The 70,075-nt window shown below is 36.0% G+C and overlaps 1 protein-coding gene across 1 annotated transcript; it reads left to right on the top strand.

Moving 5' to 3' along the window:
• Positions 1-16,635: 16,635 nt before the first annotated feature.
• LOC149075685 (putative adhesion G protein-coupled receptor E4P) lies at positions 16,636-56,416 on the top strand. Its single transcript, XM_089245435.1, has 13 exons — positions 16,636-16,713; positions 30,548-30,650; positions 30,769-30,945; positions 37,311-37,502; positions 37,882-38,043; positions 38,143-38,192; positions 41,990-42,084; positions 45,062-45,164; positions 45,447-45,603; positions 46,052-46,118; positions 54,609-54,761; positions 54,959-55,127; positions 56,288-56,416. Exons 2-13 carry the CDS (start codon positions 30,551-30,553, stop codon positions 56,339-56,341), a joined length of 1,479 nt encoding a protein of 492 aa, XP_089101561.1. The 5' UTR covers positions 16,636-16,713; positions 30,548-30,550; the 3' UTR covers positions 56,342-56,416.
• Positions 56,417-70,075: the final 13,659 nt, after the last annotated feature.

Genomic DNA, 70,075 nt, shown 5'->3' with positions numbered 1-70,075 from the left:
TCCAGCATGGCCCAGGTCCTCTTCGACCACCTGCTAATATATTTTTATTGAGACAGCGGCCAGCCATGATCAGGTTATGAAAAGAAGAGAGCGCCTATGGGGCCCCATAAGGCGCAGTAGCCCAGATTGATAACATACTCGCCTACTATAGCAAAGGATGTTCACAGAGGTTTATCAATTTCGATACCTAATTTTTTCCGGTCAGAATCTTTCCTGATATATGACCATAGGAAAAACCTTACTACTGCAAGTCCCCCCTCCACACACTGTGGTGTTAGTGCACCAACCTCTAAGGGCCCATGATCGTATGGGGGCCCGTATAAATAGTTCAAAATACATTGATTATACATGTGGCATTATTGCTGCCTAAGAACACCTTTCTGTGAAATTTAATGCACAGGTGTAGGAACATTTGCATAATCGTTGATGAAAAAAATGAACTCAGTTAAATTTTTGTTTTTTATATGCCTGCGTCTGGCATGGTAGTTAGGAAAAATACATGCCTGGTTGAAATTTTTACATGCGCCTGGCAATAGATTTGTTCAGCCTCAGAAGGTAGTTGGAAAAAAAACCCCCATCTAAATAACAAAATTCTGCTCACAGATATGCAATGAAATGATATCTTTTGGCATTCTATACTCTCATGAAGCCTGTCAAAAAATGCTGGATTACTGGACATTCTGGATTATATAGAGAGTCTACTGCACTGTAGCAATAAAAAAAATGTGAATATATATATATATTAATATATGCTGTGTGAACTCATTTAATTTTGAAATTCAAACTTACATGAGGTGAGGATGTTGGTTGGCAAAATAATTAGCTTTATTAACATCGAAGAATTTATTTTCCCATTCATGTAAAAGAAACAAGTGTTTCATGTGAAGTTTATCAAAGCTGCTTTTTTTTCGCTGTGTGTCCACACACATACCCTTTTCCATCAACAATATTAGGAAGTTGCCTTTAGCATTCAATTCGCTTTTCTGTGTGCATCGATTTCAGCCTAATAATAATCGTATGCTGTATTAATATCTGTGTGCAGCCTTTGTCACATCTACTTAGCCAAATAGGAGCATTCCCTTCATTTGTGAAATTCTCTAAATATGAATTAATGAACATATCATTCACGATCTTGTGTGTGGTGAATAATGGTGCTTTGACTATGCATGTTATTGAATGTTCAAAATATATTGTTATGAATTTGTTCAGATGTTTGAAATGAATCATTTATAGATATTTAGTATATATTTTGAAACTAAATGAATTAAAAATGATAAATATTTATCTGATATCAGTGCCATCTATTTTTGCTTATTTAAAAGATGTCCTAACCCTGTTCAAAGTAACCTTGCAATAAATGATCATATTAAATGATGTTTTTATTAAATAATGGCAGAAGATGTATAGAAAATCTAAGTTTAATGGATGATAGTTTTGTGACATTGAATGTGTTTTGTATCTTGAATGCTCAAATGGGAAACATAAAATTGGTGATTGTAATGAAGCAAAATTTTACGAATTCTAAAAAAAAATTATTTTTTGTTTTATCATGTATAATTTTGTAATAATTATGAAATATAATATCATTAAATGATAACAATGGAATATAACAAGTAATCTTATTATTTTTTTAAATTTCACATGTCGTAAAATTTAAGAATCGATACATTTTAAGAACAAAATTCATAAAACATGAAAGAATATTGATAAATGATACCAAGATGAGAAAATGTGATGGACACAATTTCACTGAAATTTTAATGATCTTTTGAGACTGTGATTGTTCATTGTCAGTGTATAAGTTTATATCAAGTATTACGGGAGCTAAAAAGCACTACACTTCTCAAAAATGCATTAAAATTGAACAAATTGTCATATGAGTATGCAGTTTGCATAAAAATTCATGGGCAGAATTTTATAGTTTCAGCAATCAAATCAAAAATCAGTTCGAGTTTTAATAGATATGTTCTTTTCTATAAGAAGCATCAATATTTTCTGATGAAATTACCTTCCAAACAGCTGTCTGGTCCGAGGAAATTAAACTTTTTGTTCTATTTCATGTTCATGGACTTCTGAACAGTTACTTTAACCCTTCATTTGGCAGTGCTGCTCTCAAGCACATTATTTTCTTATATTTTTGACATGAAGGCATATTATATTTTCAGCTCGTTTCGGCATTGATGCTTCTGAGCAACTCTTAAACATTAGATTTGTACTTGTGAGCGCTGTCAATGATTATTACCAAAAGAATGGCTTAAGAGTATACTTCTCCTATTTCTTGACAAGCCAAGCAAGAGTGACTTTTTGACACTTGCATTTTGGAGGGAAATAAGATGTGTAGAGGAGACATATTTCTATGTATTCTTCGACAATGGTAGAATTGTAAGTTGGCAAACAATTAATGACACATTTTTAAATTGTTTAAATCTATGTGAACCATATAAATAGTGTTTCGTCGAAGTGAAACATCTTGTTATACCAACCTTAAGATGTAAAGTTTGATGTGAAGTATGTTCACTTCAATACATATTTCGTAAATATTAAAGCAAGTGTCACATCTATCCATTACTTGAAAATTAAGGAGTTTGCTATCTACATTCCAAAATATGGAAGACAGATGGCAGCGCTAGTCTAACACGAAACAAGAGCAACACAACATAAATATGTTAGGGCCTTACAAGGGTGGGGCTGATAGGGCCCAGGGTGATTGTCATCATTTTTGGTTTTTTATGCTATAAATTAACTGTAGAGGGGCTCTCTCTGCTTCAAGATGTGGGAGGCATGAGATACACAGACACGTTTCATTCCCATTTGTAAGTAATTTGTTAGAAATTCCTCAGAGAGATGTTTATGATTAAGTAGCAGAAGTTCATTTATCAACAATATATGAAGTAATTTTTCTTTTTGTGCCTAAAAAAAATTAGAATTCATGACATGAATTTTGGTGCGAACTCTACACTCGTATGGCAATTTGTTAGCTTTTATTTTTGCCGAATTTTTTAAAAATGTAGTGACTTCTGACTCGCCCCATAGGTATTAACATTCACGACGTTTTTGTACCTATATGACTGTATTATATTTGGTGATATTGCACTGTTTCATTCATTAAGAACAGCTTATTTTCAGTACAATTTTTTACAATGTTGGTAATTTTTTGTTGATTTTCTTCTTTTGAATTTTATATCCATTTTTATATGTTTAAGTTATTGTGAAAAATAGTTTCAGTTATATGTATGTGGTTGTGTTATTGCTGTAATAGCATGATAATATGTATTAATTATGTGTCAAATTAACAGAAAGGAAAATATTCTCTTTTTTTTGTAGAGCTAATTTGAAAAATAAATTTAATTAAAAAAATGAATTTTGTGCGAGATATATTTTCAGTCGTTTTAAATTGGTAAAATTTCATTTGCCATTTTTTTCCAATCACCTTGTTGTGCGGTATGCCTGTTGTGGTATTTTGTATTTGTAAATGTTTCATCAAAATTTGAAGACATACATATTGAAACTTCTAATTAGAGCCCGGAAGTTCAGTCCTCAAAATGTCTTTTTTTGCTTATTTTCAAACTTTTATGGTAAAAATGCCTTTTTTTTTTTTTTTAAATTTTTGTGCCATAAATGTCTATTTTAACGTAGTTTTAAATCTATTAGTGAATTTCAGAGGCCATAATCTGTAAAACTTGGATATTTTGAGCATTGAAAACTTCAAAAGCATTGGTCTTATTTGAAATTTTTTCCAACTCTCGGTATTCATTATTATCATTGTTCGAAGAGGTCAAGAATTGACGTCATGGCTCACTCAAGGCGGTGTAGGAGCAGACACGGCTCTGGGGCTCGTGTTGTTTTGATTTTATATTTTTTTTTACCATAAATGCACTGCAAAAAACCATGGCTGTTTAACATGCATATTTAGTATTCGATTAAATTGACCAAAGTGGCCCTCGAGGGTGTGTGACAGATGCGACCACACAGGGCCCCGCGCTTGAAGGAGTCCCTAATAAATAGTAATATTTTTAACATAAAAAAAGTTAAATTAAAAAAAACAAGATAGTCATGTTTCAACTGATATTGGTTATTCCAAATAATACTGCAAATGAACGAGAATTATTCGCAACTCGAAGGAGCCCCACAGATCATTTCTCTACCGGCTCCACGTCTGGTAATGGTGGTCATGGAGTTGGTCTAATCCTGAGGATATACTAATATTTTATTTTGGTCTTGAAATCAGTTTAACTTAGGTAATAATGCAGTTATGATAAACTATAATTAAAACAATGGACGAATTAAGTGCACCCAATTTTTCAACTAGTTTTTGGAACCTTAATACCTTTGTTTTTAGTTATTTTTTCCCTGCCAAAAATCATGACACTTTTTAGTGCCAATTTTAGGTATTTTCATTGCCTTTTTGCCTGCCTATTTCGATATTTGTCGTGCCTAAATTCCCGGACTCTACTTATAATGTAAACTTCGGCCTCTACTTATAAACTTCCCTGGAGGAATGCTTGCAAGAGAGATTGTATGTACAGGTTCGGCTAAGTAGTAGTAGCAAACGTCATCGCAATATTTCATAATACAGGGTGTCCCATAAATTCGTAAATAGTTTAAAAATTCATAAAAATTGAGTGAATCGGTATTTGAATGTGGTGGTTGTTAAAAATAATTCTTACGAAAAGGGATTTTTTTGGTAAAGCGAAAAAAAAATTAAAATTTCTGTTGATAGAAGGCGCTGCACAAAAAAGAATCGCTCGAAATATACAAATCAGAGTGCTATAAAATGTAGGCTGTACGATTAACAGCTCATTTCTGAATTTTCCTGTTACTGGTTCTTACCAGTGTTGTCTAGGTAGGGCATAGGCCTGCCCCGGCACTGCCACATGAGCATGAAATCTGGTTAAAATTTCCGAGAGTATCCGTGTAATTTGGTAGGCAGAAAATTTCTAGTTCAGTAGGGATCTCGGAGAAAACTCTGCTCGGGGCCGTGGTGCGTATATAAGGTTTTCAAGGTGATGTTGACCATTGATGGGGAAAGCACTATTGTTGAGCTTTTACCTCAAGTCACGATTCACCGGCTGAAGCTTGATGAACATTCCAGACACAGAACAGATTGAAGAAACGTTTCAAAAATTTTTTTCCGTAAAGAATTTTTAAGAATTTTCTAATTTATGGAATACCATGTGAGCGAGTTATCTGTATGTGTGAGAAAGGAATTAAACTTTCGAAAAACTTGAATTTATTTAAAATTGTTATCCTCATCTAGTTGAATCATATGCAGCGCGCTTTGGCGCCCCCTTGTAATGTTGAAAGAGAAGTCGAATGGTGAAATTTGCGACTCCTGTGGTTGGTGTATAGAACCGCCTGTCCCCCCCCCCCCACCACAGTTGAGCGCATGGCCCTGCTCTTTGTTAGGCCAATTGATCTCAATGTGCACCTCCTTTCTTGCTTTTCCAAGATATGCCGTTTTATTGCTGTGGGTGCCACAGGTTCGAAACACTTCCGACGCCCCCGAATCCACCTCTGCAATAACCGAATAATGTGAGAAAAATTAGTTTCCCGTAAAATACGGGATGATCCAAAGAAACTACACAATAAATTGCTACTCCTGACGAATCGCCCTGGATCCGTGCCTATCTGAGTGTCCGACTAAGATCCCAGCCTGGAGGAGCATGCTCTCAATGCTTCAAAGGGGTACTGCTATTTGGATTTAGTTCTTACTAGTTCTGAGGATCTAGTTGAACATGTTTCGGTGGGGGAAGAGTTTTCTTCCAGTGATCATCGTATCGTCAGATTTCTCTGTAACTTTTCCTCGGGTAAGGTTGATAACAAAAGACTGGTTCCTTGTTTTCGGAGAACTAACTTTGATGTTTTGCGAAGAAGGTTAGCGGAAGTTTTCAAAGACCGGTTGGAATCAGTAGGGGTGGTAAGTCAATGGGAAGAATTTAGTACGAAGCTGTCCTCTGTTTTGCACGACGTCATACCCTTTGTTCGAAAAAAGCGTGTTTGTACATCACACCCTCTATGGTTCACGGATAGCGTGCGGAACCTTTATCTTGAAAAGAAAAGAGCATTCAGAGAGTATAAAAGTGGACGAGGTGACCTATCATTGTTTACTGATAAAAGAAGACTGTTGAAGAAAGCGATAAGGGATAGTAAAAAGCAAGTTGAATCTAGGTTGGCAGATAACATTGGCTCTGACCCAAAATCATTTTTTCGATACGTCAATAATGGATGTAAGGGGACAGTTGGCCCCCTCTCGATAGGAGGCTCAAAAGTAGAGAGCAATGTAGGCATGTGTAGTGCTTTCAATGACTTTTTCGCGTCGGTTTTTAATGGAGATAATGATATTCGATATACGGGTGTTGCATGGGGTAATAAAACGCTCAACGATATTCAAGTGGAAGACGTGGAGGTCCTAAATCTTCTAAGAAATGTATGTGCAAGCAAAGCACCAGGACCAGATGATATCTATCCCAGGGTTCTCAGGGAAGGTGCTAATGAATTGTTGGGGCCAGTCGCACAGATATACAGGAGTAGTGTTGCTGAGGGTATCGTCCCGAGAGATTGGAAACTGGCTAACGTTGTTCCTATATTTAAGAAGGGTAGTAGAGAAGTGGTGTCTAATTATCGTCCAGTGAGTTTGACGAGCTCCCTCTCGAAAATTTTGGAAATTATCATCAAAAGGCAGTTTGTGAAGTGGATAGACGAGAATAATGTATTGTCGGATAATCAGCATGGGTTCAGGAAGGGGAAGTCATGTGTAACTAACCTCCTTTGCTTCTATGATTACGTGACTAAGGCTTTGGGTAAGAGCAAAAATGTCGACGTGGTTTACCTTGATTTCCAGAAGGCATTCGATCTGGTCCAACATGGCAAACTCTTGAAGCGTTTACACGAGATTGGAATAGGGGGCAACTTGCTGAATTGGATAGAATCGTGGTTAAGAGATAGGTCGCAACGAGTTATGGTGAACGGGGAATTCTCTGGTTGGACAGACGTCACAAGTGGAGTTCCTCAGGGAAGTGTCCTTGGCCCCATACTTTTTTCACTTTTTATCGATAAACTCGATCAGGGTATCGATGGAATTACTAGCAAATTCGCAGATGATGTGAAGCTAATGGGGGTAATCGGGAATGAAAGCGATAGGGAGTTGCTCCAGACCAACTTAAACAAGATTGCAGCATGGGCAAATGAATGGAGCATGACGTTTAGCGTAGATAAGTGCATGGTCGCTCATTTTGGTTCGAACAACCCACGGTTCTCTTACGAGTTGAATGGTGTCACTATCCCGGATGCAACTAGAGTCACCGATTTGGGAATTCTCATTGACGAGCGACTTAAGTTTTCTGAACACTGTTCAGCGGTTGTCAAAAAATCGAATAGAATGCTTGGTCTCATTTTCAAAAAGGTCTCTTCGCGTTCTCCTAAAGTCATTCTTCCGCTTTTTCGAGGCTTAGTTCGTCCTGGACTGGAGTATGCTGTAAGGTTTTGGAGACCATACCTACAGAGGGACATAGACTTGGTTGAAGGGGTGCAGAGAAGAGCTACGCGTGTCCTTATTGGCACACAGGGCTTGAGTTATGAAGAAAGACTTCATTTTTTGAATATGTTTACATTGGATGAACGCAGGTGTCGAGGAGATATGATCGAAGTGTTCAAAATTTTCAATGGGATGGATAGGATGGACCATGAACTTTTAGTACACCGCCAATCGACTGCTTTTACAAGGGGACACCAGTCTCGATTGGTGAGGGACAATGCAAGGTTATGGTGTCGCAGGGAATTTTTCTCCAATAGGGTTGTTAATAAATGGAATAGCTTACCCCCGGAGGTAGTAAATTGTAACACAATTGACACGTTTAAAAAGAAATACGATAAACATGTTGGGGTAAATCGGGAAGCTATCCATTCTTAGAATAAGACAACCATAAGTATTCTTTATGGGCATTGTATAATATTTTATCATGTGTATATATTGTTTGTAATTTGTGTTAATTGCATTTTTAATTGGGTTGCTGTATTTTTGAAACATATGACAACCATATTTTTATGGGCATCTTTTTATCAGCCACCTCGTTGGGCATTTTGCCTGTTGTGGTGTTGTATTTGTATTTGTATTTGTATTTGAAAGAGAAGTCGAATGGTGAAATTTGCGACTCCTGTGGTTGGTGTATAGAACCGCCTGTCCCCCCCCCCCCACCACAGTTGAGCGCATGGCCCTGCTCTTTGTTAGGCCAATTGATCTCAATGTGCACCTCCTTTCTTGCTTTTCCAAGATATGCCGTTTTATTGCTGTGGGTGCCACAGGTTCGAAACACTTCCGACGCCCCCGAATCCACCTCTGCAATAACCGAATAATGTGAGAAAAATTAGTTTCCCGTAAAATACGGGATGATCCAAAGAAACTACACAATAAATTGCTACTCCTGACGAATCGCCCTGGATCCGTGCCTATCTGAGTGTCCGACTAAGATCCCAGCCTGGAGGAGCATGCTCTCAATGCTTCAAAGAAGCTAAAAACAATGAATTTGCACCTACTATTACGCCAAACAGCAGTTCAGTACCGGTAAAGTTGGAGTCAGAAATGAAGGCACTTTTATCGGTGGTCGCCTCAGGTTTGTCGGGAAAGAACTTTTTTTTCTGTGTTCTTTCCTCAGGATTAAACCCGTGGACCTGACGGAAACCTTCATGGTGGTTGACAAGCATCTTACCACACAGGCACCGGGATCATCATCTGCCGGTTTTAATATAGAAAACAGGAAAAGCTTGTGGTTACTTCGGAGCCACCCTTAACGGTGTGTGACAGAGTGGCCTCGCCGTGTCTCACCCATTCAAATGCTTATTGAATACCGTAACTATATGCAACGTCGTCTTAACGCATGGGCCTACCCGAGCCTCAAGTGTATAAGTGGTCTCGTGATAATGATATCTGGTGCTACGATTTTCGAGAGGAAAAAGCATAAAAATTTATTATAATTAATTTTTCAGCTATTTAGGAGCCCCGGAATATCACATTGCCCTGTGGCCCGTGGTGCGCATGAGGGATTTGAAGAAAATTACTTGCTTCGCGAAGGGATTTCACGATAATTTTTTCGCTGAGGTCCTCCGCGGTTTGGTAAGATCCACCCTAGTTGGCAGCTCTAGCAAGGGGTCCACGAGTAAATGGTTAAAAGGGCAAAAGAGCAGTAATCTTTTTAGCGGGTGGGGGGGGGGGAAGATGCACGTTAAATCACCAAAGTTCAGTATATGTGGCAGGTGAATGTGTCGCGGCGTACCACCTGGAAATCATTGCCTTAAAAGAAAAACGTTATACAGATATTTGCTTTGTTTACGAGATAGTTTGTTTCATGTTCCGCTGGAGGCGCTACCTGCCAAGTACTTTTTTCTCCCACTAACAGCATTGTTACTTAGCAACCGTATTGGTAAATAAACATTATTTATCAACAATGCTTTCTTGATGACGTTGAGCAAGGTCAGCTTACAACTGTTTTGAAATGGTGTTGAACTTATTTTTGCTTACATTATAACACACGCACACAATGGCTTCCGAAATTTTCCACGTGCAACAACTATTTTTTTCCCAACAATGCAATTACCGTATATTACCTAAGGTAATATACGGTAATATTAAAGGTAATATTACCTAAGGTAATATACGCTATAAAAAATAAGCAATAATTACCGTTTTGATATAGATAATATGCAGGGAGAATTATAACAATATCTTTCGATCGGAAACGGACAAAGGTTGAACGCGGTAAACTAAACATGCTTTATCAGGTGACACCTATCTTAACGCCCTCTAGCGATAAATTTATGAACTTTTGCATATTTGATTCCAATTCCAAAGCCAGAAAAATTGTGTACAAGGAAAATTTTAATTATATACAGTTATGTCGAAGGATACTACAGTGGAACTTCCCATAACTTCCCCCTCCCCCGTTAGCGGTCACGTCCCGTTAATGGGCAATTTCTTTTAAATTATGTCAGTATGACTCTCTCTCTTAGAGGGACAAAATATTCGTTCCCAAGGGTTTCTGTAACCGAGAGGTTTAATGTAATGTGAAACTATTTATATTTCTTCAAAAGATGATCAAAGACTCTGAAAACTCGAGAGGGCCACCATAGATCTTCAGAGAAGTGGGTCTTTTAACTGAGGCAAATTGGAAAAATCAAAAATCAATTCGAAAGTTTCAAACATTCAAAGCATTGTGAAAAATAATCAGTGGAATGTTTCTCAGTGTAAAATTATCTAGATCTACGGTCTGCATTCAAAGGTATCCTGGGGAAGGAACGGGAATGGTAGGTCCCTCTTTTTTTTGCCTCCTAATGAGAAGTCCAAAGATAGGTCCCTCTTTTTATCGTTTCCCAGTGTGTGTGTATGTGTTTCGTTTTTTTACTGCAAAATTACAACATAATCTCTCGTCTCAAACCCCCCCCCCTTTCCCCACGCTAACGTACACTTATGGTATTGCACTTTTTAAAAATTTATTACAGAAAAGGAAATACAAGAATAAAAATACTGTACACATTTTAAGATAAATTTGATAATGTCTAATTTAATTGCGGTGAGTATAAAATGAGTATAAAATCACGCAAACTGTCTAGTATGAAGATAGTATACAGTACAGATATTTTAGTCAGGGAGCTTTTTGATCTCCTACGTTGTCTAACAGTGTTCCTCAACCTTTTTGAAAACTAGGACCAGTAAAATGTTTGAAAAAATTTGACGGGCAACTTGTGTCCAGTATTAGGGTGCGATTATAGTGCACGCGTGTTTCCGATTAGCTTCCTAAAATAGTTGAAATTCGGGTTTTTTACTAATCGGTGACGACGCGGGTTTCCATACTTGGTGAACCTAAGTATGAAGGCATAATAATCTTATTTGACCGTATGGATATTACTGATATCAGTTACAACAGGTGAATAATTTTATCAAGTCTGCCTGCGGACCACCTGTGCAAAAAAAACCAAAGTTGCAAACATATGCAAAAAAAACCAAGTCTTGTTACTATGAATGAATTTTCCTCCATGTCATGATATTGGTCCATTCCGTACTTTGCGAAAGTGATAATAATACCCAAATTATGACATTATTCATGATTTTAATAAGCACCGTCTACTGTATTTGGATTTTTTTTGTAAGGTAATAGGCATTTAGAGTTGAACGACTCTACTCAATAAAACGACGTTGATTTATTTACCCGATTTATTTTGCTATTAATATTAATACACAGAAATTCGATACTACTGAAAAAATAGAAAATTCTATAAATAAATTTATCATTTATACAGTATTCGGAACCCACTTGCACAACTCCAACTATGCAGGGTGTCCTTAAGTGCTAGCATGTCCTTTATCTCATCAACCGTCCGACGTAGAGATATGATTCCAATTTCAAAAATGCTCAAAAGGCTTTCAAAAATTACTCTGTATCAGTTTTGAGAGTGAAAATACAGTGTGTCACAAAATAAAAAAAATCGAAGTTTTCATACGGTTTTCCCGATGCTCTAACTTCGAGTTAAAAAGTTGTTCTGGCTTTCCTGATGAAAAAAAAATCCATGTTTCTAAGGGCAATATTCACAGAGATATACGAATTCGAAAAATGGGGAACAGAACAGCGTTAAATGCGGGTAAAACTGTTTTTCCGCATTTGTGTGACGCTGCTCTTCCACAGATTTCCTCAGTTTTTGAATTCGAATATTTATTCGAAATTGGGAATTTTTTTGCTGGCATCAGGAGAGACATGGCACCAACATTCTAATTGGGGTTTTGGGCACAGGGTGTCCATACAAAAACATTTAGATTTTTTATTTCGCTACACACTGTATTTTCACCCTACCCTCAAAACTGGTACAAGGAAAAATTTGAACGCCAGTGGATCATTTTTTAAACTGGAATCACACCTCTACGACGGACGGTCGATAAGATAAAAGCCGTGCTAGCACTTACAGGGCACCCTGTATATTGATATTTTTGGGTTATAAAATTTTCTGACTGCATTTACAATAACAATGTTAAAATTTCTATTTCCAGCGCACGAAGTCCTTCACGAAAAAAACATTTATGCAACATTTTCAATTTATTTATTTTACTGTCAAAAAAATTGTTTTCAATTTCCATTCAACGTTAACCATATGGTATGTTCCAGTTTCCCAAGGAAATGTGGAATTTATTTTTGTGTTTAACTTAACACACGCAATATATCGAAAAAGCTTTGAAACTTTTTTTTTTTAATCTTCTTCTTACTACTGGAATAACAAGAGCGATGATCCTGTGGGTCTGATTGATGAATATTCTCCGTTTTTGTTGCTTCGGTCAGTTTCGTTGCATGTTAGTCTCCATATTGACTAAAAACACGCAGACTTAATCTAATATCTCGTAACCCTTCCCCGTTTTCTACGCGGTGGAGTTAATAAATATCTTTCAAATTAAGAGAGCTATTTATTTTGTCTAGAGTAGACCAATTTATTCTGCTGAACAGAACGCGAGTAAATTAGATTACTGAGTCTATCGCACGAAATGTGCTGAAAGGGCCAAGATTAATCTTCCTTTTTTGCAACAACAAAACTAAAAGGATTATATTTTCGAAGGTAATATGAGATAAGAGTTCTCATACGGGAGAACGCGCATAGAAAAATTAAGCCGGTGAATTCGAACAAGAGATGATAATGGAAATGAATAGTATTATTTCTTCTCACTATGAGTTTTATTTTTATGATGAATCTAGTTTCATAATTATATAGTGTGATATACAGGGTCTTTATAATTAGAGTTCCACTTTGAAATGGTCATGAAAGGAAAACTACTGGATAAAATGCTATCAAACTTGGTAATAGTTTGCAGGAGTTCATGGGATTCAATTTTTCTCGAAAAAAAAGTTAAAAAACTCACCACCAGCGGGGAATGGCGCTGTATGAAATATTGTTAAACGAAATAAGACATGAAGACATCGGTTTAAAATGTTTTTAATCCTTTCTAAAACGTGTTGCAAAGCATGTTCAATGTGGCGTCACCATTTTGTGAAGGCAAGTTAAATCACACTACTGCGTTCTCAACAGTAGCTCTTAGCATATCGGGAAAAATGTTAGTAATGTTACGGACATGTCGATGTATCGCATTTTTCAATTCTAAAACCCCACCTACGGTGTCGTTTTAGAAACGATTAAAACATTTTAAACCGATGTCTTCATGTCTTATTTCGTTTAACAATATTGCATACAGCGCCATTCCTCGCTGGTGGTGAGTTTTTGAACTATTTTTTTTTTTTTTTTCATTTTATGCGGAAAATTAAATTCCATGATCTCCAGTAAAGTATTACCAAGTTTGAAAACATTTTGTCTAGTAGTTTTCCTTCTTCTGCCTTTTCAAAGTGGAACTTTAATTATAAAGATCCTGTATGTCGCGGTAAATGTGATAAATCGATTATTATGAATACTTTCCAATCGTCTTGGCAAGTTAGATAAATATGTCACTCTTACCGGTGAATATGCATAATACCTAAGTGTCGTTGGTAAATTTGATAAGTAATAAAAAAATTATCAGTTTTACTGGAGATTATGAATAATAACCAAGTGTCGTTTATAAATTTGATAAATACTTGAAATTTATTGCCTTCATCTGTGATTATGCGTAATACCATAGTGTAATCGATGAATTTGATAAAATGTGAAAAAAAGAATCCAAATGATGCATGTGTGATGAACGTAAGTGGACTCCGCTATGTGTGTTCATCTCACACGCGCACACATATACACTCTCACTATTGTACCCGATATAGTTATAACAAATTTTACGATTGTATCTCAGTACAATGATGTAATACATGTGTGAATTATATATACAGTACGATTTATCACGTTTATCAACGACGTGACACTTGGGTATTATGCATAATCACTCGTGAAAGTAATAAATTTAGGGAAATTTATCAAACTCACCAAAATGCTACGCGATCATGCCTAATAACCTGTTACTATTATCACATTTTTACAGTAACATATATAACTTGAACAGCTGAAGTTTCCGAAATTAGATTATTAATTTTAGTAATGTTCGATATCGTTATCCTCATGATGATCTAAGTTATTAGTTCACTCACGTCATCACGCATTTACATCGTCTCGTCCTAAAAATGATATTTTTATTAACTCACACGCACTCAGAGCAAATATTTAATGTCTTTGTCGTCCCGTTTTCCTCCTTATGATGAAGGGGAATTATCAATTTTCCAAGTTAACCCCCTTCACATACAGGCTTGACATCCAAATTTACCACAAATTTGCATGTCTCTATCGGCGAAAAATCTGGTAACCTTGTCCTAACCTAACCACATGCTAGAAAAAGGAAGAAGGGGAAAGAAAAAAAATGGAAAAAAAGAAAATAAATAGAAAAACAATATAATTGATCAGTAGATAAAAAAGAGTATACAATAGATTTCTCTTTTCACCGTAGAACATTATATGTGGGGAAAAGAATGTTACTAACAGGACTATAGAAAAAAAGGGAGACAAAAAAAACCAGTTCTAGCTGTGCAATGGACTGAAAACTAAGCGATACGTTTGAAACTTTTTGATTTACTGCACGATTTCGAGCGGAGAACATCAAGAGTTTTTTTGACGAAAAATGTGTATTTTTTCACGTAAGTGATCCCCATATCTCAAAAGTTCCCACAGTATTCTAAAACTTTTCGTTCATCGCACAGAACGAAGTCAGAGCAATTTTCTGTGTGAAGAACATGATGCAAGCAGTAATGCAGTAGATTTTAATGCATAATGTCTAGCAAACGTACTGAAAATATTTTAATTTTACGTATACAGTTTGCAATATAATTTTTTTGCCAAAATATTCATGAAATAACATTTATTTTCTTTATTTTATACCGTAGTAAAACCAAAACCACATTCGTTTAACTAAAATGAGCTTTTTAAAAAGAAGCAACTCGAAGGCAGGCGGTCACCTTAAAGTAACTAATTTCTGATCACGCATGCGCAAGAAATATCAATTTTATTTTTTCATAATTTGGTTGCCACATGTATAGTGCAACTATAGACGAGGGATTTTCTCTAAGTTGATACTTCGGTCATTTTAAGTATTTTGAGAATGAGCCCACAGTGTTATGTGAATAGAGTCTAATGTCAAACTCCTCTCGATTTAACGGTATTCTTAGACTTGATAAATTCCTCCATAGGATATTTTTTCGGACATTTTGAAACCGCTGTACAACTGTATTTATATTTCGCTCGAAATACCCTTCGAGTGAAATAACTCTGGCTTATATGGTTATAATAAAGCTTTGCGGTGGTGAGGAGAGAGCAAAGAAAACACGGGAAAAACTGGATTGAATTTATTCCACTGGCGATTGAAGGAAATATTTCGTTCGTGATCGTAAGCGGGTTAATAACAAAATTGATAGCATTTTGAGCTTGATTTTTTTTTTCATTTTGCAACATCATAAATAGGTACGTAGATAGTGAATGCGATTTCTACCCTCCTGTCGATGATTGCGGATCGTAGCCAGAAATTTATTTCGGAGGAACACAACTGGCATTTCGGCGGAGGGGAGGGGGGAAACCAAAGTGATAGAACAATGAACACCACAACTACCGCGCGGTTATTTTGACGACTTATCCAAATTTGATCGCCATTTGCAACTCTATTTTTTAAAAATTTGAAAACTTCCGTGATTTTTCCTAATTTGTCAAAAAGTTTGATAATTTGATCAGTCTAGTCACTCCACGGTCATTTTCTGCAGACAATTTTCTAACTTAGGGCTAATTTTCGCTATCTGCTGATTGGTCCGTTTCCTCCCTTTTTTTTTCTTTCCCTCTTTAAAAAAAGAACTTATATGGAGGGATAATCATCATCACGCCCTTACATGTCAGAACCCCTCCTTGCTATTCCCTCTATCCTCCTCCTTTACTATGTGTGAGCATCTCTTCCTCCACGCCTAAGCGATTTTTTCTTCCTGGTCGCAATTCTTGTACCGCGTACCTCTTCCTCCCACTATGTGCGCTGCCTTAGAAAACTGAAACGTCACAAAATTTGGAAACGTTATTACTCCCTTAATATTTGTCCGATCTTAAAATGGAAAACACTTTTCTTTATTAGTTTTTCACCAGGAATTATGTGTGTAATTAATGCGTGGTCGATAGTGTCACCATGTATATCAGACATTTTCCAATATTTCGGACGGGGCAGTGGAGTCCCTTCTCGTCTTGTGACGAGTTAACTGTCTAATTTCCTATTGGGTATCATCATAAAAAAAAAAGAAAAAAAAGAAAACTACGTAGTTAACCGAAGATCTTGATGAGTTCGAGGCTCAAGGTCTTTTTTCGCGGCCCTATTTCAAATTCCGTGAAAAATAAATTTGGTGGTAAAACACTGAAATATAGAATATCTTGAAAGATTTGAAGAGAAAAACACTTCACGAAATTTTATTTCTACGCGAAGGATCACGTTGTAACTAATTTCTATTCGTATTTGTTGTAAACATGCGTGCTCAGTGGCGATGTGCGATGATTGCAATGTCACACAATTTCTCGTGGTATTCGTTGATTCCCATGGCAATCAAATAATAAAGTAAACAAAGCGTCTTGTAAACAGCTATCGAAGCGAATATGAAGTTCACATCGGAGATCCTTCTCTGCGCACAAATACTGGAACACGCACATCATATATCACAGCCTGCAGGAGAAGGGATAGACGTTTGATACTAAGTATGTGTGTCAATTTTTCTCTTGTTTAAAACGTATTCTTAAAACGAATGCTTCTTGATATTGCTTTCTCATTACTCAATATACTTGATTTTTGATGACGTGTAAAATGAGGAACAATGCTTTAGTTTCGTTTCGTAAGAAAATGTGAAAACAATGATTTAACTATTTTCCAACTAATTTCGAATTGCATAAGATTTCGATTTCAAGATGTAACTCTAACCCTTTCAGACCCGAGACTTCTTTTTTTGGAACTTTTAAAATGTCCTTTTCATTTTTGATGTTCAAAAAATGCATTAGAAACATAAGTATCAGAAAATCTTTGTTTTTTTTTCTATTATTTTTAAAGTTTTCAATTATTTATTTTATGAGAAGAATCTCTTCGCGTTCAGTTCAATGTTAATATTTACCATATTTCGAACTCAAAACTTACATAAGCCTTTGAGTCAGGGCTGAACTCAGGTCAACAACAAAAAAAAATTCTATAAGCAACCACCCACACATGTTTAGCACCATTTAACCCAGAAAGGGTTAAATAGGCTATCATGTCAGTCCCGTTTAGGTATACATGCGAAATTTTGAGGAGATTGATCGGAAACTGTAGCTTTGTATATCGAGAACGCGTACTTTACAGATAGAGAGTGAATTTTATGTGAGAAAATTAGCGTTCTTCAATTTTTTAACACCTTCGGATCGGTGAAAATGAGTGATCAATTTTTCCTTGACCCGGAGAAAAAAAATTCTCAGACCTGCTGACGGATGAGGCAGGAAAATAAATCAGTATTGACGGTATTTTTCAAGTTAAAAAAAATCGCTATATTTGATTAGCACTCCGTTGGTACTTCGTCAAGGCAAGCCATATACACCAAGTAGCCGAAAATAAATGAATTAATGTATTCCGTGATACATTGCCGACCTATTACTACTTCTTAACCGTACATATACCTCGTCTACATTCCGCTATGGAATTTTTTCTAATGAATCGGCACATGCCGGAATGTGTGTTCAGAGTGTATGTGTGGCCCGAACGTATTTATGTTATCGAGTTACGCCTGTTTCGTGTTATGTTTATTACAGACTTACTACTAAATCACACATCCACCTCGTCCATATTTCTCTGTGGAACTTCGAACGCATTGGTACATGTTGGAATATGTGTGTCAGTGTTGTGAAACTAACGTGAAGTTTGCTTCTGCGTAATGCTTGTTATCGTGCTGCCATCTGTCATATATTTTTCGAACTATGAGTGAAGTGGAATGATTGAATAATTATACCGTTGTAGACCTGTTGCTCTTTGTGGCGAGTCTTTTTTTAACAAGGTGACATGTTCTATTGCAGACCAACTGCAAGCCTCAGAGGAAGTATTATGATCCGAGTAGTTTCTCTATTGGGCTGGACTTGGTTCAGCGCACTGTTAGTGAGTAAAATGAAATCATCTGAATCTTTCAGCCTGGTTGGTGTGACGGTTGTATCAATCGTCGTGAGCGCGATCGGCAAAACACTGTGGCCACACGAAATGTGAACGAACGAAATAAAAATTAAATTAATTTGAAATAAAGAAATAAATTTTAAATAAATTTAAGAGGCTAAAATTTTAACTAATTAAGAACTAATGAAAATTTTGACTGGTTGAAAGTAATAAATATCAATTCCTTTGTTTTTCCATGAATTTTGAATTTTAGTATGTACTAATATTTTGAAAAAAATCAATGAATAAATTAATCTAATATAATCCAAAAACGAAAAACAAATTATTTATTATGTATATATAATTTTTATATATAATTAATTATAATCATAAACATATATATATATTTATTTGTACATAATCTATAGAATATAATCGAAAATCAATGAGAGAAGTAGCTTTAGAATTGATGGAAATGTGCGTATTTATAAAAAACATAATTTCAGAAACAGTGAACAATTTCAATAATTTCGGGGCCCCATATTTGACACCGGCCTCCCTTAATTAATTTTATTTGATCGGTGACATCAAAATCATGTTTTTACACTTTCATCATTTCACAACTCAAAAAACCCGAGATAGACTGAATAAAATATGAGTTGCAAATTTTATATATATATGCAAGTTTCACTTCTGTTGCACGAGATTCTGACGCAAGATTTTTCTTATATAAGCGTGAGGAGTTGCCCCAGGATAACTGGCCATTCCATATCTGCGGCTTTCGTAGAGTTTTAGTGAGTTTAGGAGTTAATAGATGAGTTAAGTGAAGAATCTCTTCTCTTTTCCACTTCACCAATGTCTCAGCACTTGTAGCTCGCCATTGAATACAGATATTTTGATGGAATTGGTGTCACCTTATGGTATTTTTTCTGATCCTTCCAAATATGTGCATAGTTTGCGTGTAGGTCTTTCAGAAACATTTTTTAATATAATTGATTATCAATCATAACTCAAAAATGGTTCGAATAGAACAGGGTAAGGGGCTGTTCAGGTATTACGTAAGCAAATTTTTAGCCATTTTTGACTCCCTCCCCCCCCCCCTTGTCAGAAAAATTTCGTCATCAGCTCTGCCCCTCTGAATCCAACTCATATTTCCATAAAGGGTGGTTGATGACGTAAGCATTATCCAAACCCCCCTCGTCATCAAAAGTCAGCAAATCGGAAACCCCTTCCCCCCCCATCGATGATGACGTAATACTTGAACGGGCCCCTAAGTAGATTGTGTTTCTTGTTCAATTTGGACTCGTCTATGATTCACTTTCATCTGGCAAAACAGGCCACGTTCACCCTCTATGTACACGTACGCCATCTATGCATCATTTACAGAATTTCATCTCAAAAGAAAAATTGTAATCACACTTAGATGGTTGATCACACTCTACTACGCTAATAATACTTAAATGATGATGGGGAGCACGTTGAAGTTTAATAGCACTGTTCAGGGTAGAAGAAATTTAATATCAAAATTATTATTTCATACAATGATAGTCAACGTGGAAAATTGAAGGTCGTAATCGGCAAAATGAATTCCGATTAACAGTCATCACATCGCGTAATTTGAAACTTTCTCCTGCTGCAGAACGGAATAGTAATAAAAATGCATGCAACGAATAGCTTCTCTTGAGATCAGGAATGAAAACGAGCCACTCTCGCATGAAAGCACGTTTCCAAAATGGAGGCTTTCCCAGATTGGTGTGACAGCCATCCTCTTTTCAACCACCCCCCCTCTCTCCCCCCCAAGGAGGAAATGCCGTGAAATTTCAGGAAATTTCTAGATTTCAAACATCTGGATAACGGTTTGCATATTCCCAAGTCCTAGCTAGAAATCCCGGCAGCGATAATCGAATAAAACGAAGTTGAAAACTCTCGAGTAAACACAGGCACGCGCGTGTTTTCCCGAGAAGTTTCCGGGCTCTCTCTTCTCTTATACATACGTATACTGTATGTATATATTTCAGTAGAATTAAGAGGAATAGAATTTACGATTCTATTGATAACGCACACGCGTTTCCTTATACTTTTCAAGAAATAACTCATATGAACCTCGAGAACGAACCCAGGTTTCGAGTGGGGCATATAAATGTTGGGAATCACTCTCATTCTATAGTTATAAACAATAATAGCAGTTTAAGCAGAGTTCTAAATAATCCACGCAACATCTCAAAGAAATGAACGCGAGCGCGGAAATTAGTGAGATTACAAATTAAGGAATTCGCTAATGAATCATATGAAACGATGTTGAAATACTCATGCAATCAAACTTTTACGAAATTTGTGTTTTGGAAATTAAACTTTGAAAAGCACGAGGAGTTACAAACTAAATTTCACATTAAGTCGCTTGCCAAATACGTTTACTATTAGTGAACCTCGATATAATGATATTCTGTGGACCAAGTTAAAATATCGTTTTAGAAGAATTATCGTTGTATCGAGAAACAACATTACTCATCAAGATCCATCAAATTTATGCTGCTGTTGGCATCTTTTCTAATCCGGCATTATTAATACCATCAAAAAAATTCTCTAATCAATATTAATCGCAGCAAAAAGTCCTAATTGGTTAGTTGATAAACAATATTCAGTTAGGTTTATTGCCCCTGTGTAGTTGTTTAAAGTGTTGTAACTTGGGTGCCTTACACAGTTGCATCTTGTAGTTGGATATTGTGTTTGTTCCGAAGTGCCCTAAGTGAATCCTACCAATTACAGGTTGTTTAAATTGTTGTGTTAAGACATGAACATCCTTCACAACGCTTTGCTTTTGCACACCGAAGTTAGGTGGTTGTCCCGGGGTTAAGTCCTGACGTTGCTGTTCGAACTTCGGCACGAGGTTGCCCTTTTTATAGGAAGTGTTTGAAATACTTCACGATTTCTTGCCACAAGCTGGGCTAAATATAACAGTCGGCCACTTGGAAGGATTAAAATCCTTGTTTGAAAAATATTTTTCAGAGCCGGAAATGGGTGATCGCGGTGGACATCTAATCCTTTCAAACACGAGTACTTTGAACCGACTTCATTGTTGAGTGCAGAAAAAAGAGAAATTGCTCGAGCTCGCATCGGGTACCCCTCTGAAGATCCTCTTCAATGGCGGAATGGCGAACCTAGTCAGTTTTTGGGCTGGCCGTGGTGAGAATACGTTGAACTTTCTAGAAAAGCCATAATGTATTTGTTGCCGTTTGTTAGCACGGACCTTATTGAACAAGCGTTTTCTTTGTATACTTACATAAAAAATAAATATAGAAGCATATGGAACGCAACTCCGGACTTGAGTTTGTATTTATCCTTATTTGAGCTTAATTTTTCAAAACCTTGTAATTCAATACAATCTCAAACATCACATCAATTTTTTTCCCAATCTTTGTGTTTATTTGTTTGCTTACTTCAAAAATAAATAAAAAAAACTAAGTAATGAATTTATTTTTAATTTAATTCAGCATGTAACTATTTTGAATTTTTTCGAAAACTGTAATGGTTGAAACAGATTGTGGGTGGGGGGGGGGAGTCTGGAGGATTCGGGGTTGGGGGTACGCGGACTGAAAAGGTTGGGAACCACTGCTTTAAGGTGACCGGGTGCCTCTTTTTAAATATTCATTTTGGTTAAACGAATGCGGTTTTGGTTTTAATATGATGTAAAATTAAGAAAATAAATGTTATTTTACATGAATATTTTGACGAGAAAAATTTATTGCCAACTTTATACGTAAAATTAAAATATTTTCAGTACGTTTGCTAGACATTATGCATTAAAATCGACTGCATTACTGCTTGCATCATGTTCTTCACACAGAAAATTGCTCTGACATCGTTCTGTGCTATGAACGAAAAGTTTTAGAATACTGTGAAAGCTTTTGAGATATGATCGCTTACGTGAAAAAATACACATTTTACGTCAAAAAAATTCTTGATATTCTCCGCTCGAAATCATGCAGTAAATCAAAAAGTTTCAGACATATCAATTAGTTTTCAGTCCATTGTACAGCTAGAGCTGTTCAAAATGCAGTGGAAAGTTTCATGGGGATATTTTTGGAAATGCTGGAGAAATCACGTTTTTCTTGCAGTGAAAAAAGCAACACACACACACACACACACACACACACACACACACACACACACACACACACACACACACACCAATTCTCAGATATTACAGAGATTTCATTTTCAGACCAAGAGCATTAAATTTGTTTTACTTAATTGTGGCAATAACCTTGCTTCTCTAGTTATTGTTCAGATGAAAATGAAACAGTTTTGGGGATTTTAGAATAATAAAATCAATTATCACAAACTTTTTTGAACAAATTGCGAAAACTTTTGTGAAATTCGTCTTTTGAAGGCAGGCAGTCGTCACTGTACGGCATTACAGCTCACTTTATCACCGAAACCTATTTGCATTTTCATGACACGACATTCAACTGAAGCTTTTTTATAAGTTGCACTGTATATTCGACAATTAAACAATATAAAAATGAAATTGATATTTCCTGCTCATGCATGATTAAAAATATATGTTTACTAAAATACTTATATCTCATTAAATACTAAATCGCGGTGAAAATTCAACTTTTTATTTTAAAAAAAATTATGTCTTTGTGGATATACATGCTGTTTCCACAAAAATGCATCAAAGTGTTGCACAAAACAAAGAAAAAGAACTTTTTGGAAGTTTCAAATCATTTTCAGCTTTTTATGGTACAGGGTGATCAAAAATACTTTTTCTTTTTAAATTTCTTGTCGTAAATTTCTGTAAAAACATTCGTATCCGAGTCTGCATTGGAAAGTGTGAGTTCAGGTATTATGTTTACATGCCCGAAATCTCCCGGCACGCGGGACAGATGCAACCTGTCAAGGTGTTCCATCCGGCCCTTGAAAGTTATTCTGGTAGAAAAGTATCAATGTACACAACATGATAAATACCTAGGCTGACCATATTTCCTTCATAAATATACAGGGTAGTGAAAAACAAATTGACAAAGGCAAGTAAAATAAAATTGCCAGTTGCAGTCGAAAAAATTTTCTAAGTCATGTGAAATTGCCAGTCACAGCCGGAATTTTCAAAGGCAAGTAAAGATGTCATTTACAGACAAGGAAATTGTTAAAGACAATACAAGGTGAAGTTGTCAACTATTGCTAAAATTGTTAAAAAATCGCCAGTTGGGGAAAATGATGGTTGTTACAAGTCAAAACGTAAATTTCTCTTTCTCTATTACTACATGATCTCTTTGGTTCTATCCGGGAAAAGCGCATGTCTCCCCTCGATGCATTTCAAACTTTCTTTTTGAATTGTTGGAGGTATATTCCTCGTATGTCATTAAAACTTAGCAACGTGGCAAATAAAAGACTGCGACTAATCGGTAAGAGGAAACTGATTGCTTGGCGCAATTTGAGGAGGTATCCGAGTGTTCTAAACAAACGAATATATTGTGCCATGGCTCAGGAATACAATGCGTACGTTGCATCAAGCGAGAGTGCACACCTCCGTTCGATTTGTGGCAATAATAATCGTACTGCCTTCTACAAAGACGCTCGACGGAAACTACGTTCGGCTGCATCTATATCATCCCTTGTTGTAGATGGAGCTATAATTACTGACAGTCAATCTAAGGCTGATATATTTGCGGACATATTTTCAGACGCTTACTTGTTACCGTTCGCGACACAAGTTCATTTTGATGGCGGCCTTATGCAAGACCATTCCCAATTCATCGATATGTTTGATGCTAGAGGTATCGCTTCTTTAATAGATGCACTGCCTTCTCGCTCTTCTACTGGGCCTGATGGTATCCCCGGTAGCTTCTACAGGGCCTTACGAGACGAGGCATCTTATTTCTTGAGTGCAGTGTTCCAGTATTTTTATGACTTTGGTATGATACCCAATTCCTGGAGGAATGCCATAGTTCGTCCTATTTTCAAAAATAAAGGCAAATGTTCTGATCCTCAAAACTATCGCCCGGTATCATTGACTGATATTTCTTCTAAAATATTCGAAAGATGTCTGGTCCAAAAACTTCTTACATTTGCTATCAATTCAGGGTTTATACCATCTAATCAATTTGGTTTTGTTCCTGGTCGATCACTATTAATCCAACAACTAATTTGGCACGACTATTGGACAAATGCCGTTGAAGAAAAAACCGAAATTGATATATTGTTTATTGATTTTCACAAAGCATTCGATAAAATAGACCGCTCTCTTCTAATCACAAAGCTATTGAACTTGGGTGTGCCAGAAAAGATGTGCCGAATACTGCAGTCATATCTGGGCTCTAGAACTTTTCAGGTTCGTGTTGAAGATTGCCTCTCTGGGAAAAAATGCGTATCTAGCGGTGTAGTTCAGGGCTCTGTGTTGGGTCCACTGTTGTTTGTACTATTCACGTATGACATTGCTTTTTACACTCATCCAATTCCACTAGTACAATTTGCTGATGATGTTAAACTGTTTTTTCCCACGTCTGAACACACAGAGCTTAATTCTGCCTGCCAACGTCTCCACAACTGGACTGTGGTCAATCGTCTTCCAATTTCCGTTAACAAAAGTGGTGTCATGCACATAGGGGGATACAGAATGAGTCCAAGCTACTCGATGGGTGGCGAAGAGCTCCAGAGGTTCACTTCCTACACTGACTTGGGGATCACCATTTGCAATACCAGAAATTTCGACTTACATTATTCGAATATAGTGTGTAAAGCGAGACGCGCTTCTTATGTCCTACGGAAGGCGTATGGAAAATGTGATACCGCTACACTCATGCACGCATTTACCGTTTTTATGCGCCCAATCCTGGAGTATTGTTCGCAAATATGGTCTCCGTACAAAGTGAAAGATATAAAATTCATCGAAAAGGTCCAGAAGTCATTTACCAAACAGTTTTGCAGTCTGCGTCATCGCCCATACGAGGAAAGGCTGAGATGTCTCGGCGTCCACTCTTTAGAATGGCGTCGCCTTGAAGCCGACTTAAAGCTGTGCTTCAAACTTGTACACAACTTAGTATATACGGGTCAGTCAACTCCATTTTTTGAAATCAATCCCAGACCATCACTGAGAAGACATTCATTACAAATAAAAATTCCAACTGCCAGGAACAATGCTAAATTTTATAACTTCCGATGCCGAGTTGGAAGAGTATGGAACAAATTACCACCAGATCTCGTATGTTCATCTACATATCACAGATTCTGTCACTCTCTCAACGCTTCTGATCTTTCAACATTTTTAATGTGCTATGCATTTTAGTTCATGTCGGGTTTTATTGGTGCATATATGCTTGTTTTATTTATATAACTTTTTTTTTTCCATCAGTTCTATTGATTATTTCACTTTGGAATTACATGTGATGATTTTTTATTTACTTTTCTTTGTTTTTTTTAAATATATATATATATATACATGTATTTTATTCTGATTTATATATTGAATTTTATTGTGTAAACATGTTTATTTTATTGTTGTTTTGTGTTCGGGGATTTTTTTTTTTTTTATTTATTTTTTTTTTATTTGCGTCATCTTTTATGCATTTTTCTCTTTGTATATATTCGTGTGTATGAATGTGTACTGATGTTCCCTGCCGTCTCTTTCCAATTTTATTGATTGTTTGAATAGTGCACCTGTGGAGTTAGAGCCTACTGGCCTTGCACAGGTTTGTATATAATAAATAAATAAAAATAAAATAAAATTTACCAAAAAAAAAGTATTTGCTGGACAAATATGATGATATGAATATAAATTCATGTGAACATAATTACTTTTGATAATTAGACTAATAATTATCATAATATAATTTCAAAGTCATGTAAATGATCTTAATTCTTGATTTCAAAAAATTAACTTAGCTTTGTTGAAAACAAGGGAAAAACGGGACATTTATGAAAGAAGTAGGAACGGCCGAAATTCCTGGAACATACCATAAAATGCGGGTCATATGATCGCTTTCTATATAAAAGTTTCCAGACCGCGAGTGGCAAAAATACTGCGGATGTGGCCCGCAGACTGAGAAGGTTATGAACCCCAGCTATCGCTCAACACTATTATCAATAGATCTAAGGATCATAACAAATTTAAATCCCGTCACGAAAGAATATCAGAATAAAAATGCACAGTGCACAAAAAAAAAGAAAAAAAAATGCAAATTTTTTGTCGAGAAATCTTCTTATACGGAGGAGAGAAGAATATTATATACGGGTATATAAGAAATAAAGAATAATGTAGATACTTGGCATGCGATTCCGAAAATTTGTATCTAAGAACCCCAAGAGAAGCCAAAAGAGCTAGAATGAAAGTTTGAAGTGAGTACGATACTACACTATAAGCGCAACACAGCGAGAAAAGTACAGAAAGTAACGCTGTAGGCCTCAAAAGAGGAAAGCAAATGCAGAATTCGAACGGATATGACGTGGTTCTCCATCAGATGAAATCGTGGAAAAGTTGCGAAATATACGAGTATATTGCAGAAAACACCACTGGGGCAGAGCGGGAGTAAGAGGCAAAATCAGAAAGTGACATATAAGACGCTAGATATGAATATTCCAGACACGCACGAACATACAAAATCTTAAAATATACATTAAATTTTTTTGAAATGAAAATTCAGAAATAAATTTAGAACCAGTATCCAAATATTTTGTTTACCATTAACTTAGTCATATTAAATATATATTACTCCGTGGTTTTATCCCCCATAAAATGGTATTGAATTTTCTTTTAAAATAAAAAAAACATACGTAAATTGGTGCTTGTTAGCATATTTTTAATTGAAACAATACATCAACTAAGAATTTAATTAATTATAGTGGATTTTTAATTAGCTAAAATGGCTAACTACGGGTAGAATGCATAGTTTGCCATGATTTTAGTGATCTCTAAACCAATAAAATCTTTCTTAGCAAAGTTGTATAGTTGTTTCCTTGGATTTTATTTCCGATTCTCTCTCTCTCTCTCTCTCACTCAATTTAGTGTGATTTTATAAATATCTCACCTCGTAAAATTTAAGCAGCTTTCAAGAAATGAAAAAAGGATTATACTTATATAGACGTATTTTGTACTGAAATGACACTACTAAACCATACATGCACCTCGTCCACATTCCTCTGCGGAACTGGTACATGTTGAAATGTGAGTGTATGTGTCGTGAACCTATTTGAAGTTTGTTTCTGTGTAATGCTTGCTGTGTGTAGTGCTGCCATCTGCCATAAATTTCTCTAACTATGAGTGAAGTGCAATGATTGAGTAATTATATCGTTGCAGGCCTGTTGCTCACTTCGGCGAGACTTATTAACGAGGAGATCGGCTCGCATTCGCGCCTCGAAGTTGGGAACCATAGAAAATCAACTTCATCTGACAACCACCGTGGATTGAAATGACACTAAAAAATATATTTTTTTAATTCTGAGAAAAAAAAAATTGACATAAAACATTGGTATATAATGGATTTCCATACAAATACAAAAAAAGGGTCAGAACCGGCAAATTACCCAACGCTGAAAAAATCATGACCATAAAATTATGGATGTCAACTGTAATCAAAATACAGCAACCTAATATAAAAGCATAATATCATTCCCCCCCCCAAAAGAAAAAAAATAATAATTTATAACACACTTCCATGAAAAAGATGGTTGTCTTAATTCTAGGTATGGTTAGCTTCCCGATTTTTCCAACAATGTTTATCATTAGATCCCGGAAGTTTAGGCACTAAAAAGGGTCAAAATAGGCAGGAAAATAGGTAGTGAAAATGGCTAAAATAGGCATTAAAAAAGGCATTTATACTTAATAGAAAAAAGGGAAAGTACCTAAAAGCTACTACATTAAGCGTTTAAAATTTCGCTAAAAATTTACTGCACTCACTTATTCTAGTGTTTCAATCATAGATTATAATTACTGGTGTGGAAATAGAAAAAAGTGTAGAAAATACATTGAAAATATGTACAGAAAAATTGTAGAAATAGAAAGTCCACGCCGATTAAAATGGTATTTTCAAAGAAATTTACAATTCGGAATTAGTTCACAATCACGAGCTGGAAGATAATCTCGAGAAAATAATACAGTCGATCCGGCTTATAACGTTTTTCAAAAAACCATCATGAAAAACGTTGTAAGCGGTAAAACGATCTAAACCAACCTTTAGTTGGCAAGCATTGTGATATCCAGAGGAGAAAACTCTCGACGGGTCTATACATTAAGAAATGAGGTACCCTGAATTGTACTAAATGACGACAAAAAAAAAAAAAATTGTCAACATTAAAAAAAATATGGGATGATTCACCTCAGGGGGAATACTGTATTGATATGATTTACATGGATTTGAATAACATTTATTGTTTGCCAACTTACTTTTCTATCATTTTTGAAGAATGCGCAACAATACGTCTCTTCCACACACGGTATTTCCCTTCAAAATGCGAGGGTAAAAAATCGTTCTCTTGCTTGGCTTGTCAGGAAAAGTGATGCACATTTGAGTCATTCTCTCTCTCTCTGCTGGTAGTTATTGAAACTTTTTTGAACAGCTGACAAATCTAATTTTTAGAATTGCTTAGAACATCAGAGCAAAAACGAGATCAAAATATAAAATGCGTTTATCTGAAAAATATAAGAAAACCATGTTGCTTATAATATGGCCAAATAAAGGGTTAAACTGGAAATTTCGATGAGTATTAGTAAAATAAATATCGGGACCATGAAAATAATTCGTACTAAGCGGGAACGTTATAAGCTGGGTCCACGAAAAAAAAAAAGAAATGGTGGGAAATCTCTGGAAAATCATCCAGTGCAATGGGCAACCATACGTTACAATGGCATAAAGTTGTTTACTGTTATTTAATAATTGTTCAGACTTATGAAAGCAGAAGAAACATCGTATAAACCAATATTTCACTGTACCCGATTATTTTATAAGTGGGCGCAGCTAATCAAAATAATCAATTATTCCAAAAAATTATTGGGAAATCAATTCCTTGGATATGAAAAAACGACAGAATGTGAAAAAATAAAACCAAAATTTAAGTCGTGCAAAATTAGAAAGTAGTATTTAAATTAAATGATAGATGAGACGCTGAAAAGCAAAACTAATTTATTTAGGAGCGCACAAAATCGAAACTGAAACTGACTCGAAATGAAACAAAACTTTTCCACTGCTCAAAATAAAAATTAAAAAATATATTAACCGATTTTTAACGGTATCCAATTCCTCTATAATTAAATTCAACTGTAAATTTTTTTTTGAAAATAATAACTCAAAACTGCTTTTCTTTCAAATTTTTCCAAAAAAAAAGAAGAAAATATTCCTATAATTTGCATCAATTCAGAAATTAATGTTTCAAGTCAACAAGCAGAGGACGCCAGTAAAAATTTTTTTCTGGCAGTTGAGAAGCTTTTTCATTGTTTTTTCGATTTCTTAACACTAGGTTTACCGGCCGGATCATTTTGACCCATTTCGAACTTTGTGAGTGAAATTATATATAGAAACTGTTTAGATTTTTTTTCTGCCACTTGTACCGACTTTTATTCATTCAACGATATGAGTATACATCGAAATTCGTCTTCTTGAAAGTCTTCTAATTTTGAAGTTCCCTCTATATGTGAGGTACCCTATCTCTACATATCTCTACCAATGCGGGTCAATTTGACGCATTAGTAAAATAAGCATTAACGCCAGGAAATTGACTCTGTTTATGCGCTAAGTATTTGTGTTGGAAGACCCGGATGCACAAAAGAGATAAGCATCGGAAAAACAAGGACGAAAGGCTTGCCAAATCGGTTATTGCTGCAGAAACAAAACCAACACCTGTACGGAATGTAAAAAGACTGCGGAAAAAAAAAAATGTGTAAGCGAAATTAAGTACATCTGTAAAACGCGCGGAATAAATGCAATGTAATATAGTGTTAAATATTATCAATTTTATGTGCGGATGCACATATTTCATAGTTTCATTTATAATAGTACGTTTATATAGCAGTATATAGAGTGTGTGTTTTTTAAGTTGTTTTTTCAAAGAAAATGTGTGATTTTATTCATGGTTCAAATTGACCCGGGTCAGTAGAGATAGGTATATAAGAAATGTCGGTAAACCTAGTGTTAAACAAATTCCACACAGTTTTTACATATGATTCTGGTTACTTAAATAATATGTTTGAAAAGTTTTAAAATACACCCCCTCTCCCCCCCCCCCATCACCTACGATAAAGAAAATCGGCCTGGAGGCAATCGACTTTTTTGCTATTTGTCTCTTTATGTGACAATTTGAATTTAATATAACTACATTTATTTTGAATAAAACTTTTATATATATATATATATATATATTTTTAAATAATATTATAAATAGAATAAGTTTGAACTTATATATAAATGGTAAATTAATGATGAAATAATTTATTTGCAGTAAATGACAATTATCGGCATGCATTCAGAATATTTCCTCAGGTTTCGTTCTCTCGTGTTTGTGCTGATAGTTACACTACCAATGTTTCCGTGTCAAGAAAAAGGTACAAAAAATAACCCAATGGCAATGTTCTGAAATGATAATCAAATCTATTATTTTCTAGTTGTAATTTTTCATTCATGAAAATTTATTTCTTTTTGCCCTTTTCGACGATTGCCCAGTTGATGGAGGATGGACTGAATGGAGTGTAATGAGTGAAACTGAATGCTCGAAACATTGTGATGGTGGAGAGCAAGACATAGTACGCACGTGTACTAATCCCAAACCTCAAAATGGAGGATCCAATTGTGAAGGAGCTGACAGAGCCACTATTCCTTGTAATACTCAAACATGTGAAGGTATGCTCGATGATAGTCTCATATATAAAAGTTTTGGAGGAGAAAAATTGACTTATATATTATAATCCCTATTTATTATAATACAATACATAATTCCGTGCTCAGAATGGTAAAATGTAATAAGTCACTTTTACAAAATTTCACGAGGGCAATTTTGTACACAAGACTTTGGAAAAATGTGATGATGTGGGTTTTTGACTTATCGCAATTTGCCTCCGTTGGCTCCTCATAAAACGAAAGAGATGGACGAAATTTTGTCATCTTCCAAAATTTTGACGAACGAGACTCCAGAATGAAGACTACTCAATTTCTTGGGAACTTAGTGACTTGTGACATTTTGCCATCTGACCACAGAATTAATAATACAATAATAATTAATTTAATAATTGGAATACCTTTTTTTTTGAACGATAAGAACAGCCAAGGGAATATAACAGAAAGTACCAAGACTTATTGCAATGAAATGTGATGTTGAAAAGATATCCTTCGATATAAAATGCGATGTTGACCAGACATCCTTCGATATAAAATGTGATATTGATCAGATATTCTTTCATAATAGAACGCGATGCTGGCGTGAGATTCTTCCCTAGTGAAACGCAATGCTAACTAGAGATTCTTCTCGAATAAAATGCAGTGCTAACCCGAGACTCTTCCCAAGTCAATTCCGATATGTTGATCAGATATTTGTCCATATTAAAATGCAAATACCACAAATTCTTCCTCGATAGAATGCGATGCTACATAGAGATGACCCCCACCCACGCCGACGAATGAAATGCGATGTGGACCAGATATTCCTCCCGAATATGTTGTTAACCATGTCTTTTTGTTGGAGAATGAAATTTACCGTACCACCTCTCGGATCAAGTTCTATATACACTGGTGAAATAAATTAAGAGAATTTGCATATTTTATCGAATTTCATGAAAAGAACTGAACTGAATGTAAAACCACTGCTTTTAGACAAAAATGCAAATCTTGTACGTCAAATACGTAAGCGTACACGTGTGTGTAGGCGGAGCCAGTAGAGAAACAGGCTTTATAAGCGCGCGTAAGTTAAGACGCATTTCGTTCGCTAGCACACCTCGGCCAATTTCTTGGTGTTATTTTGCAGCAATCGGTTAATTTCACATTGTAACAGTAAAAATGAGTAACCACCAACGTTTAGATGATGGAATGAGGTGGCGAATTGTGGGGAGGCTAGAAGCAGGCCAATCTCAAGTCCAGATTTGTAGAGAGTTCAATTTAACGACCAGCGTCGCGTGTAACTTATGGAAACAGTTCCAGGATACCGGATCCATCGAGAGAAAGCCTGGGTAAGGTCGTCCAAGAGCCACGACGGCCAAAGAAAACCGCCATTTGTCGATTATAGCGAGGAGTAACAGGAGTGCTACAGCTTCTCAGCTCTCTCGTGACTTGTATGCAGCCACAGGAACCCGTGTATCAAGGGTGACTGTTTCCAAAAGACTTCATGAGAGAGGGTTGTTTGCAAGAAGACCTGCTGTTTGCGTCCCGCTCACTTCTACGGACAGGAGAATCCGTTTATCATGGTGCATAGAGATTGGAGTATGGATCAATGGGCGACCGTTCTCTTCACTGATGAGTCCCGGTTCAGCCTAAGCACCGATTCTCGCCGTACGTTCGTATGGAGAGAACCAGGGACCCGCTACCTACCCTCCAATGTCCGCGAAATCGACCATTATGGAGGAGGAGGTTTAATGGTCTGGGCAGGCATCATGTTGGATGTCCGCACACCTCTCCATGTTTTTGAAAGAGGCACCGTGACTGGTGTGAAGTATAGGGATGAGGTCTTGGAGCCCTATGTTCGCCTTTTCAGGGGTGCAGTTGGCCCTGAGTTCATTTTAATGGACGATAACGCGAGGCCACATAGAGCTCTTCTGCTCGACGATTTTCTAAAGAGTGAGGATATTCGCAGAATGGATTGGCCAGCCAGATCTCCAGACCTTAACCCTATAGAGCTTGTCTGGGGGAGGGCAATTGCAACTCGCAACCCCCCTTCCGGGAACCATCCAGGGAATGAAAACAGCGTTGCTAAACGAGTGGGACCAATTGCCGCAGGAAATGATAAACTGCCTTATTTCAAGTATGAAATCACGCTGCGAGACCTGTATATCTGTAAGAGGGGACCATACCCCCTATTAACCCATCTATTAACCCATTTTTTGTTTATTCTGCAACCGCTGTTTCATACCTTCCGACTCCAATGAGTATTACGCACGATCATGCGTGTGTATTACAATTATTAAAGGGTTATTTGTTTTGTATTGTATCAATGTATGTACATATCAAATTTCATTAAAATCGGTACAGTAGTTCTAGAGATAATCGACCAAGTCTGCAAATTCTCTGAATTTCTTACACCAGTGTATTTTGTATTTCAAAAACTACCTATCGGTTATTAGCAGCAAGTCTTACACGTGGATAGGGAATACTTCTTGAGGTTCGAGACCGATTTTATATAAAATCTCTGAAATGAGTTCGATGCCGAGGCAAATGCTAGTCTAATCGAGGATCAATCCTTTCCGAATCAAATCGAATTCTGTAGATAAGCGTTTCTCAACCTGTGGTCCTCGATAGTAATAAAGGTGCTCCTCGATGATGACAAAGGTGGTCCTCGATGATGACAAAGGTGGTCCTCGATGATGACAAAGGTGGTCCGCAGGCAGACTTGATAATTTACTTTCAAATCAATTGTAAAATTATTCAGCTGGTGTAATTGATACTAATAATATTCTTACGAGTTCAAAAAAAAAAAAATTACAGCTTCGTACTTGACGTCATAATATCTTATCTAGGAAAATGCGATAAACTGCGATCCTAAATTTCGGATATCTCTAATTGTAAATAAACTATGCAATTTAAAAATTACTAAAAAATTACAAATGCATAGGAAATGAAAGACTGCCGGTGTGAATTGAAATGTAGCCATAAATCATCTCATATGACATAAGTATAAAAAAATTATCATCTTTCATAAGTTTAGTTTAGTAAGCATCACGGGTTCAAATGTGCTTCGTTGAATAAAATAGGACAACTGTGTAAAACAGTCGGATCTGGTCGTTCCGACAGTCCCGTAAGGTAAGAGATTCCATAATGTTGTAAGTTTGTGATCCTTCAAATTGTTTCAGGCATTTTACTGGTTCTTGGATTCAGAGAGGTTAAGAAAAGCAGATTTCGACCACAAGACTCTAAAAATTGAATGTTTGGGAACACTTTTTATTTCATGTTTCCGATTAACTCTTTTATTCTATATTTATGTAGGTTCATTTGAATATTTTTTTTCTTATAAATTTCCGTGTTTATTAAATGCACTACGACATCCGGAAGTTCTTTTTCCTTGTCCGCGTTTTGGTGGAAATCATGCCCCTGTTCATGATCATACAATAGCATGAAATTTTCCAGTCAAACAAAACTTTATGAACCGAGATATTTGTTCAAACTAAAATCAGTTGCCCAAGTCTCCCGTAACAGGAAAATGCAAGATAACTGCCGAAACTAGAAAAGTGGTGAAGTAATCTGTTCAATTTCCTCTCGTCGGAAACACTCCTTCCCCCAAAATATTACTTCGTAGATCGAATAAATCTCCAACAATAATGAGATATTACAATCACCAGCAGATACATAAAACTAATATTCAATAGAGAATGGAATTAACAATGCGCATAATAGATCCGGAAATGATTCCATAACGTTATTTTCAGTTAACTCGGTCCGAGTTTGAGGAAAACTTTTCCCGTGGAGCCTAATGCAGAATAGGGTTTAAGCGTTAGAAAACGCTTCTCCCGAAAAGATAAGTAGTCACTTCATCTAAAACCGGATGTCAAAGTCTTGTTAGGACTTCCGTTATTTAATGGCTGACGGCACATTTGTCAGAAAACTTTGGGATTCGGTGCGGCCAGTCTTTTATCTCCGACGGAAGTCGGTCTCATAAGAGCGGGAATCGAATTTCGTTCCCAGCGTGTACGTGTTAAGGCCCGTTATCAAGACTCTCGAAGGGAAAACGGACTCTCCACAACCCGCTCCATTCATCTCCAGATTTTCATTCACCATTAAAACACTATACGTTGATAATTATGCTCTCTTCTTTTCCGAACGCATAAATCGAATGCGTACTCTTTGAAATTACTACACAAAACGTCAATTAGTTCCCTCTCCTTTCTTACAAAAAATTTCAATATCCGTGTTGCTAATGATTTACTGGCAATAGAACAAACGCACGCACACGTGTCATTAATGACTAAATGAAAATTAAATACTCTATATTGGTAAGGACATATATGGTATTGGACTTATCAGTGAAAACTATATATTGAGAACTTGACCGTGTGGATTTTGTCCTCAAACGAGAATGGATTTGGATACGCCACGTTCTACGACACTGGAAAATACGCTGAAGCGCCAGAAAAACAGGTACAGACGAGGGTTCGCAAATACAGGGGGAAATGAAAGCAGTTAACGTAGCTCGATGCGGTTAGCAGCATCTACAATAGGTAGCTAAGGAAGCTGTTGAGTCGGTTTCTACTGCTAAAATGACAGTTTATCACGATTGATGTGACTTTGAATGGGGCTTAGTAGTAGGGGGGGGGGGTCGTGAGATGGGTCACAGCATTTCCGAGGTAGGCATTGCTTCGGAGTGGCTCCACGAACAATCTTTTGACTTCAACATTCTATGTAGGCCACCTAAAACTCAAGATATAATATTAGTGAGCACATATGGGATACATTGCAACGTGCTGCACAAAATCCCCTTGCACAGTTATGGAATTGTGGTCTGTCCTAAGAGAATCATAAGTAAATTGCCTTCAGGATACTTTCACACATTAGTGGAGTCCATGCAACGTCACGTTGAAGCAGTTCTGTGTGCTCGAGGGGGACCTACACGATATTAGGTGGGCGTAACCAGATCTTTTGGCACCGGTAATCCATGAACAAACATATTCTGGGAGTCCTTGATGTAATATTATGTGCTGGAGAAGCTTTTTGAAGCAGTATCATGTTCTTAAAAAACAAAACAAAAAACCCTCTGCCCGTTAAAAAGTCTCACCACAGAGAGCAACAGGCGTAAAAATGGTACAAATGCTATTCAATAATCACACTTCACTCACTCAAATATAGATTCCAGCACTGGTAAATGAGATGAAACACTAGATACGCTCTCAGACTGTTAGGTACACACACTCTTTCCGGCGCAACTCACTCACTAGGTGGTAAATCAAACATAGCGATAGACCTGAGTTGTGCTCAGTTTGAAAGAAAGGGAGTATTATGTTCTAGAGGAATCCTTGAAGCAATATTAGGTTCTTAGGAATCCTTGAAGCAATATTGGGTTCTTAGGAATCCTTGAAGCAATATTGGGTTCTTAGGCATCCTTGAAGCAATATTAGGTTCTTAGGAATTCTTGAAGCAATTTCGTATTTTGACGAATCCTTGAAGCAATATCGTATTTTGACGAATCCTTGAAGCAATATCGTATTTTGACGAATCCTTGAAGCAATATCGTATTTTGACGAATCCTTGAAGCAATATCGTATTTTGACGAATCCTTGAAGCAATATCGTATTTTGACGAATCCTTGAAGCAATATCGTATTTTGACGAATCCTTGAAGCAATATCGTATTTTGACGAATCCTTGAAGCAATATCGTATTTTGACGAATCCTTGAAGCAATATCGTATTTTGACGAATCCTTGAAGCAATATCGTATTTTGACGAATCCTTGAAGCAATATCGTATTTTGACGAATCCTTGAAGCAATATCGTATTTTGACGAATCCTTGAAGCAATATCGTGTTCGGAGGATTCCATGAAGAAACATCATGTTTTAGGGAATCTTTGCAGCAATATCATGTTCTGGGGAATTCTTGAGGCAATATCTAGGGCCTATTATTCCTCACAGATTCGGACGCTGGGGGAATAGAAATTCATGGGGGGGTCCCTTTTCTATTAAAATTTTTTAAAGCATAGTTACAAGCATTGTTGTTTATAGGAATAACGTATAATTATAAAAATAAGTTCTGAAGTATGCAATTGCCTTTTCACCTTCGTAAATTAAAAATTCAACAAGACGAAAAAGTGGCAACATTATACAAAAAGGAGGAAAAAAGGCTAAAACATAAAAGACAAAGTTGATGAAGTTGCATATGCAACATGGGGTCATATGGGTCGGTTTTGCAAACCATGGGCGATGGGAGAAGATTTTTTTCTCTGAGAAGGGAGATGGCGGGAGGTGATAAGAAGTTGGAAGCAACTCTGATCTAACTTATAATTCAGAATCAGACATCAAAATTTTTTTTAATAACTCACATTTTTGTATAATTCATGTTGGTGATTTGAATTACAGAAGAACTAGACAATAGTCCATGGCAGGATTGGTCACCATGCTCGACGACTTGCGGCAACGGTACCAGAGAGAGGATCAAAGAATGCGTGACCGCTGGCGATGGCAGCTTCCAATGCGATAAAATCAAGGACAAGACTCACGAAATCGAAGAATGCCAAGAATGGAAGCCGTTCCGCAGACAAGAATGCCCTGGCAAGTAATATTTATTGGAAGAAAAAAAAAATTCATGAGAAAAATGAACGATGGGAGAAAAAAAAAAATCTCAAATCTTATCAGAGGTATTCGGAGATATCGGTATTCTTAGGGAGATAATTCCAAGGATTCGTGGAATTCCAATCGTTGGAAAGCACAAAAAATATGATGATGACAACAGGAGGAATAATCAATTTTTTTTAAAGTTTTTATAATGAAATTATGCATGTGAAAAATCCGTAATGAAAATAACCAAAAAAAAAAATGTAATTTTCGATGATTTTACTGAATTTTTTTTTTGTTTTTCAATGACATCATTTTTCTCTCCAGACTAATTGATATTAAAAAATTAAATTCGTAATTATATATAATTATGTAGATCCATGCGATAAGAGTTCGGACGAGTATCAGAACATGGAAAGACTAAAACACTGTCCTGATCGAGCGAAATGCAATGACGATAGCGATGATACAGGACCGAAGAGGACCTGCAAATGCGTCATGTCCTACGAACTGGACGTCAAGTCGTTCATGTGTAAAGGTAGATGTATAAAAAGTAAAGATAAAATAATTTTTTTTTTGTCAAAATAACACTTGGATGACATTTTTAACAAACTACTCGTATTATCAAATATTGCAGAAAGGCCACCAGTAAAACCAACGCCTAGACCGATTCCAACTCTGAGTCCAGTAAGTATGAACGGTTTATTCTCATAATTAGCACTATTAGGAAAATGTTTTGAAATTCCGTGGACGGTGACCATAAGATCTCATTCGGAGTCAGAGTAGAAAAATAAGGTTATTTTAGGTTAATAGGTTATTTTCATTGAATTTAAAATTTATTTCACCTACGTATGTTACATAAGTACAGGAATTGCTGATATTTACATGGATGTAGGTGGGAAAAGGGAGAAAAGATGATAGTTTCATCTGACGAGCTCCCTCATCCAGAGGTGTGAATTGTGATCACATATGTAACACTCTCATATATACGCAGGGGCGTAGCCAGAAATTTCATTCGGGGGGGGGACCAAAGTGACAGAACAATGGATTTGGCCATCTTTTTCCCTCTTTTCGGTCATTTTCCCACATTTCGGGGGGGGGGGGGACCAGACCCCCAAGTCCCCCCCCTCGCTACGCCCTTGTATATACGTACTCACACATACATATACATATGTATTCAAGAGGTTAGTGTGTAATTAGTGTTAGTCAGTAATAAATGATGTTTAAATTTCTTCTTAAACAGGGGAGACTATTTATCAGTGCCAAGGATTGTGGTAGGCTATTCCAAGTTCTCTGGGCCCAAGAGAATTTATATTATCGTCGAAAATATTAGTTCTGGCGTGTGCTGGTATTAGATGAGTACCGGATTAAGTGCTATAACAATGAGGTGTGATGGTCTTGGGGTTATAAGGAGATCACTTGTGTGGTCGTGGAATTTAAATGTCTTGAACATGAGAATAGAAATGAACTAATAATATAGAAGCGAGACTGGTGGCATATTTACTTACATTATACGGGAAAAAAGGATTAGTCAATTGAGATGGTTCGGTAATGTGTTATTATATGCAAAAACCTCCTCTGCAGAATGCAAATTTTATTTATATTGCTATCAGTGGTCTTGCCTCAGACCAGGTGGCAGTAAGCGATAGAAACATTAAAGGGTTTAGTAACATTTTACAGTTCACGCCGCTTCATGTGATCACATCAGAACTCTGTTTCTAATAACATTAACCGAGTGATACAAGTATTGTTTGGTCAAACGGGACGTATGGTAAATGGGCATTAGTAAAACGGAATAAATCTGTTTTTCTTTCCCACATAATTGGTTGCAAAAAAGTGTTGAATCGTTCTATTATTATTACTATTACTCTAAAACGGGACCTTTCCCCCCCCCCCTTTAAACTAAAATTCTGAATTTTTTTTAAAATTCAACCATTGTTAGGCTTTAGACTGGCAATGTCACGAATTACGATACTTTTTTAAATGTACGATACGTTTCATAAATTCCTTGAGAAAGTCTCTCTGAAAAATATATTTGAATCTGGTCAGCTGAAATAAACTGATCAAGAACTAAAGGAAAGGTTATTTTTGCCTTCGCTATTGGATGGCCATTGAAAAAGCACCTCCACACGTATATGGATGACGGCGAATACTACGGCCCGATTACGACATTAAGGCATGGAAATGTTTATCAACAACGGAGAGGGAACACCTTCTAGCCCTCTACTTAGCCCTGATAACGATAACTTACGGTGCAAAAAATTATTTCAATCAAACCTTAGTTAAAAAATGCGGGGAAAAAATTTTCGGCGGAAAAAACAAATTCATGACATTATTCGAATTCCTGACAACTATAAATGAATTTTTCCCGCATGTTATGATATTGGCCCATTCTGTTCTTTGCGAAAGTGATAACAACAACACCCGAATGATAACATTATCCATGATGCTAATAAGCGGCTTCGAAGGTAATAACCTGGTCAAAAACCAACGAAAGCTAAGCTCTAGTAAAAATGTTGAAAATATTGTTTACGAATTGGTTTATTTAAAATTTGGTACGCATATTTTGCATTATATATGCTATGCTATGCAAATACTATATTTTACCATATTTTATTTTCTCAACATTTTCCTTTAAATCAATTTTTATTCAATTAAATTTTATGTCATAATAATTTAACACGCTTGCGAGGCGTTAACAATATATTTTTTTAATATTTGAATATTTGTAAAAATATCAGTATTGGTGGTATAGAACATTGTTTAGGATCTCCTATAAATTCGTAAACAGTTTAAAAATTCACAAAATTGCAGGAGTTGGTATATTCAAATGCTGTTTGCGAAAAAGAAAAATCTTACAAAAGGGAGGGATATTTTTTGGCGCAGAGAAAAAGTTCGAATTTTGTCAATAGAGGGCGCTGCACAAAAGCAAATTACAAGAAATATCAGAGTCCTATAAAATGCTGGGTGCACGATTGATAACTCCTTTCTGAATTTTTTCGTTACGCGTGCTTGTATTACAAGGTTTTCATTGAGATATTGACCATTGGTGGACAAAACACTATTGGTGAAGTTGTTTTACCTCAGCCGTGAATCCGCCGGCTTAACCTTTTGCGGTCCAGAGGTTTCTTCAGAAATTCCCTGTTAGTACAGTTCGTACTTTGTAGCGTCTCCCCCCACAATGACGAAGGCTCCTGGATGTTTGTCCCTTTTCAGTTTTTATATAGCTTATGAGTTCTGCTAAGAATCCAAATTCACGGGGGCCTTCCTATTATATTTAGAGACTGTTGTTAAAATGAAGTACCATTACTTCCGGATGCATTCCTTTGTCAAGTCAACCTCGACATAGGACCGTAAAAAAAGCTAAGCTTTACGTGTGTTTCAGACACAGGAGAGATTTAGAAAGAAAGGCTTAGGTGCAATCACTCGTGCCGGACTGGTTTCCCTGGCCCTTTATCGGCAAAAAATTGAACTAATTATTTTTTCTGTACCAAAAAAAAAAAATCTACTCTCCATGAGGAAAACTTTTTCGCAAATCACTTTCAAATACACCAACTACTTTTTTCGTGGATTTTTAAAGTACTTACGAAACTATTTAAAAATACGTTTGTAATTTTTTGGAAATGTTTCTTTGAACCGCATTTACATTTCGTTAATTGAGCCTTAGCACACAGAGTTTGTATAGAAAGCTATGATTATCCTATTGCTTTAATGTATACGACCCCAATTGAGTAACCGCATGTCATTTGAAAATTTTTTGTAATTGAAAGTATGTTCCTAAAGTCAACGGTCGCAGAGGTATCCGCTGTGCAATTAAATTCGGACAGCTTGCATAGACCTAGTTATATTTGATCATTTTTGTCGCACCACGGTCATTTTCTGCACACGAGGGCTAATTAGACCGGGACCTACAATTTATTGCCGATTCCGAACGGCAGGCTTGTTTTTTTTATACTCGTCGAGAGGTTGGTGCGCTAACCCCTCGATGGGGGAACTCCCTGCGGTAGCAATTTTTGCTGACCTAGTTATACAATGCCGATAGCTACATTTCGGGAACTGTATAATTCATAGTCGAATCAAAGACTCTTCTGTTCATCATAAACAAAACTCTTGAAGTTGTAATAGCTTTATGCAAAGTCGCGTTATGCAAAATTTTCGAGTAAAATTCTAAGTGGTTTCTTTCAAAACAATAGTCCGTCACACTTTGGGATCACTGCATCAATATTAACCATCCATCTATGCTTTCGATGAGATGAATTATTCTAAATATCTTTCTTCGAATATACTTGTGCATATCGTCCATGAATTTCCAACACGAGCCCTAATATCTTTTGATGTGGAAGATTTTTGTTTTTACTGGACAACATTCCGACTTAAGAAATCATATTATTGTATTGTATTATTAATAAGATTTCTAACTCGTGTAATGTCGATGGTATTTCATGTTTATTCACGGAATATTTTTGCTTATTAACTGCACGCAGGTCGAGAAAACCGTAGCCGTGGTCGTGACGAAGACGGCTAGTACAGTTATCCTAATTATGGTGGGCATCACGTTGACTCTTTTCTTGATAATGAGGTACGTTGACAAGTGTCTTTTGGGGGAAGGTAAAGTCGTCCTTACTAATTAGATCCTCTCTCTCTCTCTCTCTCTTTCTCTAAGAAGAAGTAATGTCACTCCTTCTCACTTTTCCTTTTTATGTTCTTGGCAGCTATTTCTTGCTTTTCCTCTCACCTCTCTCTTCTACATCGCATTCTTAATATTTCTTGAAAGAATACCTTCTTAAGATAAGATATGCAGGAGGCTCATTTCCTATCCAGAGAATCTTATTATTTCTCTACGAGAGAGGCTCATACGAAAATTTTCTCTTTTTCAGTTAAGCATGGCTGATTTTTCTATGTAAACGGGAAAGCTCGATAGAAATTTGCACAATTTTTGAAGTGAAACTTCTTTAGCGACATAAGAGTGGAATTTTGTGAGGGAAAGAAAACCATCGCAGAAAGTGGAACGCTTTCTTTTCTCTCTTTTTTTCTTTCCCTTTCAGTTGCATTTTGGTTGGTTCTTTTTAGATTTTAGTTTGAGGAGGGTTTTTTAGTAGGGTCTTGTGGTTTTGAGTTTTAAGTCATATTTACATACTGTTTTAGTGGGTCGATTCTGAGTCATGTGAAACTCGTAAGACCTAGACCAAGCTCGTGGACCACCAACCGTCTCAGACTGTTTAGCAGGCTAGGGAGAAGTTTAAGGGTAGTGTTCGAGTCTCCCGTTACTCCGGCCCTGGGCGGGGTTGATGTCATAGCGATGGATCTCCAGGTATGCCGTGAGGCCGTAGGCACCGGGACGGTTTAGCAGATGACGTGCCACGCTAGGAAAACACAAACATGTACCGTGATGAAGTTGTATGTTTTTGCCGACGCGAAATGATCCTATTCAGTTCACGCAGCGCAGAAAAAACTGCTACTAGGATATATAAACCGGCTTTAGATGTTTTTTCAACATGTTGCATGTCTTAATGTGCGATATCTCCACAATATTTCATTAAGTTCTGAAAATTTTTCTGTTTGATTCATTAAATGTTCAGGGGGTGCACAACCTTTTCAATTTTCAGGCCATGTATGCGGTATATCAGCGGGTCGAGGGTCAGATGCTATGAACGGTAACCATATGACCCGTATTTTACGGGACATTTCCATAATTTGCGCCGTTCCAACTATTTTATAAAATATCCCTTTCCCCCTCCCCTTATTTTTAACGAGGCTCAGTTGAATTTTTGAAATCAAGAATTATGATTTTTTTCATGGCTTATAAATTATATTATGATAATTATGACTAAATCATAATTAATTATAGTCACAAAACTATATTCATTTCACATACTGTATTTGTAAATTTTTTGGTGACTTACAATTTTGCCCATTGCGACTTGCAGTAGCCAATATTTGACACCATTGGGATTTTTCAACAATTTCAGTTATCTTTCTTTGGCTTTGAAAAATTGGCAACTTTACATGACTTTTACAATTTTTTTTGGCAACTTAAGTTGAATTTGAAAATTTTTTCAGTGATAAGTGGTGATATTCGCATGGATATCCTATATGTTATGAAGGATATATATGGTCAGCCTAGGTATTTATGGTGTTGTGTGTTATTGCGCCTTTCCTACCGGAACACTTTTCGTGGGCCGGAAGGAGCCCTTTAACGGGCCGCATTTGGCCCGTGAGCCGAAGATTTTGCATCCCTGATCTAGATATGGTATAGAAGATATAATATAAGGTGTCTTTATCTCATCAACCGTCCGTCGTCCGTCGTTTAATTAAAAAAATTTTAAGAGTGAAAATACAGTGTCAAAACAAAAACATCTAAATTTTTATACGGTCTCCATGTGCTCTAACTTCCAACAAGAAAGTTGTTGCCCTGTCTCTCCTGAGGGAAGAAACAATCCAAGTTTGTAAGCGCAATATCCGCTGAGATATTTGAATTCAAGAATCTCGGAGAGAGAAAAGTTGGGATTGGACAGCATAAATGAGGGAAAAGAGCATTGTCGACATATCAGTTTTTGCTGTTCTTCCATAACTTTTCTCCGATTTTTGAACCCAAATCTCTTAGCGAATATTGCACTTAGAAACACCGAAATGTTTCTGATGGCCTCAGGAGAGATAGGGCAACAACTTACTAATTGGAATTTAGAGGACAAGGGGACAGTATAAAAATTAAAATTTTTTTTTGTTTTGGACCAAATTGTATTTTACTTCTATAACTGGTACAGGGTACTTTTCGAACACCTTTTGAACATTTTTTAAATTGGAATCATACCTCTATGACTGACGGTTGATGAAATAAAGGCCGCATTAGCACTTACAGGACACCCTGTACAAAAAATAAAATTTGCATTTTGGTACATCTACAGATCCTTGTAAGTGACTTGCAAACGGTTTCCGGGTTATTAGGCCATGGTCTAGGAGATTTTCTTCCTGACGTTTCGCCCACATCTGTGGCAGTCATCATCTGAGGTTAATTCGACGTAAGTCACCACTTGCAGCCAATCGGCGCACAACACATCCACACAAGCCAACCAATGCGGTTCTTCTGCGGCCGATCAAGTCTCAGAAATGCATATAGAGAACAAGTCGATGACAGTAGATGTACGAAGCCTTTCTCGCTTGCCGCGGAGACTTACGTCGAATTAACCTCAGATGATGCCTGCCACAGATGTGGGCGAAACATCAGGAAGAAAATCTCCGAGACCATGGCCTAATAACCCGGAAACCGTTTGCAAGTCATTTAACGCCGGCCATGAAAGCCTCAGACAAGATCCTTGTAAGATTAGTGATATATCTAAGATCTATGTTATTTTTGAATATTTTTACTAATTGAAAATATATTTCTATAACCAACAAGGTCAAAGGTAAAGGGTGCGTAACAAGGGGGGATTTTACTCGGAACCTTGCATGAAACCATTCAAATACTTTTTCAGCGAATTGTAATATGTTATCTATTCTTCCATAAATTAAATTATTTTGTTAGGAAAAGAATAACTCTCTAATTTTTTTTTAAACAGGATATTCACCGTGGAAAGAGTCATACAGATGAATATGGAAGTAGCATTGTTCACCGCCCACTTATTCCTATTGTTTCCCAATGAGATATCCGAGACTGATCCCGTAAGTATGCATACAAATACTTTTCTGAAAGTAATACTTTTAGATATTTAAAGGTATAGAGTCGATGATTAATGCTAGGTCGGGTTCACATTGAACCAATACTACAAGCGATACGATCCGTGACACGAACGAAATCTACAGGGATTAGTTAAAACATGAAATTACAATACCAGTTCTGTTTCTAACCAATCCGTGTCGATTTTGTTCGCATCGCGGATCAGATCGCTTTTCGTATCGGTCTAGTGTGCACCCTGTCTTATTGTACTACGGTGCTTTCTGTAGGATCTTTGCGTGGTCATATCGATCGCCTTACATTTACTCTTTACTGCATGCTTCATGTTCATGATGTTGGAGGCTTTACACGTGTATAGTATGGTGTCATTCGTGGTACCGAGGAATGGAATGCTCGGCCGATTTCAAAACATGCTCGTTGGATGGGGTAAGTATTTTTAAGAATACTGGATCACTTCGAGTTGCTCAATTTGTACCGAATAGTACTCAAAATTTTCGAAATTTAAGTTGACCATTCGAAGTTTATTCTAGTGATTGAAACATTATGGATTGCCAGTCATGTGTTAACCGTTTCCCAGGATGGCTCAGGTCTTTGACCACCTGGTTATATCTCTTCGTTGAGACACAGCGGCAGGCCATGTTCTGGTTAGGAGGAGGAGGAGTCATGTTTTAACCCTAATTTCCGTTGCTTGCTTATTAATTATCGATTGATTATTGTGACTGGATTACAAATAAGGATTACTTGAGATGGAGTTATAAAATTAAAATAATAGACGATTATTAAGAAATCAACATTTATACATTTATATAAATACATAAAAATAAGTATATTCATTCTATATAATATAAGTATTCAATTTTATTTTTTCCCCCAGGAGTGTCAGCCTTGATCACAATTGTTAGTGTATGTTTCTTCTTGGAGCAGTACGGAGCAAAATACCAGTACGTATATCATATTTGCCGATAAAATTACGTTCTACTGCTGATCGATTGTACATGAACACATACTGGATGAGTATCATGGTAAATCATTGCAGATATGAACTGTGTGTTCACAGAATGAAGTTTCTCTGACCTAACACAACTTTTACGAGACCAAGGAAACATTTTATTTTCTGGATATTATGCTGAGGTGAACTCGGAAAGAAAAGTCATTTTGTCTCCGCCGGGACTCGAACCTAGTCCTTGTTGCATACCGGGCAAGCTTGCTACCATCTACACCACTGGAGACACGACCCTGACTTCCTTATTTCACGCACTGTGGCATGAGGCACCGAAGTAGAGACAGTAGCCTCTCTTAACTTCAGGAATTGGCCCCCAGGTTTTAGAGAGATAGATGGCTTTTTCTCAGCCGAAGATATCAAGGAAACATTTTATTTTCTGGATATTATGCTGAGGGGAAATATATAATATCTCGTAAAAGAGATATTATATATCTCTTTTACGTGACCCTTAAAAGTTAAATCAATCCAATTGATTCTTATATGTTACGCTATTTTAGATTATTCGGTGTACAAATTTGCCAGATCCAAAAAAATTTTGGCCCACTTGAAGTATTTTGCAGTTTTATTAACCACTTCATGCAGACAGGCTTTGGGAATGAAATTTGGATTATTTCTATTTGAAAAATCGGCGATAAATCTGGTAACCTTGTCCTAAGCACGTTAAGAAAAAGGAAAGGGAAAAGAAAAATATATTAAAGGGAAAAGTGTAATAGATAAAGGTAGATAAAAGAGAGATTGTGTGTGTGTGTGTGTGTTTTTAGTCTTTTCACCCTCACCCTACGTGTTCTTTTTCGCTACACTCTTATTGTATATAGTAGAAAGATACATTATATATGTGGGAAAAAAGTCATTAATTAGAGTATAGAAAGAATGCGGAGGGAAAGAAAAAGCAACTTTAGTTGGGGTAGGGTTACGATAAAGTTTTTTTATTCACGATGGTGAAGAAAGAGGAAAGACAACAGAGAGAACTTTTTGAATTCATTCCACTGGCGTTTGACGCAATATTACGTCCCTGATTATAAAAGTGTTAATGTTATTGTGAAATTCGCATTGTCTATATCATTATGCATCACGTAACTTCAATTTTATCTGAAACATTTTACTGAATGCGTGGATGCTTGGTTTCAATCCCTCACTCTAATGGTTATGTGTTAGGGGTGTCTCACGCGGAAAATGCACCAAACTTTTGAAAGTTGTATGGTCGATGCAAAAATTTGAATAAAATATGAAAAAATAAATAAAAAAAATTCATGATTGAAATTGTTTCACTCCCATGAAATGAAAATTTTGAGATACATATAAAATTAAACTTTTATAAAGTTCCATTCAAAAAAATGTCTTTGTAAAATTTGCCTTTTCCTATTTTACCCAAAGAAACCTACTTCATAATATAAGAATTCATCAAGATATCGGTGAATGAGAGATATCCCTCTCTTGGGACAGAGTGAGAGCCATGTTCTGGTTTGGTGGTGGTGGTGTATGAGAGAGAGAGAAGTTCTAGATTTTTTTTTTCACGTTTTTTTTAACTCCATCCCTGCTTTAATTTTTCCTTTATTTTTCAAACTTGAAAAACGATTTCAGTAGGTAAAAAATATCCTGGAATAAAGACTCTTTCATTCATCGATATCTCGATGAATTTTTATCAGTGTTATTTGGTGAATTTCTGATTGGAGGAGATAAGGGGTATCTGAAAGTTTTTTAATTTTCATATTTCTAAAACTATTATTTTTATGAGAATGAAACTAAGCTTACAATATCTAAATTATTTTCTTTCCACTGATAATACTATATAGAGTGTACACCGAAGATACGTGATAGGCGGACCTGACGCGTAGATAAGATAACCACTAAAGTCGGGAATGCAATTTTGCATTCAAAGGCATACAAACATGAGTTAATCGGGATTAAAACCTAGGAAAAACACCTATTGTTTTCGGTAAAAATTACATTAAAAATGCAGTTGTTAATGCCCGATTTTTTCAATGAAAATTTAATAAAATGTTATTTTTTTTGATGATGTCTTTATAAAATGTGAATTGCCCCGTAGCTCACAATTTGGTCTTTAAAAGTCCATATGCCCCGAAATCTGAGAAAATTAACGTTATGTATAGTACTCTTCCAATATCTTCACAGATCCTTGGTTTTAGAGCCAAAAATAAACCGACTTTCAGTCGTGAGTTGAAATTAATTAAGAGTTGCAGAGCTGGTGAATTCGGGGCCGTCTCAAGACCCTCATGGGCCCCTGGGCCAAGTGATTTTTGCGTGGCCGTACCTGGTAAATTTTTCAAAATTTCAACTAGATTTTGTGAGGCCTTTTCTTCACTTGAGGCCCCCGGGCCGTGCCCGGGTGGGCCTATGCTTTAAGACGGCACTGGGTGAATTATCATGGATGAGCATCGCATTAAAAGAATTTTTTCAAGGCTGCAAACACGGTATGAAATCATGACCAGTATGCAAAAAAACCCATTTAGAAATGATTGCAATAACACGTCTAAAAATCCGTACAAAGTTCCCGTCTTTAACAACTCAACTTATATACATTGTAGCCTCTCATATATCAGCGTTGTCCAGTACGTATACTCTGTTCTGATCGACCAAACAAGTCTTACTTTATTGTGACTTAATAATCATTACCAACACAGCAATTATCTTGTGATTATACTTAAATTTGAGAAATATGTAATTTTCACAAAAAGTCGCATAACTCGGGGTAGCATTAGTGCATTAGTCGGGATATTACTGTATTTAAATTCAATTTCCGACTCAACCCCAGCATTTTTATTCCTTTGGGGCATTCTTCTTGGAACAATTAGAGTGACAGTTTTTATTTATTTTCAGTAGATTACCATCATTCAAGTATAAAGCGAATCTCTACTTAACATTTTGAGAATAAGCCATTTATCTGTATATATATATACTCGTAGTTCCAAGAAAACTTGATATAAAGAAAATGACACGAAGCACTTGCAGTGTTCAATGGAAGATCAATTTTCCGACTACACAAAGGGACTTTAATGTTATCGATTCATCGGTTTCAAGAATCGGTGCAAACGAAATTCAGTGAAAAGCTTTATTTGTCCTCAGTCTACTACGACAGATTTTTAAAACTGCTGAACAAGCGAATAATAGCTTCTCACATTTCGAGGTGAATCGAGAGAAGGCTTAAAAATCGATCCGATATCGCCTACGTTATCAATAGAGAGGAAAAAAAAACTCTCTCTCGAAATGTTCAGATACGATGCCCGAAATACCCCCAGGACAATAACGTATCTATAATTCATGATTACAAAATTCGACTCACCGGTAATTTCAATATTTAGTTTTTTTAACAATATATATTTTGATTGACATCAGTATTAGCTTGAAATGACAGGGATTTGTCGATGAGAAATTTTAATCCTAAGAAAATCTGTCGGCCCTCAGTATTCGCGGTTTTATTCCTGTAGATGATAAAACACTGTTCCCGTTTATTCTGGTTTCTGAACAAAATATTGAATTGCATGTGTCAACGATGGCTCTCCAGGCTCTTTTCTAGTGCTGTCTGGAAATTTCTCTGAAAGACAAAGAAAAGGGGAAACTTTGCGAGAAACATTCGACGCATTGACTATGCCATGCGTTGTTATTTGGGACACTTTTTATAGCAATCATATAAGTAAGATTGAATCAGTCCAGTATAATTTTTTTACGCTTTGTTTATTTTAAAAAGAGTGGGAAGTAGTAAATGTTATCTCTGCGCTCTACGTACCTCAGAAATTATTTCAAGATCCATAATCTTCAACAGAGACGTGACGTGATTTGCCGTTTTCATTCTTTCATAAATTACTCACCAATAGAATTTATCGTGCTTCTGTACTTTCCGGAATCAGTTTTTTGCTGCCGCAATATAACACGCTCATCAAAGCTGTTTGTGATGGAGTTTTTTAGAACAGATATAGGGCAGTACTGCACCATCGAGAACTTTTATAAAATTTATAATGAGACGACTTTTAATTTTGACATTTTTGATTCATCTACGCATACAGGGTGGGCAAAAAGTCCGTGAAAACTTTAAAAATGAATAAAAACCAGGAAAATAACCGAAATAAAAAACGGTTTGCATCGCTAGGTCACGGGATTTTTTTTTGACAGGAAAAAAACCCTCAAAAACAGCCGATAGGGGGGAGCTAGTACGAGCCACTTCGGTGGAAATATGCAAATGAGACGGTTATAAGAACTTGCGTTTCTAATCCACAACCATTTCACCGTTTTAAACCGTGTATGTGGACCTGCTGCACTCTGCCGTTGCTGGATTTGTGACTCGCCTGCAATGTGTTATCCCCTGTGGTGGTGGTCATGTAGAACACATACTGCTGTAATAAACGATTTGAAGGCATTCTGTTCGTTATTTGCGTATGTTTTCTTTGACTTGTGTACTTCCGTGCCACCTATCGGGTGTTTTTGAGTTATTTTTTCCTATCAAAAAAATTCTCGTGACCTAGCGACGCTAACCCTGCAAACCGTTTTTTATTTCGGTTATTTTTCCGGTTCTTATGCATTTTTAAAGTCTCTACGGACTTTTTGCCCACCCTGTATCAAGTGTTTTATGCTGCAATGAGTCACCGTTATTTAATGTTGTTTTTTCTCTCATTGTCAGCTTCATTCAAAATAAAACAAGACTGTTATTTGCAATCAAATAGTTTTATTATTCCTTAACTGGGGTCTAGTGATAGACCCCCACGCTACCTGTTTCTGCACGTACCTTCTTCCCACTAGACCAGTTAAGGGTTAACTTATTTTTTGGCGTTTCTGGAATTTGAAATCTTATTCGAGAGAGCAGTTGTTAGACAACCATCTGGAAATTTCAGTGATGCTTCATACGAGCAGAGAAAAGTGGGAAATCATCGTCCCTAGTTATCAGTTGTGTATGCTTTACTTACACCGATATTATATAAGTAGCTCAAAAAACAGTTAATGTTCTTTTTTTTTAGGTTTGACATATTTCCATTTGCGGTGCTTAAGACTTAAGATGAAAATAAATTTATTATTAAAACATTTTTATTTCGGAAAATCTTTAACGAACCTTCACAGGGTTCACGCCTCACATTTTTGGAACCGCTAACACATGGGAAGCTTCTTCGAAAATGCTCGGAAGGAATAAAAATTTCATGATTTTATTTTAAAAATAAGATAATATACAGGGAAGTAAGTAAAGTCCCTTGGCCGCATTTTACTGGGGAACCATTGGCCTGAGGGGAATACTTCCAATAAGAAAAAGTGTCCAAATAACGTGTAGACCTCAGATACGCCATTCATATTGCAAGGAATTAGCAAGGCATAGTTATTAAAATAAAATAAAATAAAATAACTTTTTATACGGACACCCTGTTTTTTCAAAACCTAATAAGAAAGTTTTCCTATCTTTCCTGAGGCCAAAAAATAAAAAAAATCCCACGTTCCCAAGTGCAATAATCGCTGAGATATTTGAATTGAAAATCGGAGAAAAGCCGAGAAAAAAACCAGCATGAATGGGGGAAAAGGTGTTTTCCGTTAGTTTATGACGCTCTTTCTCAACTTTCCTCCTATTTTTGAGTTCCAATATCTCAGCGAAGATCGCACGTAGAAACGTGGTGTTTTTGGGGTTTTTTTTGTTCCCGGAGGAAAGACAGGGAAACTTTCTGCAATTGGGTTTTAGAACAGTATGCCCAAATAAAAAAAATGGTTTTCATATATTAATAATTATACAATCTCTATACCAATATTCATGATGTATCTGAGGTCTACACGTTATTTGGATACTTTTTCTAATTGGAAGTATGCTCCTAGGACTCGGGGTTTCCAACTGAAATTTCTCGCAGAATACTTAGTAATTATAAGGCTGTTTTGCGGCACCCTTGATGATGATGATGAGACTATTCCGTGGAAGTCAAACAAATTTGAATATTTATCCAAAGAAAAGTGTATTTCTATTATCGTCTTAACAGCATCATAGCCCGAGGGCAAAATGAAAGAGCGCTTAGCACCACCTCTTTTATGCATACTTATTGTCATAAATCATTGTGCCGGAATTTATCGTGGGAGCCCCCTATATGCAACTGAGGTCCCCTCATGTCTCCCCGGTTGGGCGCTGACAGTGCTCCAATTCGATATGATTCTCATCACATTTTTGGTTTTTCACACCATAAATTCATAATAGAGGGGCCCTCATTCACATGAGGTCCCCGTTCCGTTCCGGGGGTAAGACTCGTGTTAAGATGACCCTCGTAAATTCTGAAATTCAAGAATCTTCACTTCTAATAAATAAAAAATTTCCAAAAAAACCCATCGTTTTTATTATTTCCTGATGAAATGGAGAAAATGGCATTCACGAATTAACTAAATGCTGGTTAAAAAATTCACATTTTTAGAAACGAGTGTTTTTTTTGAAATTGGACGTTTGCGTTTAAGAAATTTATAGGTTTGGTAGTGTTTTTTACCATCTTTAGGAATTCAAATGAACTAATTCTAAGAGATTTTTCCCTTGATCCTTGAAAACTTTGTAGAATGATGAAGGGGAGCTCTCTCGGTGCTTTATTTACGCACATGCACCCACCAGAAGGCCTTGGATGTTGGATGCACATAAAAGTGTCTCATGACTATTTGAGATCCGTCAGTATGATTTTTCAAGAGAAAATATGTAAATTGGCAAGCTTTGAATTTCAACCAGATAGGGCCACCCGAACATCATTTGCCTGAGATGCTTTAAAGTCGATGCGTTAACACGGGTTGTCAGCCTATTGAAAGACATATTCACGAATATCAAGAGCTTTTATTATAACCATCAACGGCAGAAAAGCTCTCGGGCAAGAACTCTGACATATGCTTTAACTGAAACTATTATGATCTTATAATTATAGATTATTCAACTGAGTTATCGGTGAATCCTCCACACACACACGGGTAGGCTGGTAAAGTTCTAGCACGGGAGGAGGAGAGGGCAGGACAAATATTATTATTATTTTTACACTATAAATTAATTTAAAGGAGGCCCACCAAAGATCTTAATCTAGAGGGCCTGGCTCCAGAATGGGAGGGAGCATGGAGAGAACCGGAATACTCGCGGGGAAAGGAAAAATTTTATTTCTACATGAAAAACATGCTCTCAAACTTTTTTCCCCAGATTAGGATGGGCATTCTATTTTTTTCCCCACCTGCACAGATGTGTTTCCCTGTGCACAGAATTTCGATATCTGTGGGGGAATGACAAATAACGTGCTACCTTATACAATATATAGTTTCTGTGTGCATGGAAGAACATTCTCAGACTCCAAACACCATATTTTTTAAACTTATTCACCATTAAAGAATGGTACCTTTCTTAGTTTTTTCTATAACTAATAAACGGGGGATTTTTTTATTAACAAAAAATATGCCTTCCAGAAAATATTTAAAATAACTATGTACAAAAGTTTTATATTGTATATAAAAAACATCATTAAACTAGAATCTCTGCTGTCACCTATCAAATAAAAAACACAACTGTAATAATTTGTTAATAACATAATTGCATTTTTTTTTCCCATGCAACACAGTTTAAGCTGACATTAGTGTATTTTTAGTATTTTTTATGTTTCATAGATGGCAGCAAAAATTCTAATGTAGCGATATTATTTATGTACTCAATATACCAGTGAAAGCATTGAAAAAATTGAAATTCCTGAACTTGGCCATAAAAAAGGACGCACACACTTACGGCTTTGTTCTTTACATATATTTACAACAAATATCGTTTCATCCATTTCCTTTCTTTCTGAATTTAAGAAAGATGAGATTGCTTGATTCTGAATTGATTGACATATTTCTCAGTGCCATCTTAATGTATGGGTCCGCCAAACACGAACCGGGGGTCTTGTCATGTGCATAGGAGCACTCAACGATAATAAGAATAAGTGCTACGATAAATAGCAGGTGGCACTTGTCCAAATGCGTCATTTTCCCAAGGGAAAATTTGAGCAATTGACAAGCAATTGAACAAATTTTTGAATATTTATCCAGTGAAAGTGTGTCCCTACTGCCGTCTCAATAACATCAGAATCTCAGGGCAAAATAAAAGAGGGCTTAGGCACCACTTGTTAATTCACATATTTAATGCATTAAATCATTGTGCCAGATCTTATCGGGGAAGCCCCTAGGCAACTGAGGTCCCCATGCCGTGCCCGGGTGGAACTCGTGTGTTAACATGGCTGTGGTTGTCCCATAATGTAGACGTACATTATGCAATTCAAGAAACCTCACATGTAGTGGATAAAATATTTCCAAAAAACAATGGTTTTTACAACATATAATTCCCGATAAAAGGAAAATGACAAAATATGAATTTCTGGTTCAAAAATTCGATGTCCGAAAAAGCTACTGTTTTTAAGTTATTTCTTCAGAATATTCACACATTGAAAAATTTCATCCTGATTTATAGCTGTTGGCTGCAAATGGATAAGCAAATAGTTTACATGGTGATCGGGCCTACGATCAGCATATGCCTATTGAATTTCACACTTCTGGAAGCTGCTGGAGTGGCTGATTACAAACCTTTGAAAGCTCTCGATCACAAGCAGCTACTAAGTTCCAAGTAAGTTGCATGCGTTTCGGATATCCACTTATCCTTAAGTGGTAAAATGTAGACAGACACTCGTATTGATCCTCTTTCTTTTCAGGTAGACATGCTCGAGGCACAGTTGTGTCTGTGTGTGTATGTGCAATGTGATTTCAAGCGATGGTCATGAGTTATGATTGAATCGGATACTAATAACTATTTCTACATTTCAGAATCAATCAGAGATCTAACTTAATCCTATTGCCTCTGATACTGGCCTCTTGGATAACAGGAATGCTCTCCGATTACGAACAGAATCTCGCCCTTTACAGCGTCTTTTCCATACTCAATACGGTTCTAGGAGTGTGCGTCTTCGTTTTCCACTCTCTGGGTAACCAGCAGGTTAGTATATATTCATTGCTGTGTAAAACCCTTCCTTAGTTATTTATACCGTAAACTGGGGTGAGACTTGGGTACAGATTTTGGCCATTTTTTGTATTATTTCCCTTATGAATTGACATTTTTTTTACTAAAAGTATTAAATATCTCACGGATCTCTTGGGATTACGTAAGGACCATGTAATTTATTAATAAAAAAAGTTGTACCAATAGAGAGAGAGAAACCAGTTTTTTGTCATTTGTTTATGCAAAAATTGCTTTTTTATAAAAATTGTTTTTTCGGGTTCGAAGACCGTCGTCCATTTGAGTTAGTTCTCAACGTTTCCCCAAAACTAGTGGTTGGCATCATCAGGAGAATAGATAAACTGGATCAAAGTCACTTTGGACAAACTCAAACGGACGACGGTCTTCGAACCCGAAAAAACAATTTTTATCAAATGATGGCCGCGAAAACCTTATCAACTATTTAAATTGCTTTTTTACTTATCATAATGGAGAAAAATGAACGCAATACATTTTTCCCAAGGGTATTGAGACTAATTTGTATTATTCTTTTCATAATTGTTTTTATAATTCAAATTTAATTCCGAATGATACTTTTTTGCATCGAGTTTATTCACATTCGAGAGAACAGCTATTAAACATCATCATCATTATTATCACCATCAATCATTTTAAATCCACTTCTGGATAAAGGGTCTCTCTCTCTTCTAATTCTTTTCATTTTTCATTTTACCTCTGTCTGATGCTTTTGCCATCCTGTTGACTCCAGCCACTTTTCGGATCTCCTCAATCCATCTTGTTTGGGGACACTCGATCCTGATTCTTCTGTTTATTTCATTAATATGATTCCGTCGTCCATGATAATTTCTTGTCTCAGGTATACATACCTTTCTACTTCTTCTATCCCTGTGTTGTTGAGCAGGATCTTCTTCTTCAGAGCAAAGGAGTAGAACATCAGTCTTTTGCACTTAACTTCATCTCGAACCCAACTGAATGATTGCCAGATTAAAGTATAGAATTTAAAAGTATTAAAAATATTGAACATATGGGCTGTAAGTATATTACTCACAAAATATTAATTATATGTAGGTCTTTTTATTACATGTTTGCTTTATTCAAATTAATTTATTATTCTATTAAGAAATTCAATTTCGTTCCAGGTAAGGGACTTAGTGAGGAACACATTGAAATGCTGCTTCAAAAATGACAAATGACCGAGATCCTGGAAACCACATTCTAAGAATATTCTGGTTGAGCTTTTTAAAAAATTTGATATTCAACGGACGGATCGACGCCATATTTGTTTTTGTATTCGAATTCAAATAAATTTTTTTCTTGTATTAAAATTATTGAAAATAAACATATAATTTAGCGAACTCGTTAACATGTTTTCGTTCGGTTTTAAACAGATACAGTTTGTTTAAACAACTTAATCGGTGTTCATTTAAACATGTTATATGTAAAAATAACAGTTAATAATTTAACGATTTGGATGACTATTTGATTGTACGTATGAACGATTCAGAATCGTATAGAATTCGATTGAATATGCTTTTAAAATCGGAGTCGCCCTTATTGGACGCGGGGAGGGGGGAGGGCGGTGTGAAAATAGAGGCGGGTTGAGAGGAGGCCTTAATAATTTCGGTGCTATATTTGGTGTGGGATTCTGTGGGAGAGAAGAATCGAAAAACTTACAGAAAATGAAAATCATCGAAATTCAGAAAATGAAAACCAAGAAATTCAGAAAATGAAAACCAAGAAATTCAGAAAATGAAAACCAAGAAATTCAGAAAATGAAAACCAAGAAATTCAGAAAATGAAAACCAAGAAATTCAGAATAAATGAAAGAAATAATTTCAGAAAGAAAGAAAGAAATAATTTCATAATTGAGGAAAATTCAGGATTAAAGAAAGAAATAATTTCAGAATTGAAAATTCGGAATGAATGAAAGAAATAATTTAAATAATGCATAATTCCAGAATGTGATGAAAAGTCAAAATTCCAATATTGATGAAAATCCAGAATTCCAAAACAAATTAAAATTCAGAATTGCACAAAACGTGAGATTCTAAAACTTATTGAAAAACAAATACAGAATTCATGAACATTCAAAATTCCAAAATTCATAAAAATTTAGAATTCCCAAATACAGGAAAATTCCAAAATTCATAAAAATTCAAAATTTATCAAAAAAAAAAAAAAAGATTCCAGAATTGATGAAAATTCAGAATTTATGAAAGAAATTATTATTACCGTAAGTGCGGGGCCAGGTGCGACAGCTGTCGCACACCTCTAAGGGCGGTTCTCTTTAAAACATAGTACCAATAAATATTTAATGATGCAGCAAGTTTCACTAGTGTTTGATTTCTAATAATCTTTAAATATTCAATGTTGAGAGTTCATCTCTAGAATCAATTAATACCTTCAAAATATAACTAATAAGAATCGACGAATTAATGTCCGAACTTATACTTCAGGCAGTTTTTCAAATATTCTCTTCCACCAAATGAAAATTTACATAGCTGTTACAAAATGTACAAACAGTATAATTTCTACAAAAGTTTATGATTATTTCTGAATCTCAAACAATTTTGAATTTCAAAATGGATGGTTCGATGACGATGAACAATAGGAATATCATTAAATTGAAAAATTTCTTGTGAAAGGAATTCTCAACCGAATTGAAAAAAAATTATAATAACATGGAAATTGAAGGTAAAATTCATAAAAAGAAAAAGTCTTTTGGGAAATATCCGGAATTCGCCCCTATTTATCATGCAAGAAGCTCCGGGGTAATCCCGAAATAAGGATAAAAAAAAAACGAGTCAAAGAATAAGATCCTGGTGATGGCATCACTTGCGATTCTGATGGCTCTCAATTACAACTAAATTCAATTATGCTTTCACAGGGAATTTTTTTCTCTCGAAATAATTATAATAATGGAAAAAAATGGAATTTTTCGATGATGGGTAAATTCTGTGTAACGCCATAATTTCCTCATCTTGAATTCGAAAAGAATTTACGATTATTCTTACATTTGTGTAAGAACACGTAAATCAATGAGTTTCTATTGCCATTTGGCGGAATTATAGTATAGTATAAAAGGTCCATAAAATATCTTTTACTAACCTTGGAAAAAAAAAACAACCAAAAAAGTCTATTGATTATTGAATTTTTTCAAGTTTTATAAAAGAACTTTTACCAAACTTTTACAATTAATTTTTAATACGGACATATTTTCATTTCGTGTTACAATTCGAAGAATAAAGGGGAAAACAAAGCATTTTTTTTTCTAAGACCGGGGTTAGTAACAGTTTCAGAAAAGTTCTTGTAAAACTTGAAAAATGTGACCAACAAGCCTATTGGTTACCGCATTTTCAAGTTTTATAGAACTCTTATCAAACTTTTACAGTGTAATTAAGGCTCCGGGAAGGGATTAGGCCGGCATTACACCGTAAAAGTTTGGTACAAGTGCTTTTATAAAACTTGAAAAATACAACCAATACAACTGATCGGTCATATTCGAACAAATGCAACCGATCAGCTTATTGGTTATATTTTTCAAGTTTTATAAAAACACTTTTACAACATTTTTATAGTGTAATCCCGCCCTAACACTATAAACGTTAGATAAAAGTTCTTCTATATAGCTTGAAAAATGCAACCAATAAGCGTATTGGTCATGTTCAAGCGAATGTAACATATAGGCGTATTGATTGTTTTTTGAAGTTTGGTGAAAGATTTAGACTCGTTTGTGACTTATTAGTGAGTTTTACTCACGGTCACTAAGCCACATTTTACTGGCAAATCACTGATCCTAGAAGCATACTTCCAACTAGAAGAAGGTACGTCGTTTATGTTTCAAGGGTTTGTCTAATTATTAAAACTAAGGTCTTAACGTTTTATACGGGCACCCTGTTCTCAAAAATCCAATTACACAGTTATTGCATTGTCTCTCCTGCGAAAAAAAATGTCCATGTTTATAAGTGCAAGATTTACTGAGATATTTTTGAATTAAAAAAAACGGAGTACAGTTTTCAAGAAACAGCGTAAATGATAGTAAAAATCGTTTCCCCCGATTGTTTTTGCTGTTTTTTTCCCCAACTTTCCTTCATTCTTCCAATTCAAACATCTCAGCTTATATTGCACATATATACATTGAATTTTTTTAGTTGGCGTCAGAAGAGACATGGTAATAACTTTCTAATTGGGTTTCTGAGGACAGGGTGCCCGTATAAAAAGTAATTTTTGTATTTTAATAACCCTACCCTCTTCACTCCAGAGGTACACATACAGGGTGATTCAGGAAAGACGGGAAGAACTTTAAGAGGTGATAGTACACACGAATACAAACAATTGTCATCAAAGAATGCATTGGTCTAACAAGAAACGCAAACTCACTAGCGCGTTTCGAAACCGCCGTTCCGCAAACGTTAGAACGGCATTCCTGTTGAAATTTATCGGGAGGAAAAAGAACACCATGCACATGCAAATGCAACCTAGAGAAGAAAACGAAACCGTATACAAATCGGTGTCACAGTGAATAAAAAGCTTCGGACGCCAGCCCTGTGAAGTTATTCCAGCGTGCAACCGTTCTAACAGTTGTAACGTACGGGATAATGGAGCACTTTAGTAATACTACTACTACTTTACCGTACATGCACGTCGTACACATTCCTCTACGGAATTTCTAACGAATCGGTACATGCCGGAGAGAGAATGTGTGTTCTGAGTGTATGTGTGACCCTAACGTACTTATGTTGTCGAGTTGCGCTTGTTTCGTGTTCATGTTGCCATCTGTCTTCCATTTTCTGAAGTAAAGATGAAAATGCTTGAATTTTTCATGTTATGGCAGTATTGTGCTGTAGGTCTGACTGCTCTCTGCGGAGAGACTTTTTCAAGACCCGCTCGCATTCGCACCTCGAAGCTGGACCACTTTAGCAATACTGAAAAAGCAGAGATGAATTTCATTTATGGACCTGCAAACGGAAGTACCACAGAGCCAGCACGAACAACAAACATCAAATTTCGGAAAAATCTCAAATTTTGAAATCAAATATTTCGCTCAATTTTTTGTCGTAAAAAGTAATGAAACTTGTTTTTTTTACCCTATAATTGCAAGGATAGACGTTTCCTACAATAGGACCTTGTGAAAGATATAAATAGTTAAATGTAATTTTTTCTACCAATTTGTTTACGCCAGGATGAATGAAATGTGAATATTTACATGATCTAAAAAAATATTTTTGCAATTTGAATTTTTTGCGTACGACCAATGGTTGAGAAGAAAAAACGTGGGTAAGGAATTCTTGGAAACTCTGTATACGTATTTGAATTGATTTTTATTATTCTATCGATTAATTTATGTATTCACGATATTTTCGAAAAAACTTCCGGATGAGAAACAATAATTGAAGATTCTCTCTATCTTTCCCAGAATAACCAGTCTGTATTTGGATATGAATATTTCATACCACAATTGGCGTATGTGCCTGCGGCTGGTCACTCGTCAATAACGACGGATGTTCGTATAGGCTCCACAAAAAAAAGTAATCATATAACGGCGATTGGCATTACAGAGTTTACATGAATTTACATTCTATTCACATATCAATATTGATGCATTCGAAGAAATTCACTATAAAATGTTGAAAACACGCGAATCATTTCAAACCTGTTCAAGTCATTTACATGCATTTTGTTGATAGTATAAGTTCGATATTCAGCTCTGTACAAGCTTATAAAAAAGTAAATAGATTCCTGAAACTTTCCCATAATATTCTATTCTTGGCAGCAATTCCGTGCAATGTATCCCCGAAGCGGGAAATATGAATGTAGTATTTTGTCGAAATAGGTACGTACAATCAGTTACAATATTTTATTCAACATACTGAATGAAAAATCGGGGAAATAAATTTAATTTAAGTAAAGTTCGCGGTAAAAAAAGAATTCGATTGGTAAGCGGAATATGAAAATACAGAAAATATGTAAATTCTTAGACTAGAATTGGATTGATTCGTGTTGCGTTTTACGCAATCAACGTTCTACTCGAAACGAGAGAGAAAAGAAAAAAATTATCGTACCTGTAGCTATAATAGATCAGAACATAATATAGAATATTTAAAATATAGATATCGATTATATGTATCGAGTATGTGGAATGTAGATATACATTCACACATATACTTACATTATAACTAACATACAAACATGCGTACATATACATTATTTTCTTTATTCGAGCAATGTATTCAAAGCATTTCATTTTCAATGTAGAGAGGGTTGAGTTTTTTGATCAACTTTATTTCACGAATCCTTATGCTCCAGGTACGTACAAGAAAATTTTGCAATATACAGGTGCATACAAATGATTGGAATGGTTTCGAGATTTTGATGTAGGAGTATTATTTCACGTTATGATCAAAAAATTTTTATAATTACATAGAAAACTCTCAAACTTTGTTTTTGACATAGTTCAGATCAGGGCTGGACAAATCTTAAAAAATGCCCATACCCGACCGGGCATGTAATTTAAAATAATAGAGATGCCTGGAAATTTTATCTTTGAATTTACTTTGGGGGAAAAAGTAAATATATATAAATGATTTTTAAAAAAAAATCGAAAAATATGAAAATTCAAAAATAAAAAAAATTGAAAACTGAAATTAGTCAAATCGCTGTTGGCGTCGGAAAAGAAGTCACCAAGTTACAATTCACTACACATATAAAGCGTGATTCGAAATTCATGGAACACACTTTTAGAAGTGATATAAGACTCCTAAAACAAGCTTTTTTTTTGGTCATAGAATCTATGCGGTCGAATCGCATAAGCAAAGGCGGTAGCGGATGTATTAGAGAGCGCACAACTGCACTTCACCCAAAGAAAATAGCATATTTTCCGACATATTTGCTGCGGTACTCGTATATATTTGCTCGTATCAATCATTCGAAGGTGCCTGGTATTGTAATGTCGTAGACTTTCTCATGGTGCAACCTGGGTTACGCGAATTCTACCACAAGTCATTATATCGCTTGATCATTATTCGGAGCAGCATAATCTTGATTGTCCTTGCACCAATAAAAAACAAACTCCAATCCAATCCGAAGATGCATATGCACCCTCAAATGGTTGATAGCATACATCGCAGCAAATTTGTCGGAAAAATATGATACAGTCGAATCCCGTTTGAACGAATACCATTATAGCGTAAAATCTCGTTTTAACGCGAACACTTTTCCAATCCCCAAGCTAAGTTTTCATAGAAACAATGCAAAAGCCTGGAATTCCTTTATAACGAAATTTTTCGTTATAGCGAAGGGAATTCTGCGGTCTCTTGGAGTTTGTTATAACGTGATTCAACTGTATATGTTTTTGAAGAAGCGCTCTCTTGAGAACTCTCTAAAAACACCCTTTATCGCCTTTCGAAACAGTTAAGGTGTCTTTTAAGGATAGTGGGCTCGTCTTTCATTTTCGAGAAGATAATACGTTTGCCGCTCGAAGTAATGTCTCGGAAATTGGTAAAAGAAAGCAAGGTATAGGGAACAAAATTGGCTATAGGGAGGATACTGACGTTATCTCGAGAATATTGATGAGTCATCCTGGTATTTCGAAGAGCTCTAACTGTTCCCTATCCTGTTTGTTTTTACTAACGATGATTTCCTAGACGTCACTTGAGATGACAAACCTGTTACTTGCTGAAAGATGGATGAAAACGTGCTCCCCTTTGAAGGTAATTTAGTTCGCATTAGAAAAAGAGGAACCATATAACGCTTTAAGACGTCTGTTGCGGTTACACATTCGGCATTTCAAACTTCACAGAACATTCATAAAAATTAAAACTTTGTTAGTTACGAATGTCACAAGAATGGTGTACATGCAATGTGCACATTTTGATCAAAGGAGTTCGACGCGAAAGTATTGTATGCAAGGAATAAAATCGGTTTTCTAATTTTCGGAAAGCCACGAATATTTAAAATTTCGCGGATATATTCGGTCGAATACGTTTTATACCTCATATTATCTGATAAAGGTTGCATTTCTAGCTTGTCGTTGTAGTAGCAAGCATATCCATTGGGTTTTGAAAAGGTGATCTTGTTATCGAACTGGCACAGGTCTTCGAGTTCATCGATTAGTTCTTTTAAAATGTCTCGATCGTTTTCCCTGCGAGAATCTTTGTATGCAAATTACAACTGCATGTCGTCGGAGTATAATATAGAGTTTTAAGTTCTTGGGGGATATCTGGAAAGCCGTTAATGCAGATGGGAAATGAGCGTGGCTTGTATATACTGGGAAAAATCTGATTTATTCTGGCACGAATGCTTTCAGAATTCCGAAGAGCCATTCATCTCGAACAGAGAGGTTCATTGTGACTCATGAATATGATAGAGATTACACACATAGATGTGTGTGTTTGTGTGTGAGAGAGAAAGCTATTGCACATCATTTTTCAATGATGTTTTTTTGGATGATTAAGAGCAGTGTTCTTCAACATTTTTATCACTATGGACCGGTAAAAGCAGTTGACCAATAATGCCGTTGTGCGGGCATCGTGCTGGACTCTCGTCCTGAGGATCCAGGTTTGAATCCCGTTGACGGCACAGTAGAGTGGTGGTCGTTTGAAGCTGGTTTTCTGTGGTTTTCCAGCTTTGAGGTGCGAATGCGAGTTGGTCTTCCAATTGAAAAAGTGTCTCCGATGAGAGCAGACAGACCTACAACACGATACTGACATAACAGTAAATTTCCATCTTTACTTCAGAAAATGGAAGCACGAACAGGAAACAAGCGCAATTCGACAACATAAGTACGTTAGGGCCGCACATACAGTCAGAACACATATTCCGGCAAGTGCCGATTTGTTAGAAATATCGTAGAGGAATGTGTACGAGGTGCATGTACGGTTAAGTAGTAGTAGTTGATCAGTAATGGGGTGGATTGGCAGAAATAATTTGTGGACCTGTAAAAAGAAAATAGATGAGAGAAATACTTCGATAAATAACAGGAAGACATACTTTAATAAATGAATGGGTTGAATAATTGGCGACCGGCAAAAATTAGTAAATGAGAGAGACGATTTGCCGCCGTCAAAATCAATAAATAGGAAAAGTATTTAAATAAATAGATGGGAAAAATATTTTAATAGATAAATGGGAGAAATATTTTAATAAATAAATGGGAAAAATACTTCAATAAATAAATAGGAGAAATATTTTATTTAATAAATGGCAGAAATCATTTTTTGACCGGCAAAAAAAATGAATAAATGGGCGAAATTTTCTGACAAGGAAAACATCAATAAACGGAGGAAGAATTTTGATAAATAAATGGGAGAGATATTTTGATAAATAAATGGGAGAAATATTTTAATAAATAAATGGGAGAAATATTTTAATAAATAAATGGGAGAAATATTTTAATAAATAAATGGGAGAAATATTTTAATAAATAAATGGGAGAAATATTTTAATAAATAAATAGCAGAATGATTTGTGACCTTCAAAAAATCAATATATGGAAGAAATAATTTGCTGGCAATGAAAAATAAATAAATGAAAGAAATAATTCATAGTCCCGCTGACAGCTAAGACACAAATAAAAACCAATACTAAGACGGTCTAATACGTAGAATTAGTTCTAAAATTTATACCACAGCTAATGAGCTGGTTGAAATATTTGTGGACCAGCACCGGCCCACAGATGGACCAGCGGTTGAAGAACTGATCCACAGAGCATCTCCTGAGAAATTCTTACGAGTCTGTGACATTCAAATTTCAGGAGATTATCCATACCCATGAAACTCATTTACTGAAACGGATATTATGCATCACCGTATAGTTTTTTCACAAGAAAAATAATTATAATTGAGTTCAGTACCAACTGAACACAAAGAAAAAAATCGTAGCCTACAATTAATCAAGATTTTTCATTGCATTAACGAATCACACCATTTTTTTTAAATGTAAAAGTTAATTTAATTCAGAATACATCAATGAACAGATTTCGTGTCTTTTTTTTTAACAATTATTTCAAACATTATTTATGCTTGAAATCGGTATAAAATTAGGTTTAAAAAAAAAGATACTACGTTTGATTCCGCAAAAAAATTGCTAATACGGGAAATTCTAATTAAATTTTTCTAATTTCATTCATTCGAAGCAATCGAAGCGCACGGAAATTTTCCGAAGACGAGGGTGAAAACATTTAAGAAAAAATTAATACGTAATAATAATAATAATAATAGTGAAGAAAAATAGCGTGAACCTGAAAATTAATGACGCAACATAACGCGATTTAAATAATAATAATAATGAAAAAAATATTAATGATTAAAAAACTATCTTATGCATAAGGTGATTGGTTAAAGCTAATGAAAGAAAAATTATATTCATCTTCAAGTTCAGGAAAATAAATGAATAAAATAAAATGAAATGAGGAAAGCTATGAAAAAGACACGAGAGTGAATTGAATTCCGAATAGAATGCCGGCTATTTTTTTAATTAAAAAAACAAAACAAACAAACTTAATTAGCTTAGAATGCGCGTTATATGGTGAATGCTGACTTTGGTATTTTTAGTTCGTTTTTCCCATTCTTTAAATAAAAATACCTTCTTTTTATGAGAAGAAAATTAGAAATCAGTACTATATATACAAGCAGGAGTCGTGTAATTGGCTAAAGGGCGAGATTTTGGCGTTTTTTTTGTTGAAGAAATGTACACATATGTACTAAATTAATTCCAAAATAAAAGAAGAATGAAAGTGAAATAAGTTTGGGAGGAAAAAACTTAAATAGTTTTATACTCATCTGTATTTTGTTGAGAAATATTTAAGAAATATATAAGAAGGAAAAAAAAGTAATTAGTCATGTAAATACTGCTCTTGGCGAGGGGGTTGTCTGTGATGGGTGCATCAACACCGGGCACCGTGCTCAAGAGGGGCCCCAAACTCACATTAATAGAAAAGGGGAAAAAACTATTTATTAAAATTTTTTTTGTGATGAAAAAAGTGTGAAGGGGTTGCTGCCATTCAAAAATGAAAATGCTTACGAAAAATTAAATGATATCTAAAGTTATTCGCCCAAATAACTAGAGCACGGGTTTCCAAATGGTGTCGCGCGGAGACCATGGCAGCTTTCGGGGTTCCTCATGATCAAACGCCACGGAACCTTTAAAAATCCCAAACCCTAAAGAAGACAATTTTCTTGTCAGTGATATTCACAAGGCTGTACTTTGTTTTGAATTTTAATTTTAACGAGGAAGTGTCGTTTAAAAAATATCCAGACCACTTGGACGACTAACCTAGAGAATGTGAGTAACCAAAAGAGTGTGCAAGTATTTGAGTGACCAAAACAGATGCGCGAGGGACAAAAACAGAGACCTAGATACTTTGGAAGCATGTGAACGACTGAAAGAGTGACGTAGGCTACGCACATAGTGAGGCGACAAAGAGGTACGGGAGTATATAATAAAGATTAGCGACGAAAACAGTCGTATTGTTTTGTTACACACTGCACTTATTGGAGGAGCGAGACAAAGGAGAAAAAGAGGCAACTTACGAGGTGCACGACTTGAACAAACAAGCTTGTTTTTGCCTCGATCTGCTGATTTTCAATATCTCTGATTGGTCCGTTTCCTCCGTTTTTTTTTCTTTCTCTATTAAAAGAAAGGAGCTTCTGCGGAGGGATCATCACCATCACAAATTACTCTGGTCATTTTCTTCGTTCTCCTCTTGACTGTGCGAACAGACCTTCCTCCACCCCATGCGATTTTTTTTTCTTCCCAGTCGCAAATGTGGTACTTCGTACCTCCTTTCTAGTGCGCAGCTTTAGCTACAGAGGCATATTTACGTGGGGGGGGGGGAACTGAGCGGAATTAATTTTGAGGAATGTGTAGTCAAGAGAACTGGACTAGACTGGGTGAATGGCAGCAAAATTTACATAGCCCACATGCCACAAAACTATGAACGCGGCTCCGGCTCGAATTTCCACGTGGGAAAATGAGGCATGTGCCCGAGCGGCCCCTGCTATTTATCATAGCACCTGATCCCATTAGCGTGGGGTGCCCCCTATGCACCAGAGAAGGCAGCCAGGGCCGTGTTTGGCGGGTCCATGCATTAAACCAGCCCTGGGGTAGTTCATTGAAGAATGAGGCAATAACTTCCTTCTTAAATTCCTAAACAAACAAAATGAGCGAAAAAGCACCAATGCTTGATTATTAACAAAAACCATCTGTTGGATAATACAAATACAAATACAACGCCACAACAGGCAAATTGCCCAACGAGGTGGCTGACTTAAGAACATCATGGATCCCCGAGCCATTTTTTGGAGGCCCTACCTACTACTGCTACACCACACATCCCCCCCCCCGCGGAACCCCCAACGAATCGGTACATGCGGGAATGTGCGTGTACGTGTAGTGAAACCTGACGTGAAGTTTTTTTGTGTTTCTCTGTAATGCTTGTTATGTGTAGTGCTGCCATCTGCCAACAGTTTTTCAAACTAAGAGTGAAGTGTTATGATTGAATGATTTATCGTTGTAGGACTGTTGCTCTCTGTGGCGAGACTTTTTAACGGGGAGATCGGCTCGCATTTGCGTCTTGAAGTTGGGAACCACAGAAAACCAACTTCAGCCGACCACAAATTAACACCGGAGATATGGTTCTGCTTTCGATTGGAAAACAATTTTTGTTCATTGTTGGTGTGGTGGCGCCGACTCTTGTAAAATACGTAAGTGGCATAGCCAAAGATGAGCACGCATGCGTCCTCATGTCCCAGTTCAGGAATTTCAGGTAACCCTACTTCAACTCCTCTCGCACATTGAGTGCGGGAATAATATATAATATCGTTACAACTTGACACCTGCTGGCTTTAAATTTAATGATGTTTCTCAATATAATACGTCCTGTATGTATACGTAAGTATTTTCTAAAAAGCATATGTTGGCTGATACAATTTTATTTTTACCCGTTTGTTGATTATGAACAAAGTATTAAAAAAGGCAGCATTTTTTCACAGTGTTGTTGAAGTTATTGTAAGTTTTTGAACATTCTGTAAGTTTACAAAATGTTTTTTCGTTTAGAGTTAGATTATTTTTCTCATTAATTTATTTAAATTAATGAGCAAAATAATCTGAAATAAATGCAAATTGGGAGCTGGCAAACATCCAAAATCAATGAGAGAAATAATTCCGAACTTGAGAAGCCACAACCCGTGAAAGACGTATTATTTTTACGCCAGGACACGCATGTGGTAAGGGCTGCCCTGGGTATACTAACCATTTCAGACAATGGGACCACAAATGTGGGGGCTGCTTTTTCTCACTGTAGAGTTTTTTTCTTTTGACCTCAGGGAGTTAAGCCCTGACTTGAAAGATTGTGTAAGTTTTGAGTTAGAAATATGGTGAACTTTGGGACATTAGAGGTCAACACTTGAAGTTGAACTTTAGAAGGTTTTTAAAATCTCTTTCAGAAGAAGTACCTCCGGGAAAAGAGTGATTTATTGCACAAAATTTAGCAATAAAATTCTAGGGAAAAATTGTATGTGAAGAGGAATATACCCTGCGTCGTCGTGGCTGAGAAAATTTCAATGAAATGAATTATTTTTTTGCAAAAAAGAAATAAAAAATTGGAAATTTGAAAAAAAAAAAGAAAAGAATTTGTTGACATTAAAAACATATTTTATTTATAAACTAATAAACGATATGGTAGTGAGATGGAAACCTCTTACATTCATATATTAATAGTAATAATAAATATAATTTTTATTTCATGTTTTAAAATTATTTTATGAATTAAAAAAAGTTTTTAATGCAATTTTTGGGTATCGAAAACGCAAAAAAATTTTTAAAATTTCAAAAAGTGAATGCTTAGTTGTGAAATGGTTAAGATAAAAATTTGTATCAATGCAGAGTATTTCAAATGATAAATGGATAAGAACCAAATTTCATAATCTAGGCTGCTCCGCATCCATTATTATTGATTTATACATGAAAATCTATACAGGGTGAATCCGATCTATTTGCCAAACAAAAGGGGTGGGGTGATAAACGAGCCCAAGGGGATCATGAAAAAACCAACCAACTCTGTTCTATTTCGAACCGTTTTCGAGTAATGGTGGATAATCGATTATGGAAAAAAAATGCGCGAAGTCTGAAAAAAGCCGTTTTTGTGAAGTTTGTGAGAGACCTGCACGCAAACTGAGCACATATTTGGAAAGCGCAGAAAAAAAAATCCTATGAGGTCACACAATTCCATTGAAATATCTGGATTAAATGGCGAGCTACCGGCGCTGAAAGATTGGCGAAGTTCAAAATCGAATTGTCGCCAAAATGTTTAATTGCTAATGCCGCAAACACCCTTCTAGCTACAATCGGTCAAATTTGCCAAAAACCTAGCCATTCTACCAGCTTCCGAAAGAGTCTAGAATAAATAAAATTGGCCATGTAGCTCAGCAGAAATTTAGCTGTTTGTTTGCAATACATCACTATGATCTACGTTCATCGAAGTAATTTTAGTAGGTTTTGGCAACAATTCGATTTTTCTCTTATGTGTCACCTTATAGGATTTTTTGTACAAAATCAAATCGTCACCAAAATCTGTAACCTCCAGTTCCGAATTTTCGTCGAATATCTACTTCGACAAACGCAGGTTTCAGTGATGTATTGCATACGCAAGAGTAAATTTCTCCTGAACTAGATGACCAATTTCGTTTACTCCAGGCTCTTTTGAAAGTTTTTGGCAAATATGACCGATTGAAGCTAGAAGGGTATTTGCAGAATTGGTGATTAAAAAATTTGGCGACAATTCGATTTTGAACTTCGCCAATCTTTCAGTGCTTGTAACTCACCATTAAACGCCATTAAAACAGATATTTCGATGAAATTGGTGTTAACTCTTATAAAATTTTTTCTACTCTTTCCAAATGTGGGTTTACTTTGCGTATAGGTCTCTCAGA

Source organism: Pholcus phalangioides, unplaced genomic scaffold, assembly GCF_987345545.1.
Source record: "Pholcus phalangioides strain wild (caught in Gottingen) unplaced genomic scaffold, Ppha-v1.0 ptg000015l_1, whole genome shotgun sequence".
In the NCBI taxonomy this organism is placed as follows: domain Eukaryota; kingdom Metazoa; phylum Arthropoda; class Arachnida; order Araneae; family Pholcidae; genus Pholcus; species Pholcus phalangioides.
The sequence above is the reverse complement of the archived record's forward strand: the minus strand, read 5'-3'. Positions and strand labels throughout refer to the sequence as shown.

Bases quoted from the DNA above. Each gene is read 5' to 3' on its own strand.
- LOC149075685 (XM_089245435.1), top strand. From the start codon at position 30,551: ATGACAATTATCGGCATGCATTCAGAATATTTCCTCAGGTTTCGTTCT. The intron at 30,651-30,768 runs GTACAAAAAATA...ACGATTGCCCAG, and splicing joins GTTTCCGTGTCAAGAAAAAG to TTGATGGAGGATGGACTGAA. The intron at 38,044-38,142 runs GTAGATGTATAA...CAAATATTGCAG, and splicing joins CAAGTCGTTCATGTGTAAAG to AAAGGCCACCAGTAAAACCA.